Genomic DNA, 72089 nt, shown 5'->3' on the forward strand with positions numbered 1-72089 from the left:
TTGAAATCACCCTTCAACCCCCACTGACATCAATCGCATGGATCTACCCTAGTTACGGGGCACCATAAACATCATATCTTGAGGCTTCGTAGAAGGAGGATTGACTTCATCTGCCAGGAAAAGGCATATTAGAAACATTTAGTATGTCAATGTCGTCACCCACTCACACAAACGACGAAGAATGCTGCAAATAACTTTCACCGATGCAGACTTCTAAGGAGTCGACTGGGAACAAGATGACCCGATGGTCATCACCATAGTGCTCAAGAACTTTGCCATTAAGAAAGTGCTGATAGATCAGGGATGCTTAGTGGACATTTTGTATTGGGCAACCTACTAAAAACTACAATTCCCCGTTGAGGCTATGATACCTTATGATGGCCTATTTACGGATTCTCAGGTGCAAAAGTGTGCACATGATACATCAATTTGCATGTCGTATTTCGCAAAGGCCACCAGACCAAAATCATCCCAGTCCAATTCTTTGTAGCTGAAGCGCACACATCCTATAACATCCTTCTAGGGAGGCCTTCCCTCAATACCTGGTCTGCGGTAGATTATCCAGGCATCGACTCCCAAGTAGCCGTCCACAAATTATCAATTTTTAGAGAGGCAAGATACGTCTCTCAGAAGAAAAGGAAGTTAGGAGAGGAAAGGAGGTTAGCAACTAATGTAGAAGTAGCAAAACTCCTAGAGGATGGATTCATCGTTGAGGCCCATTATACAACTTGGTTGGCCAACGTAGTCCTAGTAAAAAATCCAGTGGCAAATGGCGAATGTGTGTTGGTTATACCGACCTAAATAAAGCTTGCCCAAAGAACGCATACTCTTTACCCAGCATTGATCGACTAGTAGACGAAGTAGCTAGAAATCGTGTACTAAGCTTCCTCGACGCCTACTACGTATATAACCAGATACCCATGGCCCCATCTGACATGATTAAAATCGCCTTCATAATCGAAGAAGCCAATTATTTCTACAAAGTCATGCCCTTTGGCCTAAAAAACGTAGGTGCTACCTATCAAAGGTTAATAGATAAAGTGTTTAGCCACCTAATGGGCAAATGTGTTGAGGTATACATGGACGACATGGTTGTTAAATCACACAACTAGTTCCAGCACTCCAAGGATCTAGCCGAAGTGTTTGCAGCCTTACGAAAACACAACCTCGGACTCAACCCTGAAAAATGCGTATTTGATGTTGATAAGGGAAAATTACTGGACTTCATGCTATCACAACGTGGAATCAAAGCGAACCTTGAAAAATAGGCCATAATAGAAATGCGTAGTCCAACAAATGTAAAGGAAGTACAATGACTGATAGGCCACCTTATCGCCATATCCATATTCCTACCTAAATTGGCCGACAAAAAGCGATCCATCATTAATCTCCTCAAAAAGTTTGCCAAGTTCTCCTAGGGTGAAAAATGTGAACAAATATTCCAAGATCTAAACAGGATTTTGGCATCCCCTCCAGTCTTGCGCAAACCAGATGTCAACCTCCTGCTACTAGTATACATAACAACCATAAAAGGTACTATCAGCGCTGCCTTAGTCCAAGAATCAGCTAGTATTCATTATTTGGTATATTTTGTCAATAGATCGCTACAGGATCTGGAAACCAAGTATCATATGGTAGAAAAACTGGCATTATCCTTAGTCAATGCAGCGAGAAGGCTTCGGGCCTACTTCCAGAACCATTAGGTCACCGTAAAAACAAACTACCCTATCTAGAGAATACTCTAAAAACTTGACTTAGTAGGACGCATGTCATCTTAGGCCGTTGAGTTATCCGAATTCAATATCTGCTACGAACTTCATGGGCCAATCAAAGCCCAATGCCTTCTAGACTTCGACAATGACCTCCAACAAACGCCACAAGAGGAACAATGGACCTTGTATGTTGATGGTTCTTCCAACCAGAAGGGGGTAGGCGCCGACATAGTCCTAGAGGGCCCAAACCAGATACTCATCGAAAAATTCTTGAAATTCACTTTCAAAACTTCTAATCATCAAGCTGAATATGAAGCCATCTTAGTTGGACTCTCGCTAGCACAAGAAGTTGGAGTGCGCGTGTTGACCTGTAAAATCGACTCCAGATTAACAGTAGGCCATCTTAATGACGAGTTTCAAATTAAGGATGCAACACTCCTGCAATACTATCATTTGGTCCGCAACATCATAAACTCTAGTTTCAATGAGGTAAAAATACAGCACATACCAAGAGGAGACAACGGCAAGCATACGCTTTATCAAAGCTGGCAAGCACTAGGCAAAAAGGAAAATACAAATCTCTACTGCAGCAAACACTAACGGCACCCTTGGCAATAAACACATGTCTGAACCTACACATCAACAATGATGAGTGGATGTCACCATACATACATTACCTTAAAATCGGTAACCCCTTGAGTAATGTTGATAAGGGATGATTGTCAAAAGCAGCACACTACACGTTAATTGGAGAAGACCTATACAAGCGCGAGTATGGTCAACCTTTGCTAAAGTGAGTCATAAAGGAACAAGCAGAGTACATGATAAAATAAATTCATGAAGGGATATGCAGCTATCATTCCGGATCATGGACCATGACAACGAGAATCTTAAGGACCAATTACTTTTGGCCAACCATGGAGGCAGATTGCCACACCTTTTTCAAGAAATGTATACCTTGCCAAAAACATGGTAATATTATTCACCAAAAATAGGAGGAACTACATTCCATACTCTCCCTGTGGCCGTTTGCAAAGTGGGGGATAGACCTCTTGGGACCGTTCACTCCTGGGAAGGGGCAAGTCAAGTTCCTCATTTTAGGGATTGATTACTTCACAAAATGGATCGAAGCCCAACCACTAACCACCATCACAGCACAACAGGTTCAATAGTTTTTCTAGAAGAACATAATATGTCGATATGGGGTGCCACACACAATCATAACCGATAATAGACGTCAATTCATAGACAAGGAACTAGCCAAGTTCTATACTGGCTTGGGGATCAAGCATATTACTAGTTCAGTAGAACATCCGCAAACCAATAGACAAGTAGAGGTCGCCAACAAGGTAATATTGGTTGAGTTGCGTAAAAGACTAGATGAAGCAAAGGGAAAATGGCCGTATAGATGTACTCCACAGTCCGCCACTAACGAATTTCCCTTCAACTTCGTATACAGAACAAAGGCTATGATACTAGTCGAAATTGGAGAACCCTCCTTAAGAAGACAAATGTATGACGATAACACAAATCAATAGAGTCTATGCACCAGCCTGGAACTGCTAACAGAACTACGAGAAAAGGTGCATATCAAAAACATGGCGACAAAACAGAGAGTGGCAAGAAAATACAATTCCAAGCTTCAACCATGAGTATTCGTGAAGCGAGACTTGGTATGGAGAATGGCTAGTTGCGCGAAAAAAAAAGACAGGAAATTTTAGGCTAATTGGGATGGTCTGTATAGAATACGCGATGATATAGGTGGAGGCGCCTATAGGTTGGAGCAACTATCAAGAGAGGTGATACCTAACACATGGAATGTATCTCACCTCAAGTTTTATTTTAGCTAAGAAATCCAAGATTGTAAGAAGACAGGAAATTTGTAACCTTGAGTGTACTCTTTTTCCTCACCCGACATTTTTTCCCTATGAAGGATTTTTGCCAGGAGTTTTTAATGAGGCACCCAAAATGATCAATAAAACGAGGGTTCTTTACAAACTTCTCTTGTATTTTAAGTTCCCTCCCATTTACTGAATTAAGCGGCCTAGGTCGAACACTTCATCGCTAAATAAAAATTCTTATGTTCCCCCCACTTACTAAAGTAAGCAGCCTGGGTTGAACACTTTCTCGCCAAAATCAGGTTCCCTCCCACTTACTGAAGTAAGAAGCCTGGGTCGAACATTTTCTTACTAAAGAAAACTCTTATGTTCCCCTCTACTTACTAAAGTAAGCGACTTGGGTCATATACACGCCATACTTAATTCCCTAACTAAACAACATATTATCATAATTCGTACAAAATAGTCACAGACAAAATATCATCGTAAAAATTTAACCAAAGCAGATGGTAATAAGAGTAATAAAAAATATGTGATATCCTACAACATACGCATGAATACATAAAAACAACCAATATATTCAAGAAGATAGCGCAAATAAGCAGTCATGTTCACAAAGTAATAAGTGTGCAAATTATTACAGACTTAGGCTCAAAAGCCAGAATATGATCAAATGTAAGCAGAGAAAATTGTATTTTTTATTTTTAGTTCTTTATATATATATATATATATATATATATATATATATATATATATATTAATATTTTTAGAAAAAAGAAATTTGAAAACAGGTGTCACGCAACGCGAACGGCTGGACAAACACTAAAAGAAATGAGGAAATATATATATTTTTTAATGATTTTTAAAGCAAGATATTTGTGAATAGTAGAAATAATGTCCCTAAAAGAAAAAAAAAAGTTAGGTCTAAAACAACTACATATAACATTAAAACAAAAGATAATGAATATTTGGGAATACACAAATCAAAAGAAAAAATGTGGTAGTGACGTACTATTAACACTCCAATTTTGTTTACTTTTTTTTTTCAAAAAATTTATTTTTAGTTTAATTAAATATGTTTTTATCTTTATTTAATTAGTTTTTATTGTTTGCTTAGTAGAATTTAGTTTTCATAAAAATGTGATAAAAGGTTAATTTAAGAGTATTTTGTTGCATATAGTTTTCTTCCTTTTTTAAACCCTTTTTTGTTAATAAAATCAGTTTTCTAGGAAGTCCTTTTAATTGGTTGTTTTACTTGTGGAACCTTTGAACCAATTTTACTTAATTGTAATGTAGTCCTTGATGGGTCAATTGCAGCTTTGACCCGCTTCCCTCCCTAAAATGCACATTTTATTTAAATTGTTTTATCATTAGTGATGTTGAATTAGGGGAGGCACGAGAAGCACTCCATCGCGGGGAAGAATTTAATGCAACGAAGAGAGGCAAGAGCCCTTGATGTTGTAGCCTGATTGACAAGAACCAAGAACCCAATGCGTGAGTGTGTTGATGGAAGCGATTTGAAGCTTGATACATGATCAAGATCGAGAGAGATGGAGGCAGATTTGAGATGGACGAACGATGAGAGAGGTCAAGCTGATCAAGGGCAACAAAGAGGGGTTCAATATCGTGATTCTGGTTCGGAGCCAAAGGAGAAATGGGTTAGGTTAATTTTTGCGTATTTGGATTATTTTCTGAATGTTTTTTAAGAGCATGGATTAGGTTTTGTAATAAAGCCCTATATTGTGCGAGAGTGAGCGATGTACTAAGAAGCTAGGGTTCGTGTTCTTTAGTCTTCCCTAGTGTGCGAAGTAGCTATACTTGGATCAACCACGAGCACAAAGTGGTTGTGGCTAATCCGAGTTAGATTCCTTGCACCAATCTAATTCTTAGAAATCTCTTTGTTTATATTGTTTGAATTGTGATGAAATACACTTTGCTATTTAGTTTCAATTATAATCCTTAACTTCTGAGTCTTTCTAGTTTAAGTTTTAATTTTGTTTTTGTGTTACTTGTTATTCAATTTCTTATTACTTTAAATTCATATTACTACATTTGAGTTTTGAATTAGGTTTATGGTGTTTCGAACATGTTCATGAATCTACACACAATTTTGTTTCGTTTTGGGAACCATGTGACCCCAAAGTGGGCACAACTTTTCGAGATATCTTCTAGAGGACAAAGGAATCAATGCTCAAATGCTGCATTTGATTTTAATTTGATGTGTATAGTGATATTGACCCTTTAAACCTATTTCTATTTTTTTTTTGTATTTTTTTATTTTAGAACTTCAATTTCAATTTAAATTCTCTGTTTTAGGAATAGAGAATTCTTAGTTTCTTTGCATAGAGTGTGTTTGCCATGTAATTCAATCACCCAAACAGAGAGATCAATGTTATTGGATTAAATAGATGTTGTAACATCCTGGTCAGATATTACTAATTTTAAGTAAAATAAAATAAATATAGAAAAACAAAATCGCATTTATTATAATCTCTTTCCCAAAACGCGGGAAAATTCAAAACATTTATTAACGTGCCACAATTCAAAATCCGCAAGTTCCAAACAACTATTACAAACTCATGATCTCGTAAAGTAACTGATTAAAAAAATATAAAAAATAAAATAAAATAAAAACTACCATGCTAGCCCCACTCTGGATCTAGGCATCACAAGTTCTACCTAAAATATCATCTACTCTCGTATAACGAATTACACGATCATCGCCAATCACAAATAGATAGGGTGAACTAACAACACATATAAATTATGACCTAGATAAAATGTACACACACACGTCGGAGAACCACAATTTTCCAAGCCTAGAAACATAACCACCATCATGTTCATCCACGTTCTACATCCTCAGATGATGACCTTAAGATATCATTTGTTGCAAAAGCCACAACTCGTGGTTCCACCATCTACAAGCCACAACTCGTAGATACACGTGCGAAACTATCCTATTACGAACCACCACCCGTAACGCCAAGTGGAGTTCCCAATACAAACCACAATTTCTACTCTCGACATAAGATTAGCAACACCACTGGCTACAACCTGTGATTGCCCAATCAAGTGAAGACTATCCTTATGAGCCACACCTCGCAGACTCACACTGGTTACCAATATCACCAAGCCACAACCTAGGATCCCTACGTGTTTACCCTCCATTTCGACCCATAACTCAAGGAATGCCCTTATGAGCCACAACTCAAGGAATGTTTCAGCAAACTCCATACTTAAGCCATCATTCAAAGCCTTGTAGACCACTCACCCATCCATAGAAGTAGGCCCTTGTCCCCTGCGTTATCGCTTGGCGCTGCCTAAGCGTTGCCAAGCAAAAAGCAGTTATAGACCGCCTGCCAGAAACCTCCCATTGTTAGGTGCCACATGCCCCATAAGTCTCTGATCTTGCCTGGCGAGACCACCCTCACCGCTAGGCGTCACTTGTTCTAGTGGCCCTTTGTATTTGTATCTATCGCCTAGCAATGCAATGTCATCGCCTAGGTGCTACACCAGTAATCCAATTTTATTGGTTTTTCACTCTACAGAATCAAGTCTCGCCCTCTCAAATTATGGCAGACTCATTTTGAATCACCAAATTGTGAACTCCTACACTTTATCTTACCATTTCCATTTGGAATCATATCCACCTTCAAACCCAATCACAAGTTAAGCCTACATAGGAACTTCAATTCCAGCAACCAATAATCCTATATCTCAATCTGAATTTAAGTCTTAGATAATCAATTAATTACCATTTCCATTTGGAATCATATCCACCTTCAAACCGAATCACAAGTTAAGCCTGACATAGGAACTTCAATTCCAGCAACCAATAATCCTATATCTCAATCTGAATTTAAGTCTTAGATAATCAATTAATTACCATTTCCATTTGGAATCATATCCACCTTCAAACCCAATCACAAGTTAAGCCTAACATAGGAACTTCAATTCCAGCAACCAATAATCCTATATCTCAATATGAATTTAAGTCTTAGATAATCAATTAATTAGAATCAATCCTTCAAACCAACTCTCCTACAATTTCAAAATCAACCACCAACACTTAGTGAAATAATTTCACCCTACATTCACTTGGCAATTTACAAAAGATCTCTAAATCCTAAGTCTTATTCTGCAGTTGATCTTATACATAGTCCTAGTATCGTGCACTTGATATACACTATGTTTCATGTCAAAATTCTCCCAATCACAATCTAACCTTAAATTCATTTCTCACTCTTAATCTAGGTACTTTTTCCTCAACCTCGTCCTCTGTCCAAGGTTCCTTATTCCAATCTCATAAGTAAATTGACACAACAAAGTTCCAAGCCTGCATTGCACCTCATAGCTACATAGTGCCAATATGTACTACGTTGGCGCTTAACGGCAAGCAAGGTGTCGCCAGGTGGTGTATAGAATTCTAGGTAAAACCTAGAATTTCCCTGCCCTTACGAAAGTCCCAAAAATCCCAAAACGTATTCCTCGGTCTTTCTCCATAATTCAACAGACAATCATACTTCCAATGGTACCTAATATAATTTTAAATGCGAGTACACAGGTTCTTAATGTATTTACGCATTAATTATCCATACAGTCAAAATTCCCAATTTCAGTACCCTAAAATGTATTCAAACATATTCCATCATATTAATTCCAATCACATCGTAATTTGCCAATTGTTAACATCCCATATTCCATCAGCAGCTAAAAAATCCCTTTCCCCCGGTCAGAATAACCCAGAAATCCCAAAACACCACAAAATAAGGTAATCTTGCTTACGTCGCTAGGTGGTTCATCTAAAAACCCAGAAACTAGGTTGTCCAGGTTATGTCGCCTGGCACCAGCTCATCTCGCCAGGCGATTTATGGCAGAAACCCAGCAAATTATACACAATTAACCTAGATTCCTTGTTTTCTTTGAAAAATTCTAGAATTCTTGGCCCCAAATTCGTCATAGCTCTTGCTTTCCACTCTAAAACTTTGCTCAGCCTTCATTTCACTCTTTTCTGGTGTGCTCAAACCTTTTTCTCAACTCTCAGCTCTATTCCTTCTATTTTCCCACTTAAATTATTACCCACACACTTTTCAGCCCCAAATTAAGTGAATTGATTTAGGAAACGAAAATTAATTAAAATGAGTTTAATTGACATTCGAGAGTCATTACTAGATGGTTTTCAAACCCTTCCATCTGCTCTGGCTAGGGTTTCTGACTCTTTCCATTCATGCCAAAAAGGATTTGGGCAAAAAGGAACTTGTTTTGCATAAGTCAAGGTTCGAACACATAACTACACAATTGACAAGCTAATTCCCGACCAATCAACCAATTCATGTTTCGGGATAATTCTTGCACATTTAGGATTATATTACACGCCCTTGATCAAGCATATTATTAAAATAATAAATAATTAAATTAACACACTAATTACATCCACAAGACTTGAACCCAAGTCCTCTCATCATGTCCAAGTACTTTCAACCACTTGAGCTGATATTATTCCTTGTCATCATTTCATGCACTAAATTCCATAAAGATTCCACTACATCTTAGCCATCACACTTTCCTGCTATGAAATATGTATTGCATATTACCATTAGGTTTCATGCACTCTACATCTACATCATTCATGTATATCTTAAGTTAGCTTCATTCATACATATAAATTATTCTTAATTAAATTAATTCTACGCTTTTTAGTTTCAATTCATTTTCTCCTTTGCGATTTTATATCTTTTAACAAGACTAAATTGCGCAAGCTAGACTTAACATGCACCATTTCCTTGGATTCAATACCCAGGGTTTACCTATACTTCATTAGGGGCATTTTGGATTTTGTTTGCTAAATTCTAAGTGCGACCGAAATTGGGTTTAACACATACCTTCCAAACTTTTAACTCCTCTTCTTCTCTGTCAACCTTACTCGTTCTATCCCTACATTGCAACTACCTTTTCTCCTTCTTCTTTTTGCCTTATTTTATAAGTTTTTTTTATTATTCTCCCAAAAAAGGTGAAAATGAGGTGTATATGTGTGAGTGGTAATGAAAAAAAAAAGTGTGGAGAATCCCCATTTAATGACATATTAGGTATTTATATCCACATATTGCCATACAAATGCAATCATACAATAAAAGTTACAGTCGTAATTATAATGGATTGATATAAGGAAATAATTGGCTTTGATGACAAAACATTACAGAAATCAAATCATAACATAATAACAAGGATATTGATTCTAATTGATATCAGGAATATTCTTTTAAATACTAGAATCACTTCTTTCTATAACTAAAAGACAAAGATTTCAAAAGATTTTCTGATAGTCATGTGACATGTCTTAAATGGAGAGTATTGTGAGGGGTGTGAAAAGCAAAGAGTAAGGGGTGATGATATGTTAAGTTGTTAGGCTTATGAGAAAGGATGTGATAATAAAGACATTGGGTTCTTCCTTCTTCTTCTTTTGATAGTCATGGACATGTCTCAAATGGAAAGTATTGTAAGGGATGCGAAAAGCAAAGAGTAAGGGCTGAGGATATGTTAGGTTGTTAGGCTCATGAGAAAGGGTGTGATAATAAAGACAATAGGATTTTCCTCCTCCTTCTTTCTTGATAGTTTGTTATTGCTTTCATGCTTGATTTTGACGTATTCCGCATTACTCCTCTATTTCCTTTGGTTCGTAGCTACTTATCCACACATTCCTCACCTTGTCCCCAACCCTATTACAACCTTCAAAAAGCCTTTTTGATCCCTATGTTCATGTGTTTTGGTTGTTGGTTTTAGAGACTTGCCAAGTTTGTCTAATGCTTGTTTTTCATGGGTGCTTTGAGAGTAAACAACAGCCTACAAATTTGAGTGATACAATGCATATTTTGTGAGGTTTTATTGCTTTCAATTCTCCTTCTGCGCTGACTTAAGTCACTTGACTTGTTTTGAATTTCTAGGATGATGTTCATAGATATCTGGCATCTTTGACTCCTTGTGTGTTGGATGTGTCCAATTGTTTGTTGTGTGTTTGTTTAATTGTGTCACGTGCATGCCTCTCTTTGATTTTTCTGGTTGTTCTTGTCTTGCTTCATGATTTTGTCCAAGAGTGGAAAAGGCTAAGTGTAGGTGATTTTGATGAGCCATTATTGTCCCATGTTTTCTTACCTTTAAGTACCCATCTTGATTGATGTTTAGTGCTTAATTATCTATGTTTAGTGCATTTTCTTTTATTGGGCTTCATTGAACTAGTAATTTGAATTGAAATTAATTTGGATTTACTTTGTATAATTTTGGTTTCTTAATTATCTTTAAGTTTGGTTGTGAAACATTTTTGGGCTTGGACATTAATTTTAGGCTGAAGAGAAGACGGTCATGTTAGTGCCACTTCTACGCCATACCAACTTGCTTTTCTATGTCAACATTAGTAATGAGCTAGCTCCTATTTGGGTTTGAATGGCAATTTTGTAATTTTTGAGCCTAGAATGATAGTTTTGTAATTTTGAAGATGTATGGTGATGTGACCACGAGTTTTAGGGGTTTAGAGAGGTTTTATAACACCTTTTCTTCATTTTTCACTTTTGTGTTCCGTTTCTGGACTTGGGAGAGAAACATCCACTTGTGGTTTTTTGTTTTTCATTGCTCAACAACCATTTTTGTCCACTTTTCTACACTAGTTCATCCACTTATTCTCTTCTCTTCATTTGTATGATGTTTTTTTGTTTTACATTGTCTTGTAAGAATTTGATGAATAGCTAAAGGTTCTGTTCTAATTTCTTGAGGATAATGCAAGTTGTAAGGTCTGTTCACTAATGTTTATTGTTGTTTTTGTTGCTCTTTGTTAATAAACTTGTGTCCTTAATTGAGTTTCATTTTAGACATGCTTAATATCTAGTTTAACCTCTACTTTATAGAACTCATGCTTAATGGGTCTAGTTGTTGGTTGTTAAGATTAATTAACCCTTACCATGCTTGATGGTGTGATGAAACTTGTTTAATCTTAGCTAAGTTGGCTATTTCGAATGGATTGAGAGTAAACCCTAACAAAGAAATCAATTTTGTAATCGGGGATAAGCTATATTTGAATAAGGGAATAAGTTTATAAATTTGTTTTATTAATTGAATTTGTTTGGTTATTTTCATTTTGAATCTACCAAAGACCCTCCATTGTGTTGCAATTGGAATATTTGAATGATAATATTATCCATTGGGAGACGACCTTAGGATCACTTCCTGAGTATTACATTTTGATGTTATTATTTTTTTCGAGTTTGACATCGATTAGTTTTTCATAAAAACAAGCAAGCTCCTGAGAATAAGAATAAATACCACGTAGGGTTTAAGTCTTATTCTAAGAATGTTGATTATATAACATGCTTTATAGTATGCAAAGGGTTAGACTTCAAATAAATATAGAATCAAACATTTTGATGTTCCTAATGGAAGATATGCTTTGATTCCTATCATAAAGTAACCCGTCTCTAACCTCAAAGGACCCAAAATAAGTTTTTGGGGACCAAAATGTTATTTTTTCTGCCTAGCAGGTTATTTCAAAATCAAAGAAGTCTCCTTGGATGTTCAAGAACCGATATCTTCACTAAACTTTAGGTATCTTGATAAGTTTTATGATCTTTGATGATACTTTGGCATATTAGATGTTAGTAATGTGTCTTAAACTGTGAAAAATGATAATTTTTCTTGGTTTTTGGAAATCACCATGCAATAATCGATTATGTCATAATGATAATCAATTATTGGTTGAATTAAAATTTTAGGGTGTTGAGACAATAATTGATTATTTCATGCATTATCGAGTATCTAGGATTCTGGAATTTTTTAGGAAAAACTGATGAACTAATAATTGATTATCATTAGTCATAATCGATTATTTTGTCAAGTTGGGTGCGAGTTTTCAAATTTTTTTTACTATTTGGGTTAGTTTTTCAAAAATTTAGACTATTGGCAATAATTAGATGCTTCATAAATGGAAATTAGAATGTTAAATATCATTCTTTTGATAAATGATTCATAAATGTTACCTTTCGTTCTTTAATAAACACTTATTTTTTTAATGTTTAGAATCACTCTTATATCTAGGGGAGTCTTAGATTTAGGGGGGGTATTTTTTTTCTTGAAAGGTTTGTTTTAATCAATAAGGAGGAATATTACATGTAGGGGGACTTCTCTTTTGTAGAAGGAGACATAATTGTGTTGATATCTTGTGATAACATGTACCTCTTTATGGGGAAGATATATGATTATGTTGATATCTTGTAATAACTTGTGCTTTAAAAAGGGGGAGAAAAGTTATTTATCTCTCTTCTAGATTAACTACTTTTGCCTCTTAATTTGTTAATTAAGCACAAGACATAAGTCTTCAACAATCATGACAAGGGAGAATTCAATTTTATTGAGTTATGTGATTTATAGGGAGTTATCTAGAAAGTTCATTTTTTAATTATGATAAAAAAAATCGGGAGAAAAGTTCAAAGCATGATACCTTAAGACTATTTAATGCTTTTCTCTTGTGTAGTTATGTATTTGCATGCTATTACAAAAATCTTTAAAACAAATTTTGATCTTCATAAAAAAGGGGGAGATTATTGGCAAAATAAGAACATGATGAAGATCATTCTTCAAGAATAAATTTTGATAATGATAAAAGAAAATTAAAAACTTAAAGTGATGAGAAAAGATATTGGAAGACTTATATTTTGTTTATGTATTTGATTGAGCCTTTGTAATAAGTAATATATTAGTGAATCGGTTGTTTGTAGGACTTAGCTTAGAGAGTCATAAAGTAGCATGGACAAATATCACCCAAGGAATGATTTTATTTATCTAAGAAATTTTATGATAATTGATTGTCACTAATGATAATTGATTATATGATTGAAATCAAGTTTTTCAAAAGAGTCTTTATGATAATCGATTATCATTGTTGGTAATAGATTACCACAACGAAAAAAATGTTTTCAGAAAAGTTTCTATGATAATTGATTATCACTTTGAATAATCGATTATTAGTGGCGATTGTGACTTGACTCTTCAATTTCTTGACCTAATTTCGAAAATGGCTTCTATAAATAAAGTCATAGGCTTTCATTTCAAAATATAATAGTTGGGTTATAACTGTGTGGAATAACTTTGGAAACCTAGTGTGGGTTAAGCGATAACTTTGTTCAAGTGTCATCTTGATTGATTCAGTGTTGTTGTTGTTGTTAGGTGAAGTTGTTCATCCCCATTCAGATGAGGTGTACATTCCTTGTGGATTTCAAGAGAGGTGTCTTTCGTCTCTTGTGGCTTCAAGAGAGGAGCTTTCTTTCCTAAAATGTTCTTAGTCATATTTGTAATCTTAGTTTATTTTTAGTGATTATTTAATCTCTCTTTTAAGAGTGATTAACAACTAGATGTAGGATCTTTTGATCCGAACTAGTATAAAAATACCTTGTGGAATTTTTTCCTTCTCTACTCTCTTTATGTTTAACTATTGTTATTATAAAGGAAAGGATTTTAGTTGAACTTTAATATTATAAACAAACCAATTCACTCCACCCTATTGGTTTTTGTCCAAATGCGAATATTCTACTGAGAGATTCTAACAATTGGTATAAGAGCTTGCTTTGATAGTGATTCCACAAACACAAAAGGCCCTATAACGTCACCCATTTGATGTTTGCCCACAAGAAGCCCAATGTAAAAAATGATCGGTGGCGCTTTTGTATATAGAGGGACAAATTTGACATCGACCCAATGAACAACCAACGTCAATAAACGTCAGCCTAGGAAACCTCTGATGTCATTCAGAAAAGGACGTCACCTTCTATGATCTCCAACATCACTTAATATCGTTTTCCCATTAATCTGACATTACTTAATGTTGGCCTTTGGCTCCTCTAATGTCAAATGGCTTTTTAAAGCTGCGTGAAACAAAATTTCATTCATTGTTCCTTCATGCGATCTTGTAAGCTTTCTCCGCATTGGCAACAACTGAACATCCCGACCGGATATTACGAATTTAAATAATAAAATAAAGAAATGATACGTCAGCTTCATTTATTAAAACATCATTTCCCAAAAATGCGGGAAATTTAAAACTTTATTTCATTTAAAAGTATCTCAAATTCACCTTATAAACTAAATTATAAGATAAATCCATGTTCATAAATCAAAGGTTACAATCTGTAAAATCCATTATAAAACAACTCTATAAAAATCTTCCCAGCTAGCCCCTGCTCCGTCTCTAGGCCTCACCAGATCCACCTAGAACATCATCTGCTCCTATGTACCGCGTACACGATCATCGCCAAACACACGCAGATAGGGTGAGCTAATATCAAACAAAATCATATATATAAAACATTTATATACTAATACAAATATATCAAAGGAATTTCATGCTTTGTTTTCATGCCACATGGCCACCACCTTGTTAACCGTGTTCTACGTCTTCTAATAAGTATCTCAAGATGTCTTGTTGCCACACCTATCAATCACAACCGATAGAGTATGTGCGGGAAACCATGCTACGGATCATACACCGTAACGCTAGGTGGAGTTCCCAATACGAATAACATTCGTAATGTCCCAAGACTACCAAATTCGTTGGTCTTATACCAAGGAGGACAATCTATCTGGACCCGTCGTACACGCCACAACGTGCACACTCACACCGACAACACTCGCCAACCCGAGCCACAACTCAAGAGTTTCTCGTGTTCATCCGCCATCCCGAGCCACAACTCAAGGGATACGTTCCGAGCCACAACTCAAGGAACACCAGCAATGCCGACCTTCGAGATATCACCAAAGCTTTGTAGATCACGCAAGTCAAAAGCATTGTAAAACACATTTGCCTCACCAAAAATTGTTTAGCGATACTCACGAGGTGCTAGGCCAAATGCGCATCCAGATCGCCTGGTGGGGGACGCGTACCGTCAGGCACCAAACGCCTCTACAGATGTTGACTTTGCACCTATCGCCTGGCAGAACTAACTCTGCCGCCAGGCGCCACGTTTTTGTATTCTCTGATCTCCTCGTTGTCGCCTGGTGGTTCCCTTGATTCTGCCAAGCGCCACACCAGTACTCACGTAATACTGGTTCTGGTTTAGGTTTTGGTGCAGTTGCTCACATCCTCACACTCCGAGTCACTTAACCAATCCAATTTTTTTATGTTATAGCAGTATAACAGTGCCTGCAATACCCTACTTTCATCATAATTACTACTACAAGAATTCTCACTTCAAACATTTTATTATTGGAATCCTTAACCACCCTTAACCTTAAGTTAATCCTATGCCTCATACCAATGATATAACCACCACATCACAATCAATTAGGAACACTATTGATACCTTACCATTCATTAAATGGTCCCATTTGTCTCAATCCCTTGCACTAATCTATCAGCTTAATAAGTCTAAGCTTACCCATCTAAGCTCTTACACACATATATATCCATAATCTCCTACTTCTTATTTCACCATTCCATTACCATAATTTCTTAGAATCATCTAACTAATCCTTCACAATTAAAAATCCCCATTGCTATAATCATGCCAATTCCAATACCCCACATTAAACCTTGTTAGCATTTACCACCAATTATTAGTTTAGGCCAATCTTTACAATATTCCAGCCTTTCAAATTTTATTGCACACGACCCAAACTAATTTCCCAACCACCAATGCGCACCAAAACTCACAAACCAGCAATTCTCTTATGGCGCCTTGCGGCAACCAAGGTGCCGCTAGGCGGTCCCTACTGTTCCAGGAACTCCAAAACTCTCGCTGCACCTGCGAACCTCAACCAACTCCAAGTATCCTGTTTTCGATCGTTTCACGCCTCAATAGGATGCACTCATGTGATTAGATTCATGGTTCAGTCCTAAACTTCTAATATACAAAAGTCCATTGACATGTTCCACTTAATTTAGGGATAACAAATCAGTCCCCATTCATCAACCCCAAATTGATGTTCATACCATTTTCATTCAAATCAATGTTCAACTTCATATAACTCCACGACATCTGACTCCTAATCATTCACTGACTTTTAGTAAAATCTTTTTTCCCAATTAGAATTTGCCCAAAAACCCTAAATCACCAAAATCGAGTTAAATTGACTCGTGTCACTTGGCGGGTATTCATCTCCGCCAGGCTGTTTATCAAGAACCAAAAAAATGGGTTGGCAACTTGCATCGCCTGACGGTCGGGACAGTGCCGCCAGGCGGTTCCCCTTTAGGAAATCTAGAAATATGTAGGAATGATACGTCGCCTGGCGGGTATTCATCATCCGCCAAGCGGTTTCTAGAAATATCCCAAAAACTCATGAAATCCAGAGGAAAGACAGGCACAATATCAATATAGATGCATTAAGCCATTCATGCAATAATTTAACGTAAGTTAAACGCGAAGACAACACCTTTAACCTGGATTCCTTGCTTAAAAATTTAGGAAGATGAAGGTTCCTCCTTGTCACCAATGGCCTCCCTCTAGTTCTCTCCCAATTCAGCCTCTTATGCCTCAATCAATACCCAGTGCCACTCTGAATTTTCTCTCCTTACTAAGCACAACAAAACATCCTCTAACCCTCTCTCTTTTTCCTCTTAATTAGCCAATTTACTAAGCCTTAATTCAAGATTAATGCAAAAAACGAAAATTAACATTAACAATAGCTTAATGATCATTCAATAGTTATTTCATGATCATTTTCGCAGCCCTTCTTGCTGCCCTCGGCTAGGGTTTTCTATGCCCTTTCACATTCATGCCAAAAGGAATTTTGGCAAAAAGAAAGTTTAATTCGATTCTACCAAGGTTCAAACACCTAATATTGCCAATGCCAAATCAATGCACAACCATTTAACTAATTCAAGTTTTATGATAATTCATATAATTCTATGATTATATTATCACTTAACATGATCAAGCATATTATAAAAAATAATAATAAATTAAATAACACATAGTTGGCACATATAAGACTCAAATCCAAGTCTTTTCACACAATAAAATGCTCTCAACCATTTGAAATAGTACTTTTCCACGTCATACATGTCAGAATTAAATGTCATAAAGGCTCCCACTACCCACATTTATTAATTAATTAATTAATTTTCACGGGTCTTACAACAACAACCTCCACAAATGAGTTTGGCTTCATTTATCACCACTGAACTTGTTGGATTTTCATTTTTGAGTGATTGATTTATGAGTTTTAAACCGATTCTTTTTCGTTTTCATCTCCATTTAACGTAATAGTGCTTTTTCATCCCCATTTCACTGCCCAACTTTTTGTTTGTCGGTGGCGCCGCCACATTCTGCTACCAAAGGCGACCCTAAGGCCACCATCCATCTAACTTCATTCTCGATTTTGCTATAAGAGGTTAGTTTTTCATTTCCTTTCATTGCACGTTGTCTCTTGTTCATTGTATGTGTATTGGTTATATTTTTTCTTTCACATTATAGTTTTAATCTTAGACAATTTTTTTAGTTTGTTTTCTTGGCCTTTTCTTTTATTTGAAATTTTATAATATTTACAAAAACTATGAATAAAATTTAAATCATTCTAATTTTATTTGATTTTTTAAATTATTGTTACATTGTTATTTTATATATGAAGATTTACTATAATTTTAGTTAAATACTAAGCAAACCTTAGTTCCTATTTGAGATTTTGTATAAATGATTAAATTTTTAATCATTTGTATTAAATCTTGAATTATCCGATCAGATAGTTTGAAAAAATTATTTTTCATAATTGGTTATAATGTGTACATTAAGGTTTATAAATAAATTTGATAAAATTTTGATTGAGACAATTTTATGTTATTCTCTAGATGCATACTTGATTGTGGTCATGAGTGATCACTTTCATTTCGTGTACTTCATAGATCGATGTGAAATACTGTCAAAATTTTGTCGAATTTATGATGTTTGACTTCTTTGTACACGTGTTAGCAAATTATGAAATTTGTTTTTTTGAATGGGTAGGGCGTCACCTTGTAAGAGTTAAAAGTTTGATATTGATGGAGTTTTTTAAGAACATAGTATGGACCGAAGTTAGATGAAGGAGTGTCACATTAGTTTTTGCAATATGCTCAAGAACACAATCTTTGTTAATGGAAAATATTTTTGTCCTTGTGATCGTTGTCTTAATCAAATACATTAGGACTTGGTCACAATGCGTGATCATCTATTCATCTAAGATATAGTGAGGAGTTATACAATTTGAACTTGGCATGGAGAAGTATTACACAAGCCTACGACGTTACGAGGAACATATTATATAGACAAATGGATGAATAATCATTTAGAAGGCATAGTACGTGATGTTAGTGAAGAAAACTTTGGAAGAGCTCATTTATATGATTCTCTTAAGTTTGATTCAAAGGAAGAGTTGTACCCGAGATGCACTAACTTTACACAACTATCGACAACTTTAAAATTGTTCAGTTTAAAAGCAAGAAATGAATTGATCAATAAACGTTTCACACAATTGTTAGAGTTACTGAAGGAGATGCTTTCAAAAAATAACACGTTACCTATTCATAATTATGAGGAAAAGAAAAATCTATGTCTAATGAGTTTAGAATATAAAAAGATATGTACATGCGCCAATGATTGTGTATTGTACATAGACAAGTTTGCTTCACTGAACACATGACCAACATGTGATTTATCATAGTTTATGTTATGACAAAATGAAAAGAAACAGATTAAGAGAAAAAGAAGACACACAAATTTACGTGGTTCAGTCAATGTGACCTACATCCACGGAGCAGTTCAAGAGTTTCTTATTTCTGAATAATGATAGAGAGATACATGATACAGATGCCTTTTAGCCTTATAAAAGAGTAAAAAAATAACAGCCCCTTTAAGCCTCATTACAACCCATAACTATATCATAAATATATGAAGTAAGGAAGATGAAGGGACAGCATAACATTCAAGGCATCTTAACAGTTTAAAAAGAAAATTGATGGAAATAGTGATGATGAAGACAAAGATGGTCGATTCACTTGGCAAGGTGATGTGATACTTGTCTATAATACCTAAGTTCAAACGATTGGTTTCTATTAAAGAAGATACAAAGAACTTGAAATGACATGTTGATGAAAGAAAGCATGATAATCTTCTTCGACATCCAGTTGATTCTCCACAATTGAGAAATTACTTTGGTTAATTTTAGAAACTTTCATATGATTGAATGAGTTTTTACTAATAATTAAGAAGTTACTTTGATTAAAAGTGAAAACTTATATTAAAAATAATCAAAAAGTTACTTGGTTAATTAGCTTTTTACTAGATATAAAATGTAAAAAGTTATATATAATTAGACATAGTAATATTTAATTAAGAACTTACTTTAGTTAAATTTACTATGACACTTGGATTATATATTGGAATTAGGGTTGGACAAAATTAATTTAACTGTAATGTACTACGGTTAATTGTATTGTTTTATACTCAAATAAACTGAATTGGTTGTATTAAAAATTGATTTATACTATTGTCCAATACAGTTTTTAAAAATCGAACATATATGAGTAAATTATTTAATGATCGAACCGAACTACATTTTAATTTTTCCTCATTGCTTCACACTTCCTAGTATACCAGTAATGTACGACAATCATTGTATTTCCTCATCTCATCATCTACACTATGCGCAAAATTTATTGTTATTTGATTTTTTTTGTTTTCATGTCATATACAATAATAAAAAAAGTGTGTAACACTTTTTAGGTTATATTATAATAATAAATTTAAACGATAATTTTATGATTATATTATAAATCACAGTTTCATTGATATTAATTATTTCATTTTATAAAAATTAGTCTTTAATATTTATTTCATATTATAAAAAATAGTGTTATATATAATTTATATTAATTAATATAATTATCTATGATAAAAAAATTTAATACTTCCAACATTTATTTTCTAAATATTTTATTTATACTGAACACAAAATAAAATCTACCTATTTTAATTATAGTTTTCTCTTTTCCTCTTAAAATTAAATGTGTTTTTCTTATTATATTACATAATTACTATTGTTCACGGAAGAAACTATAATAGTGAGAGAATTAAATTTTATAAATAATATCTTAAATTTTATTTTTATAATATCTTAAATTTTATTTTTATTATCGTTTTAATACGTAACAAAATCATTTCATATTATATCTAATTTTATATTATTTCAATTTCTGTATTTCTTTTTTCAAATATATTTTTATAGTTTTAAATATAGAGTGTTTTAACTATTGTACATTTGAAGAAAAAAATTCAACAATTTAAATTGATGTAATAATTTATGATCAATTGAAATGATGAAGTATATTTAGTTCAAAAATAATACAATTTGATTCAAAATTAGTATGATTTAGTTAAAAAACGATTCAAAAATAATACAGTTCAATTTAAAAATATTATAGTTTGTACTACAGTTCAGTTTATAATAGTCTGATTCATATTACAGTGTGTTCAGTTTAGTTTGTTAGACAAAAAAAATAGTTCAGTTCAGTTCGTTTAAACTGTTGTTCAGTTCAGACAAACTATTTTTTAGTTCAATGCAGTTTTGAATGGTTCAATTCAGTATCCTTTGCCAGCCCTAATTGGAATCCACTGATAGGGGACTATATATTATATCTATAAACATGTATGTGGCCACCTAGATTATAACTCCTTATATATGATTGGAGAAAAATCAAACCATTATATATATATATATATATATATATATATATATATATATATATATATATATATATATGCGGAGATTTTATGGAATTCAAAGAACAAGTTTTTGTAAAATAGCCTCTTATAAGCTGATATAATGAACTAGAGAACTATATAAATGTATTTAACTTATGGTGTCGAAATTATTTGGAGAGATTAAAATGACAAAAGAAACGTTAAAAAGTATAATTTAATCAGCTATCCTGGATAGGAACTAACGGCATTTGGCCTCCGTATATATCTGGGAGTTGACTCTCTTCTATCTCTTCTAGTAATGTTGATTTCAGTTTTTTGTTCTCCACGAATACTATCTGCACAGAACTGCAACATTCAAAATATGCTGCTACAACATCTCATGCAAATATAACATGTATTATGAATTTGAAGTGTCACCTTTTTCTTGGTGTTGTCATCAATGAAAGGGTAAATCATTTTCCAAATTTTCATAAACAAATATGGTGCGTGTACAATAAACATCTTTCCTAATCTTTCAGGGTAGCAATCCTGCAGTCAGAAAAAGGAAAAAGGGACATGTGAGATCTGGATGTTTCAAGTTTCCAGTTAAACACACAAAGAAAAGTTATGCGCAAGATTTGTGGAAAGAAGTGGTTAATGAATGGAGGGAAACCTAAACCTGCAAAGTGGATAGAGCATTAAGGTATCCACGAAGGTCACTGTTTGCATATCCCCATCCTTCAATGTCTGCAATGCTAAGAAACTTTTCTTGCCCCGGCGGCATCCTGAGATGTTAAATAGGCATATTAACAATCTTTACAATCTTCTAACTATATTCACAGTTCTATGTGTAGGTTATAACTAAAACTTTTGGACAAAAGTATAAAAAATTTCATGTCTATCGTCTAAATGCAGTTGCACATATATCTCAGATTCATTTGGGTGGAAGTGTTCTGTTTTCAGTTCTATGAACTTTGGTTCTAGCTTTGTCCTTTAAGTTAAAATTTTTCACTTTAGTCTCATGTCTCTGTTCCACCAAATTAGTCTTTCTGAGATTTAGGACAAGTGTGAAAGATGCCACACCAATAAAATTTAACACCATCAGTGTATAAAACTATCCGAATAACCATTTTTGTCTAACAGAAATACTTTCAGAGACTAACATAAAACTTGTACTTTGGAGACCAAATTGGAATAGTTGTTTTTTATATTTTAACCTTTATTTTCACTTTGCAGGGAACTTTAGCCATTGAAATGCAGAAAAAGTTAGACTATCAGTCCATAAAAGTGACATCAGTGGTAATTCCATAAGATGTTGCAGATCAAATTGAACTATGATAACCAAAGTTAATAATTCACTTATTTCTCAGCAGTGGCAACGACTAAAGTTGAGCAGAAAGATGAATTGCATGGACTAAAGTCGTATTTGAACTCATTTTAGTATGCACATGTGGGTATGAATTAACAGAGAAAAAGGGATGCACCTTGAACATAGCTTCTCAAGAGCAAATGCTACATAACCTGCATACAGAAAAAGTAGTTGTTGTGAAGTAAGAGGACTTGAAATGCAAATTGCAATGGATCTGAAGTGAGAATAGTACGTTTAAATCCATCGGCACCATTTTTGCTTTGAAAATGTTTTGCAGCAAAGGCAACAACTATAGGTCGACCCTTCTTGTCGAGCCCTTGAACAAACACCTTCTCATGTGCAATATCTTCGGCAATCTCTGATGGCGATATATAACCATTGGGCATAATCGAACGTTTCCACTTCAAATACTTCAGGAACATTGCCGAAGCCTTCTCCACATCTAAATTACGAGCCCGCAAGAATCTTCTAATCATCAAATCATCCACTTCCTGCACACTCACCAAAGCTCAACCAAATTAAATTCCCCTTCGGCTTCATAAATTTTGCATTTTTTTAGTCACAACACTTCTAGTTGTCAATTTCCGTTTCTGGGCATTCCGTTGTGATTGGAAATATCAGGGTCACAAACACAGTCGTTAATCTAACTGCAACCCCAATTCGAATCTCTTAAATAAAGTTTTGAATTCAAACATCATTATCGAAAAATTAGATGCTAGATTCTTGGACAGGAATTAGCTATGCAAAAACTAGTATGGTAAGAAGAAAGGTAATTTTATTTTATCCATATGATTCACAATAAGATGGGAAGAAAAGTGCAGCAGTACTTTCATAAAGAAAGGGCACAAAGCCATGACAGTTAATTTAGTTGCAAGAAAAGGTGGCAACTGGAGGTGTTTTGTCTGGTTTTGTGCATTTGGGTACCTTGGAAGAGGGATCTCGAGCTTCAACAAAGGCCCGCATGAGACGAATTTTGGTGAGTTCGGCATCGGTGCTGTCTTTCAGTTCTTCAATGGTTGTGACTTGTTTGGAACTGGAATCCAAAGGTGACTTCTGTGATGGTTCAGGGCTCAAAACACTCTCCATTCTCTTGAATCTCTGCCTCAAGTTTTTCTCACCGACACGAATTTGTGTCTGGTGTTCTCACTCACAAGAACATGAAGGCAGGAAAAGATTTCTTGGTTTTTCTCCTTATTAAATGCGAAACTTTTTCTGGGGATTTGGGTGGTTAGTATTGACGGCAGTTGTTGAATGCTCAACTACCCGGGTTTTCATTCAAATTCCATTTTTCCGAAAATTTTCCATGTTCTACACCCTTCCAATATCTAATAAATTATTCTATTATTCTAATTGATTTATCATAAATTATTTTACATTTTAATATACAAGTGTTATTTTATTGGTGTTAAATGAGTGTTGAGGAAAAAAATCAACTCACCCATTTTATTAATTCATTTTCGAATTGTTACGATGTAAAATTAAAAGTATACCCTAATTAGTGTTATTATTTAATTTTAAATAAAAAATTTTAAATTACTATATTTAACAATATTTATAATTAATGACGAACAAAAATTGTATCGACAAGAATTGAGCTTTTAGTTTTGAGGATAAATAAGAACTAAATACAATTGGGGCAAAAGAGGTCTCAACAAGGCAGGATTCGACTTTTTGGGCAAGGGATGTGCAATAATTACAGCCTTATTTGTTGAGTTTAGTTTAGTTATATATTGAGTAAAAAATAACCTTGTCATTGAATTTGTGGAATATCAAAGAAGACAGACAAGGTTAACAAACCACTAAATTCATACACTAAGTTAATCTCTATACAAAGTAAATTATGTTTTAAGTTTGTAATTAATAAATTAGAAACAAATTCAAAGCCTTTTCATTTTATCTTGTGTAATTGTTTAATTTTCTTGCAATATTTTTTTTTATTTTAATAAATTTATTTATTAGTTTAATATAAATTTACTTAGTATTATCTATTTTTAATTTGGGTTAAATATGTTTTTGATCACTTTAACTTTTACTGAAAATTATAATTAGTTATTCTTCAAAACTTTAACCTAATTTAGTTCTTCAATTTTAAAAATGCGAAAATTTAATTCATTTAATCAATATTTGTTAAGTTTATTTGACATTACAAAATTATTTCTTAACAAACATTGAAGCGCAAATGTGTCAAATAATTAAGAAAAACTAAAATACTATCATGAAACATATTTATAATGTAAATTAAATCTACGTATTTGTAAAGTTGAAGATTAAAATGATCCAAAATTTCAAAAAATAAATAATTTCAATTTTTATTAAAAATTAAGAAATAAAAACATATTTAATCCAATTTTATAAATATAAAGATATTTTAATACAAAAATATAATAACAGAGATACTATTATATGTAAACATAATAAATTATTTAAGAGTACTGTTAATGTACTCGAGACGATGAGTATGAATATTTTATTAATAAATAAAATTCCGAACTTTAATTAGGAAAATCATAATTGTTCTTAAAACACTTTCTTTTTTACTTTATTTTTATGTTTTCTAAATTTTTTAAGAATTTATTCATCATTTCGTAAATCAAAACACACCTTAGGAATCTTGGTGAATAACAGAATTAAGTCTGACTAATTGGAATTTCTTTTAGATTAGAGTAAATTTCTCTTTATTTTTTTTCTTAAATTGATTTTGAGAAATTTGGCATGCATTAAGATTAAAATTTTTGCATGTAGTTTTTCTAGGACAAGTCAAATTTTCATTCAGAAGAGTTTTGCTCAAATCGCTGAAAGTAGTATATTATATATATATATATATATATATATATATATATATATATATATATATATATATATAAATGGTATGTATAATATCATTTTCAAAAGTAAATATTGAAAAGGTAGTTGGTTGGGGGCAGACGTGATTTGACGATGCAATGCCTCAAGCCTCTACATTAACGCTCCGTTTTAATAAAGATAAAAGAAATAGACAGGTTGGAAAAATACTGATAATAAAGAAAAAAAAAAGTGAAATCCATAATTGAAGTTTTATTAAATAAAAATATATTCTTGGCACTAGAAATAAAAGTCATTTATAGATACTTATTTTTATATATGGAGAGTACTTTTGATTCTAATCATTATAAGTCTGAATAAAGCTGGGCTTAAATTTAAAAGTTTTAACTTCTATAGATGAAAATATTCCAATGAAAACTAATTAGTAATAAAATTGATAAATATTATATATAATAATGAAAGTAATAAATATTTTGGAATGATAAATTTATGGTCCTCCACTGAAGTAAATGCCACAGCTTCGTAGCGAATAAATTGCCCACAAATTGAAGGAAGGTGAGTTGACGTTGACATTAATTCAAAAGTATGACGGAGTGATCCTAGCAGCACCATGCGCTATCTCCATTTAGTTTTTCAAAATATTCCCTGTAATTCTATCTATAATAATGACATCTACTTAATTTATATTAATTTATATTTATAGGTTAAATATTTTTTTCTTATGACTTTTATCTAAAATATAAGAAAATAATGATCTTTAGAAAAGATCCAGATACTCCAACTTAAATTCCTGATAGTTGTCCTATTTTTAGGTTTTTCGATAACTTTTTCTTTTCTTAAGGATGGTCCGTGACCGTGATCTGGCTATTTTGATTTCCGTTTTTGACCAATCTAACCTTGTTATGAGGCTTCCATTTCGTTCAATTGTCTGGCCAAATAAGTAATTTTCACTTTCCTGCCTGTTTGAGTGTTGGATGGAGGGAGTACTGCATGATTTTATTGATGTTCATGCATTAATTACTGAGCTTAGTTTCTTTGGAATAAAGCTTGAATCTGTATTTTAAATATGGTTCAGTTGGGTTCTTTCGTTCTTCTGCATTTCTTCTTCTCCGTCCCCCAGTTTCTTACCCAAGTTTCTTAAGGTATTCCATTTCTTTGCTTTTTGTGGTTGAGTGTTTAGTTTTTGTGTTTTCTGAGTTTGATTCTATGTTTATGTTTGTTCTTTCTGTTTAATATTTGTTGTTATTTTTTTTTCACAGTTTTGGATGTTGGGATTATTTATGTTTGTTGTCTTTTGAGTTGGTTCAGTTTGTGATTTTTAAGTTTCGTTCGTTTGTTTTTGTTGTTTCAGTTTTGTATGTTTTACCAAGTATGTATTCTGTGTTTTTGAGTTTAAGGAGTTATGGCATTCGTTTGTTCTTTCTGTTTAAGAGTTGTCATTAGTTTTTTTCAGTTTCTGTAGTTGGTGTTACTTACGTTGTTTGTCTTTTAACTTGGTGTTGGTTGTGTTTGTTTTCTTCTGATGGCGAGAAAACTTGATATGATCAAAGATATTGATGACAAGAAAGAAACATTGAAGCTTGCCGTTAGAGTCAAAGACTTGTGGTTTGTTCAAAACCAGGATAACAATCGTCATATGAAGTTGATTCTTTTGGATCAGAAGGTAATGAAATTATGTTATTGTTTTATGTGTTGCTATTTTTATGCTTTTTGTTATTTTTCAGGGTGATATGATTCCTGCAATGGTAAAAAAGGAAGATTTATGTTTGTGGGAAGAAAAATTGGTAGAGGGTCAAACCTATATAATGCATAACTTTAAGATATTGAAGAATCAAGGACAATTTCGGGTATGTGAACATCCTTACAAATTATTGTTCATTGGGGCAACAACTATAAAACAACAACCAATTTCAAGTATTCCACTGAACATTTACAACTTCAAAAGTATTGAAGATATAGTGGATGAAAATTACTATACTGATCTGGTGTATGGTATGTACATATGATGTTGCTTTTTGGAAGTTACTGTATAAAGATTATGATTTTAATGAGCTGTTATTATTTCTTTTAGATATTATTGGAGTGGTTGATAATGTGAGGTGTAATCCTCAGTCGAAGAATGTTGTCTTTCATATAAGGGATTTGAGGTTAGTAATTATTTACTATGTTTTTTAATATTGTTGTATTATCATTTATGACTTGATATTTTTAAACTATTGTCAAGTCGTTTACATTTCTGTAGTCATTGGGTGTACGTTGTGGGATTCATATTACTTCAAATTTATGAGTAATTGGAGGGGTGAACCAGATTCCTATCTTCTTGTCGTTATGTTGACGCAGGCTAAGATTAAGCCGTGTTCAAGTTTGTCCATTTTATTTCAGTGTTTTGTGGTTTTTTTTTCTGTTGATTTTGCTGTTAATTTAGGACGATGGTCAATGTCAATATCGAATTCTTGGAATGGTTCAAAGCTCTTAATGGTGAAGAATGTGGTGAGTTAGTTCGATTCAAGGAGCAATGGATAGAGTATGTGTTGGTATAATTTAAAATTCTATGATATTATTTAACATATATTGTATGGTAATGACTTAAATATTCTACTTATAGACATTTTCGCAATGAAGTTAATCCAAGTCAAGAATGTAGCCAATTGAGTTCACCGTCCCAGTATAGTGAACATGAGAAATTTATGTATAAAGCTGTTGTGCGTACGATATCTAAAATCACATGTATGAAAGAGGTAATCAGTAAGTTATTCTGGGTTTTGTAACATTTTTGTTGAATTTATGATTTTTTTATTGTGATAAGTTTGTTTTTGTTTGTAATAGGAACAATATTGTGTTACAGTTGCAAATATTGTGATGGATGGTGTTATCCAGTATGCAATAGTTGCAGGAAGAAGATTGATGAAGTAGGTCCTTTTAAGTGTGTTCTCTGTGGGTTTGATAATGAAAAGCATGGAATTAGGTTTGTATTTATATTTTAGATATTGTTCATGTTTACATCACATGGTATTAAATAACTAAATCTTTTTGTTGCAGATATAAGTTGGAATTACAAGTTACAGATGGAGACAATTACACCAATTTTGTAATGTGGGATCAAGACTGCAATAACTTGATTGATGTATCAGTTGTTGAATTGATGAATAAAATGATTGAGGTGGTATTAGTATGTTTGGCAATTACTTGAACTAAATGGAAGTGTAAAATTGTTTTTTTATTTTATTTTAGGATGGTGAAGATGATCCCAAATGTTTTCTAGAGGATTTATATGTTTTGCTAGGATGTACTCTTGCTTTTAAGGTTAGAGTTCAACTAAATAACAGATTTTCATCTGTCATGAAAGCTTCAACCAATCCTGAAACTATTGCTTCCATTAGAAGTAAACTTGATACTAAGATGGTAGATTATTATGTTGTACTCAAAAGAATTTATGAATTCGAAATATACTTAATAACATAATTTTTTTACTGTGATTCATATGTAGATTAAGGACTCCAGTGGTGAAGGTAAATGTGATTCGAGTACCGAATCAAACTCTAAGGGCGGACCCGAAAGAGAGGAGGTCATGTTCTTAGATTTAAATATGCTGGTTATAAAATATTTTGGCACAGGTATATCTGAATCTAATATCGAAGCTGAAACGATTTCTTAGACAGAATTTGTAACATTCATTTAGAATTATTTTAGTAGATAATTTGTTATTTTAAATTATGTATTAACTACTTTTGTTTAAATGACACGCTAAAGGATCTAAACCAGCAGGTATATGTGTTTCCACTAAGCAATCTAAAACAGTTGGGTTGATTAAAAGTGCACCTCATGGAATAAAGGTATATGTAATATCATCTATGTTTTACTTTCTTAATTCTAAAATTTTGACAGTTTACTTTTGCCGAAATGATAGCCGAAAGATTGTAGCCCCAAAGCTATATGTGGTCCCAATACCCAATCTCAAACACTTGGTTTGACTATAAGTGGTGGTCATACAAAAAAGGTATCTGTAATTTTTAAAATTTTGTACTTCTTTCATAATAATAAATTTATTGGAAACTTCTTGAATGAAATTGACAGATTCAAGAGTCAAGTCCCATAGTTGTATATGGTTCCACAAAGCAATCTAAATCATCTGATGGTTCCACAAACAAATCAAAATCTGGTGGTTCCACTAAAAGTGCACCCCATACAAGAAAGGTATCTAGAGTTCAAACTCATTGTATACTTAATTTTGATACCACTATTGATTTGAAGTAAGCATTTTATCTTTAAAATCAGCAGATTAAAGAAACCATTGGGAAGTCAAGTTTTGATCAAATACGGAAGCTGATATGTGCATTGTAATACATAATGTATACTTATGTTAGTATCAAATGTTTTGATATTCACAAAATTAATATCATAAACAAAATTCTTTCATATGTGCAGTTGACTTTGAGTAGTTCTGCAGATCATGATCCTTATATTGACTTCTATGTTACTCCTACCAAGGAATTGTTGTTTGACTTCGAAGTTGATTGTGACCATCTGGATGATATACCAAGTGCAGAATTTTCTAGGACCAAAACTAAAAAGCGAATGAAATAGGAGAAATTGTAATGTGGACCAGTCATCTTTGTAAATACATATGGATTTTGAAGTTGTGGTGATCAAAGTTGGTGATGGTGTGTTGTATTATGGAATCCATTATCATATTAATGGTTTTGTGCTACATTTGGATTTGGCGATAGTTGGTTATTTTGCCTACACAATGGTTGTAATATTTGATCCACCAACTATGTTTACCAAACATTATTTTATGAGATATTATTAGTCAAATGTAATTATTTACTAATATGTATATTTGTTCTACTATTGCACATAAAAATCCTAAGTTCGATATACATTTTAACTATTATTTTTGGAAATGTGTTGAAGTTATTTTGTGGTACATTCAAATTCATACTATATCAACTTAAGCGTTTAAGTCTGTGTGAAGTTAGGCTTCTAAGTGCCCATGCACATTCAATATATGATTGGATTTTTTGTGTAGAAGGTCAAACTATGGTTATAACATCATTGTATGCATAAAGAGATACAAAATATAAGGATAAGCAACATAATTACATGTAGAATTAGTAATAAATAAGAATTGTATAGACCTACAAAATATATATATATATATATATATATATATATATATATATATATATATAAGGATAAGCAACATTTGTTAACATATATATATCAAAAAGATTGTTGTTCTTTTTACGGACCTACAAAATACTATTGTAGTTAATTGTTCGACAAAACAAACTACCAAATACAAAGACTATTCTTTTATCTCCATTACATAGATAAAATTCGATAGTTCCTTATCTACACCAAGTCTGATTATGGTTCCTTCCTTTAATCTTTTCTGCTTACAAAATTCTTTCCACCCACAACTTAAGTAGCATTCTTTGTTCCTTCTTCCAGATCATCGAATTGTACAAGGCCAACAATCACCTTCAGCATTGACCAATAAGTATCGTGTCCTCTTCTTAACAAAATCTTTTGCTACAAATTCGGATTCCAAGTACTAAAAAAAAAATACAAATTTGTAGTAATAATTAGAATAGAAGAAATTATGTTGCACTATAACATTGAAGGTCAAGAATCCTATACTAGTGGAGATGATTTGGCATCATTCGCAGATAAACATTTGGCCATTCAATAGTAAAAATCTGCAGGGTCATAACCTCCGAGACCTATATCATCATTACTAACGCTGACCAATTGAGGAGAATAATTAATCTCAATTCCCTTAGAAGAAAAAAGCTTAAATAAAAACATATTTTGGTCAACATAATTCATATGTATGATTTTGTTTTCCTTGACATTGTAATATTGAGCCATCTCTAACACCCCTTTCTGTAGAATCAAGTCTCCATTCTACGACTTGTGTATACCAACATCATGTTTCTTCTGACAAGGATCAATTAGTTGAATCTTGTCATAGTTCAATTCATGTGCCAAAAATATAACAAACACATAATCCAACTGAATGTATGTTTGCATCAATTTAAAAATTGAAATTAATCAAGTTAAATTTAAGAAACAAAGACGAACTTATGAATCTTAAAATAATACCTGAGATAGCAATAGTTTGGATTTAAAGCAAGTGAAAAACCTCGAAGAAGATAAAGGTCGTTGGGGATTAGGAACCAGTTTGGGAGCAAGATAGTCTATTTCTTTCATAACCAAACTGAAAATGCGAATCTGAAAGTAACGTGTCCACAATATAGGATCCCTAACCAGTATAGACCATCCAATTTATAAAAAATTGCAATTTCACATGCTATACGAAAGCTTCAATTTTGCATGAAACACTCTTCAAATTCAACCATAAGATAGTTTCCTACCGGATCACGAAAGTAGTTTGGGCCCATCTCCATTTGTTGTCCCTAGTAGTGAAAGAAAGTTTCATCAAAACGAATGAACTCCTACACAATAGTCTCAAAATGGAATCAAGTCATATTTTTTATTCATGTTTACAAAGAACCAAACTATTACATATATCAAGCAAATATTTTTTTACAAAAAAACTATGTATTTACGTTCTAGAACTTGACAACTTGATGAAAGTTAGAATCTTTACCAGTAATCTAACAATGATCATCAAGAAAAATGAAATCATAAGTTCATAACTTACCCATGTTGGAAATACCAAGTTGATTGAACTCTAGAACCAATTTTTAAAGGAATAACGTCTTGCAGAATTGTTTTCGCTGGCCTCAGAATTCTTCATTCCAGAAAATTTGGTTGGTGAAGTTCCAAAGGTTTTTGGACAATTCAGAAGTGAAAAGTTATCAGAGAATATATAACTGTGAAACAACTTAAAACTCATCGAATGGAAGGTTCTACATCAACCATCATTATTTTAATATTTAACTTAATTATAAAAATTAATTTAAAGAAAGAAAACCTTCATTAATGGATATAGACATTTGGGTGAATGAAGTACATTGCAGAATGACTTTTAGGGGTTCAACTGCCCCATGCTATACAATCAATCATTTCGATACTAAAGGATTAAATGTAATAAACTAAATAAATAAAATTAATTTAGCGCGCAATTTATATTTTCCCACAACTAAAAGCTTACTTAGGATATTTTGTTTCAAAGCTTCAGGTATAAGAAAGAGTTAAACTTTGAAGAGTTATAGGAAGACCAAGTCCATAAATGAACTAAATTAAGTTTTAGGTACAATGAGTTTGCTATTATTTTATTTTTTATTTCTATATAATTGTTATATACTATTTGGCAACAATGAGAAGGTAAATTTGCTTGGGAGAAATTTTTAATTCGTCAATGTAAAACAAAAAACGTGTTTTAATTTGAAATATTGATATGGAATACAAATGTGTACAATGATTTTGTTTGAACAACAATATTTTTTGTCATAACTATTTCAGTAACAGTCCGATCATGGTGTCCAATGTATCTTGCGCAAATGCAAGACTAAAAAGAAAGTTGATGCTAAAAGAAAAGAAAATGAAGTGTGAAGAGAAGAGTCATAGAGTTCTACTTGATGAAGATCATCGAAGGAAAAAGAATTGTACACCACTGTCTGATATTACAATGATGGATTTTTCAATCGCTAGATTGAAACAGATAAGGATATCAAAGGGAATTATAATCATCAACCGCCTCAACGGAAAAGTAATGCAATGAAGTTTAGATTTCTTAATGAAAGTTTTCATCGCCAAAATCTACTTCAGAAGTTTCAAGTTGCAACAAAGTTATTATCAGAGTTTCATCAAAGTTCAACAGGTCAATCATCATCCCAGGTTGTACTACAAGATGTTGCACTACATGAAAGTACAACCCCACCAATTGAGAATATTGTTAGAGGTAATACTTTCTAAATTGGTAGTATGTAATTTATAGATTGTTGAAATAATTACCACATGTTTGAGATATACCAATAAGGTTTTCAGATTCACCACCTTACCAGAACGAAGACATGGAAGATGAATGTATAGCACAAGATGACGAAATTGAACAGTCCATGAATCCTAGATAAGAATTTATTTAATACCTATAATTTTTATTCCTCCTATATTGTACTTCATTTAGTAAGGGTATATTTCATTATACACAGTGTACGCAGACATTGGAGATCTAGTATTCATATGTAGGGAATGCAAGGCCTACATGTGGTATGAGGAAAGGATTAAGAAGACCAGAAAATCTGTGAGTTCGACTCTCCATTTGTGTTGCGGTAATGGTAAAGTTCAACTACTAATTCTAAAAGAGCCACCAATTCTTTTGCAACGTCTGTTATTTGACAATGAATCAAAAGAAAGCAAAAACTATCAAAATCATATTAGAACATACAATATGATGTTTGCCTTTACATCACCTGGAGCAAAAGTTGACATAACTTTTAATAATGGAAAAGCCCCCAATTTAAGAATCCAAGGTCAATCTTGTCATAGAATAGGAAGTCATTTACCAGTACCCGGTGGGCTTCCAAAGTTCGCCCAACTATATATTTACGACACCGAAAATGAAGTTCAAAATAGAATGGAGTCTTTAAGGTACATGAAATGTTTCTTCTATTCAACGTAAACGAAACTAAACAAGTACTTATATTAGCTCTTACTCTTGGCAGGAATCAAGATAATATTGATTTGGAAATTGTGAGCAAATTAAAGAGTATGCTCGATGATTTCAATGTTCATGCTAAATCATTTAGAATGGCAAGGGAAAGATATAGAAACCAACCATTTGATGATTTGAAATTGAGACTTATTGCATACAGCACAAAAGATGGAAGGATATACAATGTTCCCAATGTTTCAGAAGTTACAGCCCTTATTGTTGGTGATGTTGATACTGCTTCAGGTAGAGACATCATAATGGAAAAACAATCCGGCAAATTGCAAAGAATAAATGAATTGCACACAAGCTATCTAGGCTTTCAATATGGTTTATTATTTCCATATGGGGAAAATGGTTATAGACATGATGTGAATCATCGTGATAGACCAAGAGTCAACCAGAAAAGGAATAGACTGACAATTAGGAGTGATTTTGTTTCAGGTTACAAAGAAGACACTCAGAAGCATTAACTTTGCTTACATTTAGACGACTTTTTCAACAATTCATTGTTGAAGGATATACAATGATCGAATTTGAAAGATTGTCATTCATTAAATATAATCAATTTAAGTGAAAGGTTGATAAATATAATAACATCTGTCAAGCTTCCAGTAGTTCACAAAGCCAAGGATCGCAACAAGGAAAGAAGGTTGTTCTTCCTTCATCTTTTATTGGTTGCAGAAGATTTATGGATCATCTGTATTTTGATGGAATGACAATTTGTAGTTATATGGGATTCCCATATCTTTTCATAACTTTCACATGAAATCCTAAATGGCCAGAAATTACTAGAGCATTGAAAAAGTTAAAGTTATCATCAAAAGATCGTCCTGATATAGTTTCAAGGGTCGTCAAGATTAAGTTCGAACAACTTCTCACAGATCTAACCAAAAATAATTTATTGGGCAGAACTATTGCATGTAAGTAATCCCTTCTATGAATAATGATATAATTGTATTATACTAACTGTTCTGTGATTATTTTGTAGTCATGTATACTATAGAATTTCAAAAGCGTGGGCTACCTCATGCACACTTGCTCATCTTTTTGCATTCGAGTAGCAAATACCCAACTCCTGACGATATTGACAAAGTCATTTATGTTGAAATCCCTTGTCCAATAAATTGTCCAGAATTACATTAATGTGTTTAAGATCACATGATACATAGTCCTTGTGGTACTATAAACAGATCTTTGCCTTGCAAGAAAAATGGAAAATGCTTGCGCCTATATCCAAAAAAGTTTCAAAATACCATCAGTATATCAAAAGATGGATATCCACATTATCGTAGAAGGAACAATTCATTAACTGTGACAAAGAACGGTGTTTGACTTGATAACTGTTCTGTGGTTCCTTACAACCCTAAACTACTTCTAAAGTACCAAGCACATATAAATGTTGAATGGTGTAATCGCAGTACTTCGATCAAGTATTTATTTAAATATATCAACAAAGGTTACGACAGAATAACAGCTGCCATAGTTCCACAACAGAACGAAGCATATTTGAACAAACAACCAGTAAATGAAATCAAACAATATCTGGACTACAGATACGTATCTCCATGCGAGGCATGTTGGAGAATATTTTCGTTTCCCATTCATGGACGAAATCCAGCACTAGAAAGGTTATTTTTTCATCTTCTGGTAGAATAGACAATATACTTTAAACATGATGACGAAATGGATGATATTATGGGAAAAATAACAATTTCAGAATCAATGTTTACAGCCTGAATGGAATGTAATAAGAAATATGCAGAAGCCAGAAAACTAACATATGTTGAATTCGTTTCCAAGTTTGTTTATGTAAAGAAAGATAAATGTTGGAAACCAAGGAAAACATGAAATACTATTGGAAGGCTTATTTGGGTACCTCCAAGTACTGGTGAAGTGTTTTATCTTAGAAGAATGCTAACCCATGTAAAAGGTGCAACTTCCTACATAGATATCAGAATAATTAACAATGTAACATAATTTACATTTAGAGAAGTTTTATTAGCTTTAGGTATTTTAACAGATGATACAAAATATGTCGAAGCTATAAAAGAAGCAAAAGACTGGGGTTCCGGACATTATCTTAGAAAACTATTCGTACTATCATGTTGTCAAATAACGTCAATCATACAGAAGATTTTTGGAACAAAACATGGGAGTGGCTTGCAAATGGAATTTTGTATCGCGAGAGAAATATTTTCGGAATTGTAGGTTATATATATTTTGTTTAAGATTTATGAATTAGATGACCAGATAATATGTCTTCCAAAGTAAAAAGAAAGTCTAAAAATTGTTTTATATATAGATTTAATCATTGGAACAGAAATGCTCCAAAACTTGACTTTGGTGGAGATAGAAAAATTGCTGGAGGAAAACAGAAGTAGTTTAAAATTCTTCCCAACCATGCCATACCCAAATGATTTTGTTTTCCAAAATTGTGGAAATAAGCTGGTATATGCAGAACTGAATTATAACATTGCTGAGCAACGAGAATTGTTCCAATCCAACTTAAGATCAATGACAAGTTAAGGATTCATATTCCTTGTTATTGTTGTACTTTAAACCAAAATGATATTATTTAACAACTGTCAAAACAATTCCCTTTAGGTGAACAAAAGTAAATTTTTGAAAAGATTAGTAAGGTCGTTCCTAATAAACAAGGAGGAGTATTCTTTCTATATGGATATGGTGGAATTGGAAAAATGTTCATGTGGAAAACACTGTCAGTAACACTTCGTTGTGAAGGAAAAAATGTACTAACTGTTGCTTCAAGTGGAGTAGCTTCTCTATTACTACCAGGAGGAAGAACAACACATTCTAAATTTAAGATACCAGTACCAACATTAGATAATTCAGTTTACAACATTGAACAAGGATCTAAAACTTCAGAGTTGTTAAAGAAAGCTGAACTTATTATTTGGGACGAAGCTCCAATGACACACAAATATTGTTTTGAAGCATTAGATAGAACTTGGAATGACATAATGAGTGGCATGACAAAAGAGAATTCAGTTTTTAGAGGAAAAAAGATAGTATTCGGAGGTGACTTTAGGCAAATCCTTCCTGTTATACCTGGAGGTAGCAGATTTGATATTGTAAATTCCACAATTAACGCATCTTATATTTGGGATCATTGTGAAGTTCTGACATTGACAAAAAATATGTGTCTGCTACAACAAGGTTTACAAAGTAGTACTACATCCGAGATTCAGGAATTCTCAAATTGGATTGTTAAAATTGGTGATGGTAAGTTAGAAGAACCAAATGATGGTTTAGTAGAAGTTGAAATACTTAAAGAATTTCTCATTTCAGAGTTCAATGATCCGATAAAAGCAATTGTGTATACAACATATCCAGATTTAATGCACAAGTACACAGAAGAGTCTTTTTTGTAATGTAGAACAATATTAGCAAGTAGAATTGAGATAGTCAATCAAATCAATCAATACATGTTATCGCTAATTCTAGGTATGCCAATGGAAATCATGAATTTAGTATAGTACATGTTGGTATAATTGGTATTAATAATATTCTTATTTATATATCTAATAATTGTATATAGCGGAAGAAAAAGAATTTCTTAGTTATGATTCAGTGGATGAATCCACTTTAAGTGATGCTTAGAACAATATCACATCTGAGTTCCTAAATTCACTTAGTATGTCTGGACTTCCTAACCATAAGATCAAACTAAAGATTGGAGAACCTATAATGCTTTTGAGAAACTTGGACCAAGCTACAGGATTATGCAATGGAAGTAGATTAATCGTGACCAAACTTGCAAACCATATCATAGGTGCTAAGATGATAACAGGTAACAAAGATGGACAAGAAATCTATATTCCTCGAACGTCAATGTCGCCCTCCCAGTCCCCATGGCCATTTAAGCTAATTAGAAAGCAATTTCCCATCATGTTGTCATATGCAATGACAATAAACAAATCTCATGGTCAGTCACTAGGTTTTGTCGGATTGTATTTGCCGACACCCATATTTAGCCACGATCAGCTCTACGTTGCAGTTTCTAGAGTTCAAAGTAAATATGGATTAAAGATATTAATCCATGACAATGAGAACAAATCGTGCAGCAAAACAACAAATGTAGTTTACAAAGAACTCTTCCAAAATGTATAGCTTATCAATTTTTTGTTATCAATTTCAAAATATTTTGTCCAATAGTGTTTACCAATATGATTGTAGTATAAAACTTTGAAAAAGAACTAAATATATAAGTGCAAAAGAGACACTTACTTTATTTGGAGATGCATCTAACCAGGCGAATGATCTATGAAAGATCTACCCATGGTAAAGGTTGGAGATCACGATCTCAATATCCAACAATGAAATATACTAGATTAAGAAATCCTGAATACAATAACTAATTAAAGATCACAAAAACAATTTGACATACATTTAATGTGCTAAATCCAATAACGATCGAGAGACTAGGTAATTATCTTATTCATGTACATTTTCACACGGATTAACAAATATTTCATTCTCATGAAATTCATATGTAAATCACAATGATGGAATAATACTTACCAAGATCGATCCATATTTTCTTCTCTGGTGTCATTTCTGCTTTCTTCATACAAGCTGAGAAAGTTGAATGACATGAACACGTAAATGAAGTACTTTCGAAACTTTGAACCTTTACCATTGCTTTGTACCATTACTCAACATATGCCACACTGCATTTAAAACAAAACCAACCAATCGACCAACTCATCCTTACTTTAACTAACTATACCACGATAATTCATTTATGCACATCCATTTCATAACAACGTGATATCTATGTCTGTAAAATATTTATATATTAGTTGTGACTATATAACAGAATATCTTGAACATAACGGTGTTATAATGCCAAGAACGAAAGAAAGGAATGGGTTACATATACTTTAAATGTTGTTATTAAATATATCTGGAAATAAATGTTGAATATGGAGATATAGTTCCCAACTTATTCAAATTATTAATAAGAAGCATAATAATTGTACATGTTTACAAAAATAAATTACATGTTTTGAAATAACATATTTTAGATCAATTTATAGTCGAAGAATTACTAAAAAATTGTTACCAATTTTTAAGTAAGCAGTGGTCAATAATTCTTTGTTAAATTTTCAACATCTGTGATAGTGGTAATCATATGATTTAGATATTCATACCACAAATCCAAATGATTATCTACACGTTCCAATTGTTAGTAAAAATATTATAAAATCTCGATTATAAACACTGTTTTTAATTTATTTTTGTAAATATTATACATATCATAATATTATACATTTTATTATTATTCGTTGCCCATTTAAAATCTTCATACTACATTTTTTGTTAGAAATATATATTGATACAATATGTATTGAAAAATTACTTTCAAAATGTACAAACTATTACTTTTAAGATTAATTATACAAAAGCCGGAAAGTAATTGAAAAATTTTCAAAAAAGTTGATTATAGTTTATCATATCAGAGGTGGACGTCATTCTTGAAAACAAAATAAGTATTTATTATTAATTAAACAATAATTCATCATCGACAAAGGAATTTTAATAACGAAAATAAAATCAAAAATTGAACTATGGATAAACATATTAACAATATTGTTGCATACAATATTAGAGCAATTAATAAAGTATTAGAGTAATTAATAAAATATATAGATGTATGTTAAAAACATACTAGAGTAATCCAGGTGTTGCAATTGTTCCAAGAAGACATAAGTTAGCTACATAAAAACTACCTAAAGCTCTACACTCTAAACCTTAAGTACATGAATTACATTTTTCTTCTCATTGTCCATTCCAAATTGAATGATATCACCAACAAATAACAGATTATCAACAAAGTAATCATTAAAATATTTCAGATATTTTTCCTTTCAGATTTTTTTTGGAAGCACAAAACGTTTTTTTAAGTGGCTTATTGAAAAGAGTGTTTTCTTTTCATATTCATCTACAACTGATTGAAAAATAAATAAAAACTATATAATTATGTAACAACTGTTGGCAAAAGCAATACAAGTCTAAATGCTGAAGCAAGATTTTGATGATGATAAAAGAAGCCTGAAAGCCGTCTGGAAGTCAATATGAAGACCATGTGTTGTTGTGTTTAAAGCTATCTTGTAAAGTGTAATTAGATTAGTTAGAATCAATATTGTACAAGTAAATTCTGGTATTTCTCGAAAAATCAAAGTGATAATCGATTATCACTTAGGATAATCGATTATCCTGAGCTGAACCAATTTTTTCAAGAAAGCACTGGAATAATCGATTATCACCTCTGATAATCGATTATCTGTTCAAAAATTTGTTTTTCATAAACCACACTTGATGAAGGATTATCTTGTTTTTTTTTTTTTAAGATTATTGAATATGGTGTGAGTTGATTAAGAAAGCTAAGTGAAATCCCCACTGGACATTAAGATAGCCAGCTATCTAGATGTGAAGGTTCCTTTCACAAAGTTCAAGAGAAGAAGATGATGGATTGATTCAAAACAAAAAGGAAATGGAAAGCACATAAACCATAGAAAACAAGAACAATTAAAGGAAGAAGAAAACATAAAATGGAAAGAAAAGAAATGGTAAAAATGTTAGAAGTACGCCACTACAAGGCTAGGCTAGAAGCCATGGCAACCTTGAAGATGAGTGGATGTGTGCCGCCACTTGCTATGCAAGATAAGGCTTAGAAGTATTCACTCCCAAGGGAGGAAACTCTCAGAAATGGTTGAGACACAAGAGTGTTTTTACTTCAAAATGTTCAACCCTTTTACATGTCTAGGAGCACCCCTTATATAGAAGAGTTTAGGGTCTTCTATGCAAATAAAAGATACCTAAGGATGTCTCTACAAAAACCTAACCCTAGCTTCTAGAAACTAGGTCAAATAAGGTTACAAAAATGAGAGACAAAAGAGCTAACTATGGTGTGTGCAAGGCTAATTTCGTTCTAGCACAAAAGGAGACCAAGAATGTGTCTCACATGTCTCTAAAAAGTGGCCAAAGTGTGCTAAAAACAAAGGAGACCAAAGGTACATAGGTACACTTGTTTTATGCCTTTTACTTTATGCTTTACGCCTTTGCTTTACTCTCTCATCCACATCATTTATGCTCCCCAATCACCATGCGCCACCTAGAATTGCTTTCTTACTCCTAATTAACCTACAAAGCAAATAAACATAGATTAGCATGTTGGCTTAAGTCAAGTCAACTATAGTCAACAAGTCAAACCTAGCCAAAGGTCAACAAGTCAACTAAAGTTGATTCAACTAAGTCAACTTAGGGAATCAAAAATAACAAACACAAATGAAAGGGATGAAGGATTAGTGAACTTCCTTTCTAAACATGCTTAGTCTTCTTAAGCATGTGCCTCCATCCTTGGTTGGGGTCAATCCTTCATCAACACTAGAATAATCGATTATCACTAGTGATAATCGATTATCCTGGTCAGTTGGGCGCGACTGTTTAGCTTTTTTTGACATAATTTCTGGAACCCCTATTTAAGGAACCTCATAGTTACTTCTCACTTACCTTTTTGAGAAGCTAAAGTGCTAGTGTTGTGACTACAAGAGAGTTCTCTGAGTGTTCTCAATAGAAGCTTTGAAAAATCTAGTGTGGGTAGAGCGATAACTTTTCCTGAGAGGTGTTCTAGGAGATTGAGTGCTACTGCTGTTGCTAGGAAAGCTAAGGTCAAGGTTCTTTGTGTGATTTAGAGAAAGGTGTTCATCTCTTGTGTGTTCAAGAGAGGTGTTTTCTTTCCTTACTCTTTTACTATCTGATTGTAAATCTGTTACTTGTTAGTGATTTAGTTAATCTCATTTTTGAGATTAACAACTGGACGTAGGGTCTTTTGATCCAAACCAGTATAAGTACTTGTGTTCAATCTTCTTCTCTATCTCTTTATTTTATCTGTTATTGTGATTAAAGAAATTAATATTTGATTTAATCGATAAATTTTGGAAAAATTTTAAAGTATTAATTTTATTACTTAAAACCAATTCACCCCCTTCTTGGTTTTTGTCCAAATGCACAAACATTCCGCTTCGCGATACCAACAATTGGTCCATTTGTTCTGGTTAATATTGTAAATGATGTGCAGGAACCAAAGCCATTCTCGCAATGGACAGCAGACGAAAATAGACGAGCCTAGTATGATGTAAAAGCTAGAAATATAATTTCATCTGCCTTCACCTTAGATGAGTTTTATAGGATTTCAGTCTGCACCAGTACACAAGATATGTGAGAAATATTGCGTGTGACCCATGAAGGAACAGACGATGTGAAAAGGGTACGCAAGAACTCCTTGATCCAAGAATACGAAATGTTTTGGATGCAACAAGGAGAAACTATCTACGATGTGCAGAAACGATTCACACATATTGTTAATCATCTCACAGGTCTAGGTAAAACTTTTGACACTGATGAATTAAATATAAAAATTATTAAATCCTTGAACAGGACATGGTAGCCAAAGGTGACAGCCATCACGGAGTCATAAAATCTTGCGACAATGACGATGGCAGCTCTCTTTGGAAAACTGAGAGAGCACGAGCTTGAACTGGGCAGACTAAATGAAGAAGAAGATATTGGAAGAAAGAAGAACATAGCCTTTAAAACTGAAGTGGTTAAAGGAAAAAAGCAAAAGGAAGAAGAAGATTCGGATGACGATGAAAATCTTAGTCTTATGATTAAGAAATTTACAAAATTCATGAAGGCCAAAGGTAAAAATCAATTCAAGAACATCAAGAAGGATAATCAAGAATCATCCTCAAATTTCAAATGTTACGGATGTGGAGAATCTGGACACGTCAAGGCCGATTGCCCAAATTCAAAGAAAAGTGAAGAAAAGAAGGGCAGCAAATTCTTTAAAAAGAAGGCATACATAGCATGGGAAGACAATGTCTCAAGCTCATCAAATTCTAGCGATTCTGAAAATGAAGAAGCAAATCTATGTTTGATGGCTAATCATGATGATTCTGACAGTGAGGTAAATTCTACTTTCCATGAAAATGACTATGATGACTTGTATGATGCTTTTCAACAATTACTTATTAAATCTAGTAAATTAGATACTGCTCATAAAAAGTTAAAATCTGATTTTAAAGATTTACAAAGTAAATTCAAAAAATCTCTTGAAGAAGAAGAATTTTTGAAAAGTAAAATTTCAATTTTAGAAAATAAAGAAAAAGAAACTGTTGAATGTGTTTCATGTAAAAGTTATATGTTTGATATATGTATTTTGGAAAAACATCTTGAAGATGCCTTAGAAAATAAAAATTGTGAAAAGTTTAATCTTAAGAAAAACCCAAATAAGACCAAGCATGCTCATAATCATAATTTTAAAAATAAAACTAAGAGAATTCGTAGAATTTGGATAGAAAAAGGAACATATCAAGGACCCAAACAAGTTGTGGGGGACCTAAATGAATTGTTTCCTTATTTTTCAGATGACTTCTAAATCCAGAAGATCAATGTGGTATCTTGACAGTGGTTGTTCAAGACACATGACTGGAGATAAAAAGAAGTTTAAGAACTTTAAAAAGAAGGAACAAGGATTTGTCACTTATGGGGATAACAACAAGGGTAAAATACTTGGAACAGGTGATGTAGGTGGAGGAAATACTTTGGAGATCAAGGATGTACTGTATATGGAAGGACTAAAGCACAATCTTCTCAGTATAAGCCAATTATGTGATAAAGGACTCAAAGTAATATTTGAGAGTGACTACTGCACTATTCATCAAAAGGACTCCAAAGAAGTAACCTTAAAAGGTATGAGACACAATAACATTTACTTGATTGATCTTGATAATGCATCATCTAGTGATATAATTTGTTTGGTTGTTAAAGAAGAAAATCCTTGGTTATGGCATAAACGAGCTGCTCATATTAACATGCAACAATTAAACAAACTAATTTCTAAAGAATTAGTAATTGGATTGTCAAAAATAAAGTTTGAAAAAGATAAACTATGTGATGCATGTCAAAAAGGAAAACAAGTAAAATCTTCATTTCATTCAAAAAATGTGATTTCTACATCAAAACCTTTAGAACTTTTGCACATGGATTTGTTTGGTCCTTCAAGGACAAAAAGTTTTGGAGGAAATTATTATGCTCTTGTTATTGTTGATGATTACTCAAGATTTACATGGACCTTCTTTCTCACACTACAAAGTGAGGCATTTAAAGCTTTTAAGAAATTTGCAAAAGTAGTTCAAAATGAAAAAGATTTGAAAATTAAAGTTTTAAGAAGCGATCATGGTGGAGAATTTCAAAATGAATTGTTTGAAAACTTTTGTGAAGAAAATGGAATTATGCATAATTTTTTTGCACCTATAACTCATCAACAAAATGGAGTTGTAGAAAGGAAAAATAGATCTTTAGAAGAATTAGCTCGCACAATGTTGAACGAATATAATGTGACTAAATATTTTTGGGCTGATGCTGTGAGCACAACTTGTTATGTATTAAATAGAATGCTCATTAGACCAATTTTAAAAATTACCCCCTATGAATTGTTTAAAGGGAGAAAGCCTAATGTAGCACATTTAAAAATATTTGGATGCAAATGCTTTGTTCTAAACAACGGAAAAGAAAATTTGGGTAAATTTGACTCTAAAGCCGATGAAGCTATTTTCTTAGGATATTCATTAACTAGTAAAGCCTATAGAATTTTCAATAGAAGAACCTTGAATGTGGATGAATCTGTGCATGTTGTTTTTGATGAAATTGTGGACCTTGAGGAGAACCCTCTTGAGTCAAATAAAACAAATGCAGGTGATGAAGAATATTTTAAAGAAGCTCTTGATGAGATGTACCTAAATGAGAACCCATTGACTAAACCTGAAGATCTTGCCAAAAGTTGGAGATCACCTAGAGGATTGTCTCTGGAAAATGTCATTGGAGATATATCAAAGGGAGTAGTTACTAGAAATATGTCAAATTTCTGTATGACTGTTACTTTTGTTTCACAGATAGAACCCAAAAATGTAGAAGAAGCTCTTCAAGATGATCAATGGTGTATAGCAATGCAATAAGAGTTGAATCAATTTGAAAGGAATGAAGTCTGGGAACTCATTCCTAGGGATGATTCACACCAAGTCATAGGAACAAAATGGGTGTTCAGAAACAAGCTAGATGAAGATGGAAACATCACTAAAAACAAAGCCAGACTTGTAGCAAAGGGATACATACAAGAAGAAGGTATAGACTATGATGAGACATATGCTCCAGTTGCCAGGTTAGAAGCTATATGTTTACTTCTTGCCTATGCTTCTCTCATGAAATTTAAACTATATAAGATGGATGTCAAAAGTGCTTTCTTAAATGGATTTATAAAAGAAAATGTGTATGTTGAACAACCACCTGGCTTTGAAGACTATAAGTTTCCTAATCACATTTATAAATTAAAGAAAGCATTGTATGGATTAAAACAAGCACCTAGATCTTGGTATGAACGATTAAGTACATTTTTGTTAGAAAATGATTTTGAAAGAGGTAAAATTGATTTAACTCTGTTTATTAAAAGAGTAAATGAGCATATTTTGCTAGTTCAGATTTATGTAGGTGACATAATTTTTGGGTCTACTAATAGTTCACTATGTAAAGGCTTTGCAAGCATAATGCAGGGAGAATTTGAAATGTCAATGATGGGAGAATTGACATTCTTTAAGCAAATGGAAAATGGAACTTTCATTTCTCAATCTAAGTACTGTAAATAAGTACTTAAGAAATTTGGAATGGATACTACTAAGGAAGCAAATACTCCTATGGGAACCTCCTGCTATTTAGACAAAGAGGAATCAGGAATAGAGGTAAATCAGACTATGTTTAGAGGCATGATAGGATCTTTGTTGTATCTTACTGCAAGTAGGCCTGACATTATGCAATCTGTATGTGTGTGTGCTTGTTTTCAAGCCAATCCAAAAGAATCACATCTTACTGCTGTGAAAAGAATTTTAAAATACTTAAAAGGAACTACATGTTTTGGACTTTGGTATCCTTCAGGAGCATCTCCTAATTTGATAGGCTATTCAGATGCTGATTATGGTGGCTGTAAAATAGATAGAAAAAGTACAAGTGGTACTTGTCACCTCTTAGGTAGTTCATTAGTCTCTTGGCACTCTAAGAAACAAGCTTGTGTGGCTTTGTCAACTACAAAGGCTGAATACATAGCAGCTGGAAACTGTTGTGCTCAAATTCTTTGGATGAAACAACAATTAGAAGACTATAATATCTTTCTAAATCATATACCTCTGAAATGTGATAATACCAGTGCTATTAACTTAACCAAAAATCCCATAATGCACTCTAGGACAAAGCACATTGAAATTAGACATCATTTCCTAAGAGATCACATAAATAAAGGGAATTGTGAGATAGAATACGTAGATACAAAACATCAATTAGTTGATATCTTTACCAAACCTTTAGCTAAAGATAGATTTTATGAACTAAGAAGAGACTTAGGCATATTAGAGATCTCTTAGATTGCCAAAAACTCAATTTCCTTAAAAATTCAAAAAATAGCGTCAATAATGATTATCAGTGTCAATAATTGATTATCAGCCACCCTTAAAAATGCCAAAACATTCTGGAATAATCGATTATTTGGGGCAATAATCGATTATTTTTAATTCTGAGCCAAAAATTAAAACCTCCTGGAATAATCGATTATCACTTAGGATAATCGATTATCAGCTCGTCAGGATTCATATTTTGCCCAGTTCATGAACCAATAATCGATTATCACCTCCTGATAATCGATTATTACACATCGTTGGACCAAATAATTTTAAAAACTAGTTGTTGCAATGGCTAGATTTGCATTAAAATGCGTGTATATGGCCATTGGAGACTCCTCTCTATAAATACTAGCCATTTTGGTCGCCAGAATACTCTTTTCTCCCCATCAACACTAAAAAACCTCTCATTTTCTCAAAATTCTCCAAAACTCTCAAAGCTTCCCTCTTTTTTACCTCAACAATGGTTGAACCCTCTCGTAGAAAGATTCCTACCCGCAGAAGGACTGCATCTCGTGCCTCTCAAACCTCAACTGCACTTGGGAATGCTTCCATTGAAGGATGGATTTCAGATGAAGAAAGAAGATCTGAATTCATCACATTGTGGAAAGACAAACCCCTTATCACTCCGAAATTCATCCAGTCTTAATGGTTTGTCATTCGTGATTTCACAATTCCTAATTTTCTTGCTGAACAAGGGGTCAAATTCTTCACAAAGATGTGAGGCACCTACTATCCCGATTTGGTACGAGCCTTCTACTTCAATTACAAATTCAGAGATGGAGTGGGTTTTACAAAAGTGAAAGGTGTTGACATTATTCTGGATGATGATATTTGGGAAAATGTTGCACAATTTCCCATTCATGATGGCACATCTCCAATCCTCACTGCTGACATTGAAGGGTTCAATAGAATATTCGCTTATAGATTCTTTATGCGACGCCCAGATCAAGAAATAGGCCGCCAATTGCTAGTAGGACCTCTCAAAGTTGATGAGCATCTACTTCACTATCTAATTGTTTGGATTTTATGTCCACGTGGTACAAATCACGCATAGTGCAGTGAAGCGGATCTTATGATTATCTATGCTATGCTCAACCACATTCATATCCATTGGCCAAGCATCATTCTTGACACCATGCTCAAAGCCAAGAGATTGCCTCAATATCCACTCCCATATTCCTTGCTCATCTCTCGTATTTGTGAGTACAAAAGGGTAAATGTCTCTGATGAACAATCTCATAAGACCACTTAGGCAAACAAAATTGCGGAAAACTCCTTGAAGCAGATGAAATTTATTCCTTTTAGGAATACCTACATTCACAAGGATGATATGCCTCCCTCGGACAATGAAGAAGAAGAGAATCCTCCCACTGCTCCTATTCCTCCTGTTGACACAAATATTTGATCATCTAGTGGTGTTGGTGGCTCATCCTCTTCTTTAGAGGATCACATTTTAAACCTCAATAGAGACTTGAAGAATTCTTTCTTCTCTCCACTCACAGACATGAAGAAGTCACTGGCTTAATTAGAGGACTAGATTCTAGGATTTCTAACTTAGAACATAAGTTTGATAAATATGATGAAGGTGATGACATGAGTCAAGACTTTTAAAGGTCTACATCCTAGTTATTTTTTATTGTTATTGTAATATGTTTTCCATTTTTTATTAATTCTTAATAAAAGTCTATTTTTTGTTATTCTTTACCATTGTCTAATTGAGGGGGAGTTTCTCTATTAAAACTTTTTTCATATGATCAAAACAGGGAGAGAAAAAGTTTAAAAGTTTAAACCAAACAGTGCTACTAACAAATCAAGTTGTAAGATATTTTGATTGCAGATACTTTAAACATATTGTTTTGATCATCATCAAAAAGGGAGAGATTGTTGGCAAAAGCAATACAAGTCTAAATGCTGAAACAAGATTTTGATGATGATAAAAGAAGCTTGAAAGTCGTCTGGAAGTCAATATGAAGACCATGTGTTGTTGTGTTTAAAGCTATCTTGTAAAGTGTAATTAGATTAGTTAGAATCAATATGGTATAAGTAAATTCTGGTATTTCTCGAAAAATCAAAGTGATAATCGATTATCACTTAGGATAATCGATTATCCTGAGCTGAACCAATTTTTTCAAGAAAGCACTAGAATAATCGATTATCACCTCTGATAATTGATTATTTGTTCAAAAATTTGTTTTTCATAAACCACACTAGAATAATCGATTATCACTAGTGATAATCGATTATCCTGGTCAGTTGGGCGCGACTGTTTTTTTGACATAATTGGTTGTTTTCATGTTGAACATAAGCTAGGTGAGACTAAAGTTTCACGTCAAGTTTGGAAAATTAAGATCTAATTTATTAAGATAAAGCTAATTATGATAAAGCTTTGTCTAAACACCAAGATTGTAAAGTTAAACAAGTTCATAAAAGTAGTAGATGATAAGAAAATGACCATTACTACAATCTTGTGTCACCTTAAACACATGCAACTAGCTACATACCTTTACCTCTAAAACCTTTAAATCTTAGACGAAATATGAATATAAAAAAGAAAGCAACAAGTAATGGTTGTCTTTAATTATCCCATTCAGCTACAACTAACAAAGATATGGACTCGAATTCAAACCAACCTCTTTAAGAGGTGTACGAAATGCCCTTGAACAAGAAATAACAATAGAAACACGATGGCAATAGAAACAACAAAGAGAACAAGTGCCAAAATTCATTGTAATAATCTTCATAGACAAACTTCACCAGATTTAAACAATTACCATATTTTCTTTGATGGCACTAATTAAATCTCTATTTTACATGATTGACTTGCGCATATCCTAAACATAGTAATATAACACTAAGATAACTAAAATTCTTTTATCAATGCTAAATAGTGAAATATTAACACTAAGATAACTAGAGAAATCCTCTGCCTAAGAACGTGAATACATGTACATACATAGCAATGAATGAGTGTACAAATGTGAAAATTTCTATTCGGATTGCTTTGTAAGTACAAAAATTATTCATTTTCAAAATTTCGATATTTAGGTTTCCACATTCTCCTGTGTGACAAATTATATAAAAGTGTGAATCACAATACCATGAAAGCAAGCGAATCGGAAGTGGAATGTTAGGGAATCGATGGGCGTGCAACATACTACACCAAAGGATGATGATAATATGATGTCATACCTGGTGTCAAGGATAAAACATATTCATTAATCTCATTCACAATATCTATTTTGCTAGCCAATGTTGTTCTAGACTACAAGTACTTATCATTGAAGCAATTTTTTGTTAGATCTGGGTATTTGCTATTCACAATAGCTTGAATAACATCCTTAAAATGCATTATCAAAAATTCGGGTGGAATGTTAATTTCCACTAAACCATCATTTGGTTTAGCTAGTGTACCATTCCCAAGCTTCGCTACCCAATTAGCAAATTGTTTAATTTTTGTTGCCTTAGTCGGGTCTAATCTAGCTTGTGATAAATGCATATTTTTTTAGTCAAATTTAATATATGATAGTGATCCTAAAGGTAAGATGAATTGATAGTAACGTGAACAATATCTGATCTTGTTCCTCCTAGAATAACTATAAGTATTTGCCTGAAATCCTTACCGAAGACAATAAATTTTCCACCAAAAATTGTCATAGTTTCATTTTCTGTGTTCATGATGTGATTCAACGTTTTTTCAAGAGCTTCAAAATAATATTTGTGTGTCATTGGTGCTTTGTCCCAAATAATTAAATTATCTTGTTTTAATAATTGTGACAACTCAAAGCCCTGAAAAATGTTGCAAACTGGATTATGTAGAGTAGAGACTAAAATTTTAAATGTTGAATGCATTGTTCCTCCTCTTGGCAGCAACAAAGAAGCTATTCCACTTTATGCAACAGTCAAGACAATCTTTCTCTTGGATCGTAAGGCAAATGAAAGTGTTTTCCACATGAATGTTTTTCGTGTGCTTCCATATCCATATAAAAAGAACATTCTTCCTTTGTTGTAGTTTACAACCTTTATTACTTTTTCAAAGATTTTCTTTTGTTCATCTATAAAATTAAACAAATATTAGTACTTCTTTCACAACTTAGTTGTGTTATGCTCTATATTAAAAGAACTTACCCATCAAGGACTTGAAATTTGATTCAAAATTTGTATGTTCTTCAGGTGGGTCATAATTTAATTATGCATAATTTAGATTATTTCCTGTTTAAGATGTTGCGAAGTTGTTTAGATAAGGAACTCTTGAGTAGTCCTTCAAACTTCTTCTATACGATTGCAATAACTTTTCTATCTCAAACAAGGTCCAATTTTGTAATTGTGCACTATTTAGATGAAGATCTGGAAAGGAGTTTTGCTGAATTAATTATAAAAGCTAAAAAGGAAACATGGATAGAACATTTGTTTTATAGTAGTACCTGATATTCTTGTTATTTTTCTTTGATTGTACAAAATACCATCACAAAGTCATTCCCAAGTATTGTTGTAGATATTTTCAGGGTTGTTGACATTATTGTTCATGAGAATTGTTAAAAACAGTTTTCTTAACTAGTGTCCAAAACTCCAATCGTTGGCATTCTTAATAGCCTCTATGAATTCGAAATCATCATCTAAAGATCCTGATGCAAAGCAGGCTTCCCTAAATGTTAGATATACTATGTTTTGAACAGTTATGATATTTGCATAGCATAATGGACCTTTTAACACAATTAACATTCTTCTTAAGTAGAAAAGTTCTCCTCTACTTGGTAATATCCATAAAAGTCTTCCAATAGTGTTTCCTTTTTTTTTCCTTGGTTTCAAACATCTATCTTTTTTCACGTAAACAAATTTAGATACAAATTGATTGTAGGTTAACTTCTTTACCTCTGCAAAATTTCTTGTTACATTTCATCCAACTTAGGTATGTTTGAGGTTTTACTTTCCTAAGTAGACAATTTTCAAGGACAAAATTTTTTGAAGTTATGGAGAATGCAAGACCTTCCTTTTTATTTTCTTTGTGCTCCTTTTTCCTTTTTAGGTCACGTGAGTTTTTCTTGTTTTTTTTTTTCTCTCTTTCTTGCGTTGCAGTAACAACCCTCTTCCGTTATTTATTTTTACTAGAAATCGTTGTTGCTGCCACATGAAAGAAAGAAACGGCCAAGATAACTGTTTTAAATTTCCAAATTCTTAATTAATGCTTAGTAACCACAAAAGGAAGGAATTGATGCTGGTTGGAATGTTAGGGTTTGGAGAAGTGAAGTGTGAGGCCATGAGGGAGAAATTTTGGAAGGATTGCTTAACCATGTAGGGGAAGTTAGATCTTGTTTCCGTTTACTTTATGTTTTATTGATTGATGAGTGAAGATGAACTTGCATATTTTTTTGTGGTTTGATGCATAGTGTCACTTTTTCTTCTCTTGCTTTTTACCCATATCACGTTTCGACTTTGCGGTGGGAGAGTTAGGTCTACATATAAATATTGTTTTCTCGTTTGTGGTGATGCGTCAATTCTTTTCTCCTCTCACGTTTCGGATTTCCTTTGTTGTTGAGTGCAGCCATGACTTTGTTGTAACCCCTAGATATACCCAGGTAATGTAATCCTGGACTCCTAGTATTTGTAGTCATGCTTTTGTTTACGTAGCTTGTTCCTTTTCTTTTTCAGGTGTGGCGCGGGTGACTTCCTTCGATCCTTGTTCACGCCTCATATAAGATGTTTGTGGTCTACATAGTGCAATTTGTTTTAAGTTATTCTTTATCATACACTGTCATAGGTTTCGTGTGTGGTGGAAGATTCTTGATAAGTACATAGGTAGTTTTTGTGTTCACGTTGCAGTCCTTATGTATTTGACCACCCTTTTTCTCTTAGAAGCTTTAGGCCACTTGCATTTTCCTTGTAATCATGTTAAAAAGGGGTGTGTAGTGCCTACTTTTATGCATGTTTTTTTATTGGGGTTTTGTTTTTTTATGCATGAGTTTCATTGGGTGCTCTAAGATAATTAGTTTTTTTGACCCGTGCAATGCACGGGATTATTTTTATTATTGATTATAATTATAAATGTGTAACAAAAAGTTTAGATTAATATTTTATTATTGATTCACTAATTTAAAAAAATTTAATGAAGTATAAATTAATATATAGAATGTTAAACTTAGATAATTATATTGTTGACATGATAATAATAACAAATTTCATTCCAATAAAATGATATATTCCTTTCAATCAAATATTTTGTTTGATCAATAGATTAGCACACATAATTTTTGTTCGCAATTGAAGCCATATTCATCAAGCGTAAAAGAAAATATGTCATATAACCAAGTCAATAAACATAAATCATGAAATACACCATCTTGAACAACAACATTACAGAATTAGGCTTAATCTAATCACAACAAGAACCATTAACAAACACTTCAATATTTGGTTCGATAAAATCATTGTCTGCTTGAAAGACAACAATATCACCTTCTTTTAACTCATTTTTAGAACAAAATACCCTTCAACCTTGACCTATCTTTGTTGAACTTCTATGTTTCGTCGATATTAGGATTTTGCAATTGACTATAGTTTCACTAGTGCAGATTTGGCATTTTACTTCGCCTTATAGGTCTCGGTTATAGTAGAACCGAAGCCTATAAGGAGCACCAGTGCAGGAAGGGCCTTTGGCAGCGGTTGTTTTTAATATTCTGCACCGGTTCGGGAACCGAAGCATATTGGGGCGAGGCCAAAAGGTCATAGCTTTTGGCCTCGGTTAAGAACCGAAGCCATAGAGGGAGCTTCTGCCTCGGTTTTCACTGCACCCGAGGCCATATGGGCCTTTTTTCTTTTTTTTTTTAAATTCGAGAACCCTTTTGGCCTCGGTTTTTGCTGCAATCGAGGCAGTGGCATTTTTGCAATTTTGTCCAACTATATTGCCTCAGGTCTGAGCAAAATCGGTGCAGTAAGAGGTTTTAGGCCTCGGTTGCAAAAGAACCGAAGCCTATAAGGCAACCCAATAACCAAAATTTCAAAAATGCCATCAGCGTCAGCACTTTTGGCTTTGGGTGCTAATTGACCGAGGTCATAAAGGGACTTTAGGCCTCGGTTAAAAAAGAACCGAGGCCTATAAGCCAGCCCAGTAACCCTAACTAACCCTAATTTCAAAAATGTCACTAGCACCGTCACATTTGGCTTCGGGTCTTTATTGACCGAGGTCATAAAGGGACTTTAGGCCTCGGTTATTAATTGAACCGAGGCCATATGCCCTATTTAGGTTCCCAAATTCGCGACTTCGCACTGTTCACCTTCGTCCCTGCGCGAACACTCTACGCGCGGTAGAGGCATTCTCGTCTTCATTTTCTCGTGCGGTGGTGTTTGGATCGTCATTGGCGGAGGAGGCGTGCTCGCGGCAAAGCTGTGATTTGGTGGTCATTTTGGTGGGGTTGCCCGCGACGGTGGCTTGCAATTCTGCTTCGAACGACGATGGAGGTGCTGGATCTCTGAATCTCTTGGCTTTACTGGTTCATGGTGGTTTGTTGTTGCCGCATCCAGACCGTGCAGTGGTAGCACACCATGGGTCTGAGCGTCGCGGTGGGTTGCTTGTTCAGTGATGGTGAATGTTTGGCCACAACAGCGTTTGCCGACGATCTTGGTGGCGAGGACGAGCGTAGTAGTGCTAACGGTGGCGCGAGCGAAATACCCCTATGGCTTCGGGTCCTCAGAGAACCGAGGCAGAAAAGTACCCCTATGGCTTCGGTTAACACCCGAGGCCAAAAGCCACCCCTTTTTGCCCCACCCCAATATGCCTCAGTTCTGGAATCGGGGCAGAATATCAAAAACAACTAGGGCCAAAAGTCCTTACTGCACTGGTGATGAAGGATTGACACCAACCAAGGATGGAGGCACATGCTTAAGAAGACTAAGCATGTTTAGAAAGGAAGTTCACTAATCATTCATCCCATTCATTTGTGTTTGTTATTTTTGATTCCCAAAGTTGACTTAGTTGAATCAACTTTAGTTGACTTGTTGACCTTTGACTAGGTTTTACTTTTTGATTATAGTTTACTTGACTTAAGGCAACATGCTAATTTATGTTTATTTGCTTTGTAGGTTAATTAGGAGTAAGAAAGCAATACTAGGTGGCGCATGGTGATTAGGGAGCATCAATGATGTGGAGGAGAGAGTAAAGCAAAGGCATAAAGCATAAAGTAAAAGGCATAAAACAAGTGTACCTATGTACCTTTGGTCTCCTTTGTTTTTAGCACACTTTGGCCACTTTTTGGAGACATATCAGACACCTTCTTTGTCTCCTTTTGTGCTAGAACGAAATTAGCCTTGCACACACCATAGTTAGCTCTTTTGTCTCTCATTTTTGTAACCTTATTTGACCTAGTTTCTAGAAGCTAGGGTTAGGTTTTTGAAGAGACATCCTTAGGTATCTTTTATTTGCTTAGAGGCCCCTAAACTCTTCTATATAAGGGGTGCTCCTAGACATGTAAAAGGGTTGAACATTTTGACGTAAAAACACTCTTATGTCTCAACCCTTTGTGAGAGTTTCCTCCCTTGGGAGTGAATACTTTTAAGCCTTATCTTGCATAGCAAGTGGCGGCACACATCCACTCATCTTCAAGGTTGCCATGGCTTCTAGCCTAGCCTTGTAGTGGCGTGCTTCTCATATTTTTACCATTTCTTTCCTTTCCATTTTATGTTTTCTTCTTCTTTTAATTATTCTTGGTTTTCTATGGTTTATGTGCTTTCCATTTCCTTTTCATTTTGAATCAATCCATCATCTTCTTCTCTTGAGCTTTGTGAAAGGAACCTTCACATCTAGGTAGCTTGCTATCTTAATGTCCAATGGGGATTTCACTTAGCTTTCTTAATCAACTCACACCATATTCAATAATCTTAAAAAGGAACAAGATAATCCTTCATCAACTGGTGTTTTAGGCCCTATAAGAAACACATCTTGTACATTCTCCTCCCGAATGAAGTTGGCAAACTTTGATTCCAAGTCCTGCATAATTCAAAAGGTTATTGTTAGTGCATTAAGTATTTTCATTTAATTATATGTAAATTGATATTAAATTATACTTGAAAGGATAAAAAGAAATTAGAAGTCATATACCAAGTGACTTGCTTTGCTTTAATACTATCAATTTGACTGAAAATATAGATCTTTTTCTTGATGACTGATACGACACATAAATGTTGTCAAACTCCTTGGTGTACAACCACCTTTAAACACGATTAGGTGAAATAAAGAATTTCCCAAATACTGAAACTGGATGTGAGAGTCACTTTGGATGTCATACAAATCTCTCATATTACTCCAACCTTCTGTGATTTTTGGGTTATCTGAATCCATGTTATAGGTAACTGTCGTGCTCTTACCATTTAAATCTAGCAAGTGCCACTGTGGACCTAATTCGTGTGCATAACCAACAGCAAAATGTCGATCGACAAATCCAAATGGCTACAAATTAATAAAGACAATAAATTGTTTTCCAACATGAAGAAATTTTTCTCTGCAACGAAATGAAAACATAAACACAAGCATATATAAGTACAAATTGTTTTTCTTCAAAATATATTTAATGGTTATAAAAGTCGTATGTATTTATTAGAAATGAAAAATAAATTAAAAGTTTATAAAGTAATAAAAAAACATTAAACCCAGTAAATAACAACTAAAATAAGAATAAATTTTAAATCTTTAGAATAGTTGAAAAGAAAAAAAATTTCAATACTATATTAACCTACAAAATATTTAAATATTACTAAAAAAAATAATCAAATTATGAAAAGAAGTCTATATTATATATATATATATATATATATATATATTATGTATTTAAAAAAAATATCAAATAAACGTTTATATAATTGAAATAAAATATAATAACTCTTTAAAGTTCACCCAATTAAAACAGAAACCAAAATTGATTGTATAAATGATTTTGTATCTAGAAATACTAACCAAATGAAGAAGACAAATGAAAAATATCAGAAAATTTAAATCAAATGACAAAATGGTTTTATCTCCATCTCTACTACTATATCTTCATATCTTTGTTTACCATTGTGGCAAAAATCTTAACGTTTTAATGAGGATGATACAGTAGGAATTAGGATGATAGAGTTTATCAGATACCACCAACCGTTGACAGCAGAAAACACATACAACAATAAATATCAATGCTTTCCAAAGATGTATTTTTGTGGTCAAATTTACAACATACCTGACAACATATGTAGATTGTGTTGAACTTCCAAAGTATTGTTGTGTTGTTTGCTCCATCTGTACTGGTTTGCTCCATCTCCATTCCTCTAATTGCATAACAAAGTCACGGTTGAAATATATGGGTAAGTGAAAATTCTAGATGGAATGGTAAAGTGAAATTTGGAAATGGAATGGCAAAGATCATCACGTGAAAACAGAGAAAAGGAATCTTAGCTGAAACTGCCAGCACTACTTTAGTAACACATGCAAACAGTGGCTTTAATTGTAAAATAGTTTTTTGCAGATACTTTAATATATAAAGTAACTGAAACATAAAGCATTTAAAAATACTTGTATTACAATATAATACTTGTATTCATTATACATTTTTAGAGACATTTTGTTACTGAAAATCAATGTGAGTGTTATAAGAGTTATAATATATGTACTGTAGTAACGAATAAGAACATGTAGGTAGATATTTTTTTCTTCACAATATAGTAAAGCCACAAATAAAAATTAAAATAACACTAATTCAGAATCTTTGTAACAGTTATAATATTTGTACTGCAGCAACCATGGTGTTCAAAACATAAATTCATGAGTCGACAAGAAATAATGTTGGACAACAAATAATGTAATTCAAACATGTATCAATGACCATGTACTTTTCAATATCGCTGCAGCTATCAAAAAAATTCCTCAAAATGTATATTATACACTATTGCATATTATAATCTACAACAAAAGAAGGAATTAAAGTTAAAGATACAATAATTGACAAATTATAAGAATGTTGTTAAAGTAATTTGTATACCTCTTATCAAAGATTTTCAAATATTTCTTTGTAAACCACATTTGTAGTTGTATTTCTTACTTTTCCATCTTCGTCCAGAATTAAGATTTTGAGTCCTTTCTTTGTTATCACTCTAGAAATTGCTACGTACAATTGTCCATGAGTAAAAACTGGGCGAGGAAGATAAAGTCCAACTTTAGAAAGAGTTTGGCCTTGACTTTTGTTTATTGTCATTGCAAAGCATAATGATATTGGAAATTGCCTCCTTTGAAATTTAAACGGGATGCTGGAATCAGAAGGTGTCAAGTTCATTCTTGGAATGAAAATTTTGTCACCAACATTTTTGCCTGTTATTACTGTAGTAGAGATAACATTCTTTCCCAAATCATTAACTTGCAACCTTGTACCATTGCAAAAACCATTTGCTTGATCAATGTTTCTTAAAAGCATAATTGGTACGCCAACTTTCAATTTAATCCTATGATTTGGAATTCCTGAACATTTGATATCATTTAGAATCTCTTGAGTAAACCACTCACCTTGAATTTCTTGATCATCATCAGATTGGCAAGGAGTGTCTGAACTTAAATAAATTTGTTCTTCACTAGGAATCAAAGATAAAATGAAGTCATTTACTTGTTCAACACTATCAATTGTAGGGCAAAGTATAACGTCGTCATCAAAGAAGCCAGGAGTCATGATATTTTCAATTAGACAACCATAAAAAAATTTCACTAAAGAAAGTAAAGGTGTTTCACTTTCTTGAATTAGAAGATCTGTTGGTATTGAAATGTTCGCTTCACCACTATCCTTCAAATTCATATTTCGATCTCTAATTTTAAGAATCCAATCAGCAAATTCTTTTATATCTATTGCGCTTTCATTTGAAACAACACTTTTTAACCTCATGTTTTGTGATAGCTTAAGAACTGTGCAATATTGCCACAAATCAAAGTAGTTAATTGATGAGTTCACAATATCATACCTTGATCCCTTTCTTACTACTGGCAAGATTTGTCTAAAATCACCGCCCAAGACAACAACCTTTCCACCAAATGGTTTGTCAGCGTTATCTTCATTTCTAGCTCTCATAATGTCTCTCAATCTTCTATCAAAAGCTTGGAAACATAACTTATTCATCATAGGAGCTTCATCCCATATGATAAGTTTTGTTTCCATCAATAGTTTAGCACGAAGACTTCCTTGATTGATGTTGCACGTTGATTCATCATTGATTACTAGTGGTATGCAAAAAGTAGAATGAGCAGTTTTACCTCTAGGAAGCAATAAAGATGCAATGCCACTTGAAGCTACATTAAGCGCAATCATTTCCTTTGCTCTAATAATAGCTGACAAAATTTTCCACAAATATGTTTTTCTAGTCCCACCATAACCATATAAGAAAAAGAAATTCCTTACATCTAAATTCACTGTTGTCATAATTCTGTTATAAACATGTAGTTGCTCAATAGTGATTGACTGCAATAGAGAGTGATGTAGCTTCTCCATTTGTTCTTTATCATAATTCATTTCATCAATAATGAACTTGTTATGAAATTTGAATGAATTTGAAAGATCAGGTTGAGGAAGGGAACTATAATTCTTTATCATAGTTCATTTCACCAATAATGAACCTGTTATGAAATTTGAATGAATTTGAAAGATCAGGTTGAGGAAGGGAACTATAATCTGTTAAAGCACGCCCATTGGAATTTAGAAGTTCTTCTACTTCTATGAGACAAAGATTGGACGAATTTTCTAACTCTGTTTGTTGTTTAATTTTCTGTGTCATAAATATATAGTTGTGCAAATTTTGGACTTCATCCTTTATCGAGCAATAAACTTCCAATGCGATGGTAATTTTGACCACTAAGAATAAACTGAGGAGGACCACATCCATCATTGATTGATGAATGAATCTTAGCACCAATTGATGTAAATGAGAACATGTTGGCTTGTAGTGTCTTCACCTTTCAACAACTTTTGAAGCAATTGTGGAGGTTTCTTCAACAATGGAAGCTGGACTTTTCCCTTTTGACAACAAAGAGAGAAATCAACTTGTTTTAATCTTTTGCATTTATCATATCTTTCTTCGTACCACAATTGAGCTTGACAATAGGGACACTCAATGGAATAGTCCCCTACATCAACATTTGCTAAGTACATAAAAAACAATATATCATTAATTAAAACATATTTATATTTATATGTACATTATAATAATATAAATTGACTAAAAAGTAGTGTGGCACCTTGAATTTCAACTCTTGAATACAAATCAGTGGAGAAATGCCCAATTATGTAATCTAAAATAAAATAAAATCTCAATTATTAATAAAGGAAAATAAATACAATATTAATTTGTTTTCTAAAATCAACCATTATTGATTACCATCGTTTTCATCTTCATCAGAATTATTGTCAAAATCCAATATCTTTGAAATAGGTGTAATAACATCCTCAAGAGAAGGTTGACAGAATTTTACAGCTTCTAAATATTGAGATGGATTACTTGGTCTTGCACTAGCATAGGATGGCAGCTTAGATATGTCTAAATATTGAGCTAAAGATTAGAAACATGAATTTATAACAATTGAAGTAATTAAAGTAATCAAATTAATTTTGTTAATAGTACAAATTAACACGACTTTGGTTATATTCAACATCAAAAAGATTAACAACTTTAGAATAAGCAGAAGAATCCATAGAAGCAGGAGTGAAGCTGCTACCAACAAATTCTTTATCTAACCTATTGGTAATTGTATTCAACAAGGGTTGTGTATTATGACAGTCACTTTGAACCATACCTACAAGTATATGCATAAATTCATGAACTGAATTCAACATTCATATAGACATGAAATATAAACTGATGATATATTAGTTTGTAACTGTGTTTTTATTTTGATATTGTACGAATTTATTTTACTTAAGTTGAATGGAAATAATTTTGTTGGTTTCACATTTGATTACTGTGAAATAGTGACAAAATTATAAGTTGGATTGGTACCTGTGTTGTTAATGTTGCTTTTGTGCAAAATTGGACCATTGGTGATTTCAATTGAAGTACATGAAATGGAGGTAGAACCTTGAATTTATTTACATGAAAAGTTAGTAAATATTAGTAATAGAAAAAATATTAAAGGAATTTAAATAAAGATAAAATAATAATAGATTTATCAGCAATGTTAGTAAATATTTGTATTACTGTTCAAAGCTTCCATAAAGTTATACATTCTCTTGCTGTTATGTTTCTTTACACATTCAAGAGAAGTTGAATAAAAAAAACATTTTGATTAATAATTAAATTTTGCTGGAGTATGTGTTGAATATAAAAAGCTAGTAATAGATGAAGGGACATTTTCAGTTTTCAAAACATTGAATATTCCTAAGGTAGCTAATGTAAGTACAATCTTTTTATAAAATAGAACAACCAAGTCATTGATATGGAAAACTATACCTTTTAATCAATATTTTGAACAATGTACCTTTTGATATGCAATGTCCAAATTGATGATTTGCAGACATTGTTGTGCTTCTGTTCAGAATGTGCATCTGTGCTATAATTCCTTTTTAGGCCAACACATAAGTACTATGCTGGTAGTAGTCAACCATGAAAGTAGAAATCAGGTCAAACAAAAAGAATGACAGCCCAATCAATTTTTAAGTGTTCTTTGATGAAAAATGAATACGTTGAATATTAAATTTTTAAAACATAAATACACTGTAAAAACTTTAATTTAAATTACAACACGTGTTTCAGAGTAACAAATCAATTTTTTTATTGCATTCTTTTTATAAAAGAAATAATGTTGTGTGATAGTATTCGAATAAGTTAACGATTTGTAAATAATCATTAAAAAGGAATACGAAGTTAAAAGAATTACCAAGTTAGCAAGTTAAGATATTGAGTTCTTGTTTTTATAAAATAATAATTTCTATTAATTTTTATTATCACAATTGGATATTGTTTGTATAAAATAAATATTAAAATAGGTCTTAGTTCTTATGATGTTTTTTTAAGAAATTTATATAAAAGTAATACATAACTATTATACATAATTTGAACCATGAAAATAAGTAAAATCAAATTAAGTAAAATATTAAAGTTTATCATAATTAACTTACGGATAATAGTTATAGAAATGGCTTCTACTTATTAGAAGCAACAAAATTACCATGCATTCAGTCTTACAAGCAAAATAAAAGCAAACTTGCTTGAAAGTGCAAAGTAAACCATAAATACCATCTAAAGTAAAATTAAAGAAAAGTTAAATATTAAAATCTAAATTCTTTTTTGACATAGACTTTTATCTTCTGCTTTCTCATTTGGTTGTGAGCTGCAAACACAATAACATCCCCTTCTTTCAACCGATTGATCTGCAGAAGTCCTTCCATCCCTTCCCAATCTTAGTTGACTTCTTAGGTGAATTACGGACCAAAAGCTTACACTGAACAATGAATGTGTTCTTCGATCCCTACAATTCTAACCTCTTGAATCTACGTTTCTGAACGTAAGCTGCAAAGTCAGTTGGTAGGTCCTGAAAAAAGAAATAAAAAAGAAATAAAAAAATAAATAACAACTTATATAAACAAAATAACATATAAAAAACAACATAAAACCACATTGTTCACCAGATGGCTCGCTTTGCTTTGATATTTTGTCAATTTCACTCTAAAAAGATGTTTTGTTCGCATTCGATGTATGTTTGTAAAAACTTCATCGTAGTTGATATTGTAGACATGCTGGAGAATACAGTAATCTGGAATGTTGAGTTGCCAACATATCTAAATAAAATTTGATGGATATGTTCCAATTTATAAAGAACTCTTAGGCTAGACCAACCATCAATGACCAATGGATTATTGACATCCATATTAAAAGTTAACTGATGGCGATTTCCTTTAATATCTTCCAACTGCCAAACCGGTCCTAATTCTTGCGCAAACATAGCAACAAATATTCGATCAACATGACCGAACTCCTAAAATTCTAGTGTTCAACACACAAAAAACAGAGTGAAAAACATTTTAAAAATGACTGTAATAAACAAAATGTAAGCAAACATTAAACTGATCATGAAAGAAAGATAGAGAATAAATAAGATTTCATTCAAAGGAATAAAAAATGCATGTCTCACTTAAACAAAAACATTTGATGGATTATTGAAGAAAGTTCACATTTTTAGAAAATAAATTAATACGTCAGATTTACATCAAAGTAAAAATAAAATCTTTGCTTATGGAAGCAAAATTTTGTAGATTTCAACTATTATTGAAGAAATTTTACATTTAAAAAAAAAACAAATATTTCTAACAAAGCACAAAAAAATGAATCTGTGATCGAAAATAAAATCAAATGAAGAACACACATCAAAATGAAAATGTCGTATGTTTGAACGATTCTTGAAGAAATTTAACATTTTTAAAATTAAAAAACATAGTAAGTAAGAGATGCATGTCTGATCAAAGAAAAAACAGTTTGATAAAGAGAAAAAAACCATAGATGAACGATTATAAAATAAAGTTTTGATTTTTATATAAAAAGAAGAATAAATAAGGTTTTGAACAAAGTTTTAAAAAATGCATAGCTGATGGAAGAAAAAATATTTACAGTACATTTGAACAAATAAATTGAGTTAACAGAAAGAGATGAATGCAGAAAGAACATATTTTTCAACTTTTTGGAAAGTAAACATAACTGATTATGAAGAAAATGCATTGTAGTGAACCTTCCTAAAATTATTCTGGCAGCCACACTGACAGAGGTATCCATGGAGGTTTACGGGGAGTGGCCCTTCTGTTTCCTTGATGGATAATAAACAAAACTTGATGGATACTCAATTGTTATATAGATATGAAAACACTGTTTCAAATTCTAATTACTTTAGAAATAATATATATATATATATATATATATATTTAATGATTTCCAAAATATATATTTAAATTCATATATATTTATTACAAATTACAAATATTACAAATTATTAAAAATAAAAATACAAATTTGAAGTTCAAAGAGTAATACAAAATATTTAAAGAAATAAAATAATCAGAAAATGTAAATTTATTACAAATTAAAAATATTACAAATATTACAAATTATTAAAAATACAAATACAAATTAGAAGTTCAAAGAGTAATACAAAATATTTAAAGAAATAAATTAATAAAGAAATCTAAATTTATTACAAATTACAAATATTACAAATTATTACAAATTTATTACAAATTACAAATATTACAAATTATTAAAAATAAAAAATACAAATTAGAATTTCAAGGACTAATACAAAATATTTAAAGAAATAAAATAATAAAAAAATGTAAATGAATGTCATATTTTGTCTTCGTTAATTCAAAATTCAAAATTCTAAATAAAAGTACAAAGTTGATTAAAAATAAATTTATTACAAATAAATTTCTTTCAAAAATAAAATTAGAAATTTTAATAGTTTGTGTACTTGTGTAGAGAGATATATGAAGTAGAATATATTTGATTTTGCTATCATGGTTTTGAAAACATGAAATAAGTTATATCATGGTAGAAATTTTCAATGAATGTCGGTTTTTGTCTTGATTAATTAGAATTCAAAACTTAAATATTTTTTTATCTAAAAACATTGACTAAATAAAAAAGACATATGAAAAATATTTGTGTTAATAATTTTTTTTTAACAAATAAAAAGATATATTCAAAATAGATGAATTAATTTTAAAAGTAAATACATATGTTGACAGGTTAATTGATTAAAAATAATTTTATTAAAAAGAAATTTATTTTAAAAATAAAATTAGAAATTTTAATAATTTGTGTATCTGTGTAGGGAACCCAAAAAAATTTAAAATAGAAATATTATGAATTTATTAAAACTTTAATACACAGAATAAGTTATATATGATGTAAAATATATAGCTATCATGGTTTTGAAAACATGAAATAAGTTATATATGTTATGCAACAAATAATGTAGTTAAAAAATGTACGATAGATCAGAAGTTACTCTCTTTGATGTAGCTAGCATGATAGTGTAGTTGACAAAACAAAATAATATCAACACTTTCAGATTCAACTTGCAACATATAACGATGTTTACAAATCAACATAGACAACAAAAGATAATACTATATATATGTAACCTGAAATATATTTTTACAAATAATTGATTGATAAGATTGAAATGTAAACAAATGCTGAAAGAATACAATCTTCTAAAACAAAATGCACATACAATACACTTCCTTTGATGTAGCTAGCATGATTATGGTGTTGGCAATATAAAATAATATCAACACAGTTTGACTCTGTTAGCAAATTGTCACTGCAAAAATAATTAGGGATTCATGTTGAGCAATAACTAATATAATTCATAATTAAATAAACAGAAACTTGAAGTGAATGTTTTTAAATTTATAACAACTTAAGAACAACAAAACATATTGGTCATGAGTATCAGCAAATGTTTTTCAAAAAAAATAACATAACCAACATAAAAACACAAATATAGAGACAATAAAAGATAATTCTATATGTACGTAACCTGAAATATATTTTTACGAATAATTGATTGATAAGATTGAAATATAAACAAATGATGAAAGACTACAATCCTCTAAAACAAAATACACATACACATACAATACACTTGCTTTGATGTAGCTAGCAAGATTATGGTGTTGATAATATAAAATAATATCAACACAATTTGACTACGCTAGCAAATTATTACTGCAAAATAATTAGGGATTCATGTTGAGCAATAACTAATATAGTTCATAATTAAATAAACAGAAACTTGAAGTGAATGTTTTCAAAATTATAACAACTTAAGAACAACAAAACATATTAGTCATGAGTATCAGCAAATGTTTTCCAAAAAAATAACATAACCAACATCAAAACACAAATAAAGTCTGGTACAATTTTAAGATTGAAATAACACAAATCACTTTTCAATCTTAATGTTCTTCTTCAACATCTTCATTGGGATCTTCTTGTTTTCTTGAACCAAAGATCGATTCTGCCTTTTAACTACCGGGACACGTGCTTTGGTAGCCAAATCAAAACTAAGATTCTCCATATGAGATGATTCTTTGTGGGTTAACTCATCAATTTCAACATCAATTACTGCTTTATTGATCAACGCTTCCTCTATAGAAACATGGCTTGATCCTATAGTGTTCAAATGATCACTTCGAGTCTCAACATCATTTGATTCTTTAGTGAATTTGATCAGCAAATCCTAAAAATAAACTTGAAAAAGTTAGCATATAAAAAGTTTTAGAAAAAAAAGTATAGTTCTAATCTTCACATACCTCTGCAATGGTATCAGATGACATCTTATTTGTTATCTGCTTAAGTTTGCTTTCTTCTTCATTTGCAGACTATACATCCTAACAAATATATTCAAGTACAAAAAGAGTAAAATTAAAATTATATATATGATAAGACGTAAAAAGAAATAAATTAGATCTTACCAAACACTAAACTTCAACATCACTAAAGCTTTCAATGACTTTTTCATCCATGCACACTTTTTTAACTTTGAATGATTGATCCAATTTGCTATTATAATCATTCTTGCACTCAACTTAGAACAAATAGGTCTTATCAATGAGGACTTCAAACTCTTTAGGTAAGTTCCTAGCAGTAGTGTTCTATTAAAAGAAGTAGAAATACAAATGATTTAACTTAATCAAAAAGCATTTGTGTGGATAATAATCATGATTTAAATAATTCGAAAAGAAGTCCAGAATATAGAATACGAAAATATTGATTAAAAATTTCTTTGACTACATAAGAAACTTAACCTTGTCTTGTAAGTTAAGAATATCAAAGCATGATTTCTTCAACATTGCACTTGCATCACGATCAAATACAACAAAAGTTGTAGAATCAATAGCATCAATTACACGAAGTCTAAGTTTATACCTAAAAATAAACATTGGAACATTATTCATTTATTGAAATTTGTATATTATTAAAATCAGAATTCTGAAGATTAATAATATTACCTAGGTGTAATCTTAATGACATGTTTGTTACATTTTTCACAAAAAAACATTTTGGAATCAGGATACACAGCTTTGTTGCAGATATATGTTGTGTACTACCAATCATCATGATCTAGAACATGTTTGATAGTAGCCTTCACTACAAAAGTACTTTCCTGGAACATAAATAATGCAACAATATAAATAAAAAAATGCATAGTATTCAAACTAAACAATTTAACTACAAGATAGAGGAAAAAGAATTCAACCTCTTTAAAATCTTTGAGACCTTCAATTGAGCATCTAGGATTCAGCTTAATGAAATCTTCTTCTAAGCTAACTTTTGAAGACTGACAAAGTTGGGTAAGAGGTTGAGAAGGAGATTCAGTACTATCACACATCCTAAATATATATATATATATATATATATATATATATATATATATATATATGTATATATATATATATATATGTATATATATATGTATATATATATGTATATATGTGTGTATATATACACACATATATACATATATATATACATATATATATACACACATATATATACATATATATATATATACATACATATATATATATATATATATATATATATATGTGTATATATATATACATACATATATATGTATATATATATGTATATATGTGTGTATATATACACACATATATACATATATATATACATATATATATACATATATATATATATATATATATATATATATACATATATATATATATATACATATATATATATATATACATATATATATATTTAGGATGTGTGATAGTACTGAATCTCCTTCTCAACCTCTTACCCAACTTTGTCAGTCTTCAAAAGTTAGCTTAGAAGAAGATTTCATTAAGCTGAATCCTAGATGCTCAATTGAAGGTCTCAAAGATATATATGTGTATATATATACACACACATATATATACATATATATATATATATATATATATGTATATATATATATATATATTTAGGATGTGTGATAGTACTGAATCTCCTTCTCAACCACTTACCCAACTTTATGTATATATATATATATATATGTATATATATGTATATATATATATATATATATGTATATACATATGTATATATATGTATATATATGTATATATATATACATATGTATATATATACATATATATACATATGTATATATATATATATGAATATATAAAAGAAAATAAAACGCATGTAAAATGTACTTACATTTTTTTCAACTTGGTAGCATCTTCACCATCACAGTTAAAAATTATCCTCGTACAGTTCATACAGTTTTGAATAGAAACTTTATCTATAAAATATATCAACATGTCAAAAACTTTTTAAAAATTACTACAGCTGTACAAAATGTGATGTGTGGGTGCTACAAATGAATTAATTAGGTTGTTTTCATCAAAGATATATGCCTACGTTTACATGCATGAATTTCAAAGTTACATTAAAACTCTTGTGGGTGTTGTCAATGCTTTTAAGATCAACGCATACTTGGGTTCTTTTCATTGGTGTTGCAGTGTTAGAGTAGGATGATGTTGAAATTTTCCTTGCTTTCCTTAGCTTATTATATCGCTTGGTTTGGTGTGTAAGGAGATAACCATAACAAGACCAAAGGGTTGTTTTCTGAATATGTTTTTTTTTTGTGCAGTCTTGCACGAACTTGATTTGCTTTCCTCTGACATTGCAACTACATATTTTGGTGTAACTTTAATGGGTTTTGTTTCAATTTTTTGAACCTATCGTGTGGTGGTTTTAAATAGGATGGTATCCTTGTGAAGAGTGCCTTACGATTATAGTAGGTGCTTTCCTTAGGAAAATGATTAGTTGACTCCTAAAAGTGACCACTTTTTACACCTGTTTGTGGCATGTCCACATGACATTTTAAATCTGATTTTGAATTAAAGTTGCAGTTGTCCATGTACTGAATGGGCACTCTCAAATTCCATCTTGGAAGGCTGTCACAATTTCAAAGCATTCCAACCCCCACTCTCGAACCTCAAAATTTTGGAACAAAATCCCATCTTCCCTTGTAGTGTGAAGATTTGAACGAAGAAGGTTAGAGAGGAAATCCTTAAATCCCACCGAAGGAGCCTCACAAAGGAAGAATCAAACGTAAAATTCCTCTAGTTCCTTTGACTTTTGATGAAGGATTATCTTGTTCCTTTTTAAGATTATTGAATATGGTGTGAGTTGATTAAGAAAGCTAAGTGAAATCCCCACTGGACATTAAGATAGCATGCTATCTAGATGTGAAGGTTCCTTTCACAAAGCTCAAAAGAAGAAGATGATGGATTGATTCAAAACAAAAAGGAAATGGAAAGCACATAAACCATAGAAAACCAAGAACAATTAAAGGAAGAAGAAAACATAAAATGGAAAGGAAAGAAATGGTAAAAATGTGAGAAGCACGCCACTACAAGGCTAGGCTAGAAGCCATGGCAACCTTGAAGATGAGTGGATGTGTGCCGCCACTTGCTATGCAAGATAAGGCTTAAAAGTATTCACTCCCAAGGGAGGAAACTCTCACAAATGGTTGAGACACAAGAGTGTTTTTACTTCAAAATGTTCAACCCTTTTACATGTCTAGGAGCACCCCTTATATAGAAGAGTTTAGGGGCCTCTAAGCAAATAAAAGATACCTAAGGATGTCTCTACAAAAACCTAACCTTAGCTTCTAGAAACTAGGTCAAATAAGGTTACAAAAATGAGAGGCAAAAGAGCGAACTATGGTGTGTGCAAGGCTAATTTCGTTCTAGCACAAAAGGAGACAAAGAATGTGTCTCATATGTCTCCAAAAAGTGGCCAAAGTGTGCTAAAAACAAAGGAGACCAAAGGTACATAGGTACACTTGTTTTATGCCTTTTACTTTATGCTTTATGCCTTTGTTTTACTCTCTCATCCACATCACTTATGCTCCCCAATCACCATGCGCCACCTAGCATTGCTTTCTTACTCCTAATTAACCTACAAAGAAAATAAACATAGATTAGCATGTTGGCTTAAGTCAAGTCAACTATAGTCAACAAGTCAAACCTAGTCAAAGGTCAACAAGTCAACTAAAGTTGATTCAACTAAGTCAACTTAGGGAATAAAAAATAACAAACACAAATGAAAGGGATGAAGGATTATTGAACTTCCTTTCTAAACATGCTTAGTCTTCTTAAGCATGTACCTCCATCGTTGGTTGGGGTCAATCCTTCATCAACTTTCGTGGTAGTCGTCCTCCAAATCGAAAATCAGGTCATCCATTTTTAAACCCTTCTGTTTACTTTCTTTGTTCGCACCCACAAACCTTGGTATTCATCTTCTTCTTCGGCATTGATTGGGGCCTCTCCTTTCATCTTCTTCATGGATGTTTCGTGTTGTTTCATCGGCACAAATTAGGGGTTTAGCTGCCATTCACCCTTATAGATTCAAATTTAAAGGAATCTCGTTGGTGGAAAGGGTAAAGTTATTCTCCATCTTTGCTATTATTTTTTGTATGCACCCATGATTTGGTTATGTCCTGTACATTGTGTAGTTGGTTATTGGCTTTGAAAGGTGATTCCAATTTCACACATGTATTGATTGATTGCAAAGAATTTGGGTCATTGTGTGGATTTTATGTTTTTTAGCATTTAGAATGTTTGTGATTATTGTTGTGGGTGCTTGTTTGAAAAAGGACTCAGTGAAGTGAAGTATAAGCGTGTTTGCACATGAGGTTCATTTGTGTTATCGCATGTATATAAGAAAGAAATATTACATCTTTAGGTATGGTGTTTCATGTTCTGGCATGAGTAAAATCTTGTTCGAATTTGTTTGCGTACTTATTTTTATGATTTCAACTGTCTTAATTGTAATTTTCACTAATTATGGTTAAGTTGTTAACAAATATTTGGATATTGAAGCGTTTTATTTAAACCCTTGTAGTTATTGGAATCCTTCTATTTGTTAAATGCACTTTATGAAACTATGTGGGACCACAACTGTGCAAATGGGAGATTTTTTTGATCTTATAGTTTTAGCGATTTGATATTTAATTTAGTTTATTTTTGGCAAATTGAAGATCTTATTTGGGAATGATGATTGATGTTAATGAAGACGATGGTTGTTGAACGGAGAGGAAGGTAAGACTTTGGAAATGGTTTTATAAGGTTCTTCAATATAAATGCTTCAATAATGGCTTAATGTGGTGTTTCTATGGTGGATGCAAATTTATTTCATACATTCTTGTCAGACTCAATATGTTGGGTCTTTGAATAAGAACTAAACACTCGAACAAATTATTTGTCTTCAAAGAACATTATCTAGGTGGATGAGCAAGTTGAAAAAGTATATGAATATAAGTCGAAATATTTTGAATGAGTTTGTTAATGTGTGGGTCTAAAGGAGAGGTGGTTTTCGCCTTAGTAAAGAAGTTGTTAGATTTTCTTTATTAGATATATGCTTAGGTTTGGGGTTGAGGGTGGTTGGACCTAAAAGTGATTTGAGTGAGGGTGTTGTACATAGTGAGTGTAGGAAACACTTTGATGATGAAAATGTAGATGCGAAAATCATTTATGAATTCCTATTGCAACATCACGAAGAATTAAGTTTAGATGACTTTTGTGGATTGTATATTTTGATAGGCATAGTGATATAGTTTTTCCAATATTGTTCAGCATTGTTGATGACCTTGAAACTCTTGGTAAATATAATTGGGGTCGTGTCAAGTATGAGTCAACTACCAAACACGCAAATTTTATGTCCTTGACTCCCTTGGTCGGACCCGCCATGGAAGAAAAACATTGGACAATATGATTGTAAGTTTATCTTTTTTAATAATTACTGTAGTAATCCAATTGAATTATTGGTTACTATACTGTATGCTGAAATTGTTTAATTAATATTTTGAAGGCTCGTAATATGGAGATTTTAATTGGTCTGCTATTAAATCTTCCTGATGATGATTACCCAAAATTTGAAGTCCTTACCCAAGACTTTCCCCTACAACCCAATTTGTGTTATATGTGATGAGTCATTATTTTTCCTTATTCTATTGCATTTTCGTGCCCATCTTGATTAGGGTTCTATTTTGTTGCCTCTCCTTTTCTATGGAGAAATAATTCATAAAAGTTTACAACATATGCCAAAATCATAAAACATGATAATATATAAACTCCCAAGCTTTCCCCCGCTCCGTGTCTAAGCATTTCTAACACCACCTGCATCAACATCCTCTGCTCACGTGTACCGCACACACGATCATTGCCAAACACAAGCAGATAGGGTGAGCTTAACAGAATCAACATGCAATTATATTGATATACATATATGTAGTCACTTATATATTTCATGCAAACACACAAATAAAGTCTCTCACTCTATTCCATATCACCTGGCCACAACTAGATCATTTGTGTTCTACCTCTTTTAGTGATTACTCCAAGGTGACTTCTTGCCATACCTATCGGCCACAACCGACAGAGCACGTGCGGGAAACCATTGCTACGGATCATACACTGTAACGCCAGGTGGAGTTCCCAAATACGAACATAGT

At 32.3% G+C, this 72089-nt stretch overlaps 2 protein-coding genes and 1 long non-coding RNA gene across 3 annotated transcripts; 2 read left to right on the forward strand and 1 right to left on the reverse strand.

Moving 5' to 3' along the window:
- Positions 1-21346: 21346 nt before the first annotated feature.
- LOC114162396 (Sec14p-like phosphatidylinositol transfer family protein) lies at positions 21347-23862 on the reverse strand. Its single transcript, XM_028046265.2, has 6 exons — positions 23531-23862; positions 22839-23097; positions 22722-22758; positions 21917-22022; positions 21676-21786; positions 21347-21593 (listed from the first exon to the last, which is right to left on the reverse strand). The coding sequence occupies exons 1-6, from the start codon at positions 23690-23692 to the stop codon at positions 21477-21479; spliced, it is 792 nt and encodes a 263-aa protein (XP_027902066.1). The 5' UTR covers positions 23693-23862; the 3' UTR covers positions 21347-21476.
- Positions 23863-26930: 3068 nt separating this feature from the next.
- LOC114163574 (uncharacterized) lies at positions 26931-29032 on the forward strand. Its single transcript, XM_085666728.1, has 10 exons — positions 26931-27071; positions 27133-27400; positions 27480-27555; positions 27834-27932; positions 28014-28146; positions 28235-28317; positions 28448-28577; positions 28640-28810; positions 28896-28978; positions 29023-29032. Exons 1-10 carry the CDS (start codon positions 26931-26933, stop codon positions 29030-29032), a joined length of 1194 nt encoding a protein of 397 aa, XP_085522854.1.
- A 1-nt stretch (position 29033) lies between these two features.
- On the forward strand, positions 29034-30203 carry LOC146883828 (uncharacterized). The gene is made up of 4 exons (XR_014984430.1): positions 29034-29241; positions 29316-29405; positions 29483-29602; positions 29834-30203. It is a non-coding gene; the product is annotated as an uncharacterized LOC146883828 (long non-coding RNA).
- The last annotated feature ends 41886 nt before the right edge of the window (positions 30204-72089 follow it).

This window comes from Vigna unguiculata, chromosome 9 (genome assembly GCF_037176805.1).
Source record: "Vigna unguiculata cultivar grain cowpea cultivar isolate G323 ecotype 2 chromosome 9, ASM3717680v1, whole genome shotgun sequence".
Classification (NCBI taxonomy): Eukaryota; Viridiplantae; Streptophyta; class Magnoliopsida; order Fabales; family Fabaceae; genus Vigna; species Vigna unguiculata.

What these genes read in the sequence shown, in the direction of transcription:
- LOC114162396 (XM_028046265.2), bottom strand. Translation starts at nt 23,692, where the DNA reads ATGGAGAGTGTTTTGAGCCCTGAACCATCACAGAAGTCACCTTTGGAT. An exon ending in TGGTGCCGATGGATTTAAAC is followed by an intron (nt 22,759 to 22,838) that starts GTACTATTCTCA and finishes TTCTGTATGCAG; the next exon opens with GTTATGTAGCATTTGCTCTT. An exon ending in ATGCTCTATCCACTTTGCAG is followed by an intron (nt 21,787 to 21,916) that starts GTTTAGGTTTCC and finishes TTCTGACTGCAG; the next exon opens with GATTGCTACCCTGAAAGATT.
- LOC114163574 (XM_085666728.1), top strand. Translation starts at nt 26,931, where the DNA reads ATGGCGAGAAAACTTGATATGATCAAAGATATTGATGACAAGAAAGAA. An exon ending in TTTCATATAAGGGATTTGAG is followed by an intron (nt 27,556 to 27,833) that starts GTTAGTAATTAT and finishes CTGTTAATTTAG; the next exon opens with GACGATGGTCAATGTCAATA. An exon ending in AAATCACATGTATGAAAGAG is followed by an intron (nt 28,147 to 28,234) that starts GTAATCAGTAAG and finishes TGTTTGTAATAG; the next exon opens with GAACAATATTGTGTTACAGT.